Source organism: Pyrus communis, chromosome 17 (genome assembly GCF_963583255.1).
Source record: "Pyrus communis chromosome 17, drPyrComm1.1, whole genome shotgun sequence".
Classification (NCBI taxonomy): Eukaryota; Viridiplantae; Streptophyta; class Magnoliopsida; order Rosales; family Rosaceae; genus Pyrus; species Pyrus communis.
This window is the reverse complement of record NC_084819.1, coordinates 14,644,727-14,696,084: the sequence shown is the minus strand read 5'-3', so window position 1 is coordinate 14,696,084 and position 51,358 is coordinate 14,644,727. Positions and strand designations below refer to the sequence as shown.

General features: G+C 35.4%; 3 protein-coding genes and 1 pseudogene across 3 annotated transcripts in view; all 4 read right to left on the bottom strand.

Annotated features, from left to right (window-relative positions):
• Positions 1–878, bottom strand: part of LOC137723453 (laccase-7-like) — a 2,618-nt gene extending 1,740 nt beyond the window's left edge. The window contains exons 1-3 of the mRNA XM_068462651.1: positions 757–878; positions 348–499; positions 10–254 (exon numbers count right to left, since the gene is read on the bottom strand). The gene's annotated coding sequence lies outside the window, so the exon portion shown is untranslated. The remainder of the gene's footprint in view (positions 1–9; positions 255–347; positions 500–756) is intronic.
• Positions 879–18,449: 17,571 nt separating this feature from the next.
• On the bottom strand, positions 18,450–20,026 carry LOC137722062 (laccase-7-like; annotated as a pseudogene).
• Positions 20,027–23,134: 3,108 nt separating this feature from the next.
• On the bottom strand, positions 23,135–25,673 carry LOC137723115 (laccase-7-like). Its single transcript, XM_068462280.1, has 6 exons — positions 25,510–25,673; positions 25,099–25,250; positions 24,761–25,005; positions 24,489–24,617; positions 23,439–24,392; positions 23,135–23,340 (listed from the first exon to the last, which is right to left on the bottom strand). Exons 1-6 carry the CDS (start codon positions 25,597–25,599, stop codon positions 23,210–23,212), a joined length of 1,701 nt encoding a protein of 566 aa, XP_068318381.1. The 5' UTR covers positions 25,600–25,673; the 3' UTR covers positions 23,135–23,209.
• Positions 25,674–44,955: 19,282 nt separating this feature from the next.
• On the bottom strand, positions 44,956–47,548 carry LOC137722848 (laccase-7-like). Its single transcript, XM_068461949.1, has 6 exons — positions 47,383–47,548; positions 46,956–47,107; positions 46,617–46,861; positions 46,376–46,504; positions 45,319–46,275; positions 44,956–45,219 (listed from the first exon to the last, which is right to left on the bottom strand). The coding sequence occupies exons 1-6, from the start codon at positions 47,470–47,472 to the stop codon at positions 45,089–45,091; spliced, it is 1,704 nt and encodes a 567-aa protein (XP_068318050.1). The 5' UTR covers positions 47,473–47,548; the 3' UTR covers positions 44,956–45,088.
• Positions 47,549–51,358: the final 3,810 nt, after the last annotated feature.

Sequence of the window (51,358 nt, the reverse complement as noted above, 5' to 3'; positions counted from 1 at the left end):
GTTAATTACCTAACAAGATGGGAACTTCTTTGGCGGGCTTGGGGAAGGGGAAGGATCGACCGGCTTTCGGGTGGATTATGAGCGCTCCGTGGACAGTTGCACGGAGCCACGAAATGTGGGCATGCCACCAAAGGGTGCCTTCTTGTCCAGTGATATTAAATTTGTAAGTATAACTTTGTCCGGGGCGTATAGGGCATTGAGTTACATATGTAGGCCCATCCGCCCATGGACTCAGAAGTTGAAAGATTCCATGCCTGCATTAAGAAAGAAACTATACAACGTGAAGAAAACATTACTCAACATTCCACTTGGGGGTTGTTAAATGATTTTGGATAATTGGTCTTTACCAGTGAATACTAATGTTATAGGGAGACTGGTTTAAAACGTGGACAATAAGTGTGTCTCCATCTCGTGCATATATGGTTGGTCCTGGATAACTCTCATTTACTACAGTAATCGATTGATTCCGGCACAGTCGGCTAACAGTTAGGTTGTTCACCTGAAAACAATTGTAATTAAAAAAAATATATCATAACTACTATTATTCAAAGGAAACATTCAAATAATTGGTGAGGAAATATGCATGATAAAATAAGGCTGCCAAAGGGCTTGTGCAAAATTGTTTTAAAAAACCACTTCTATGATCCAAAATTACATTTTTTTTTTGTCAATTGACTCAGAAGTGTTTTTGAACATTATAATGTGTTTCAGCCTAGAAACATTAATGAGCATACCCAAAATTGAGGCAAGACTTACATTAAAAGAATGCTCAACAATTGCACCAGAGGCTACTGAGGAAGCCAATAGGGCTAGAGCACAAGCTAGCACAAAGGCTAAGCGTGCCATATGGGGAACAAATTAAAAGAGCTAGCTCAAGGAAATGAGAAGTTTGAGAATCGTCTATTGTTATGGAATATTGTATTTTTCTTGTGATATATCAGAGGTCGATATATGCTATGTTTATATAGGCATTTGGAAAGTAGTTGCTAACCCATTATTTCCACAATTACGTGGAAAATTAGCCAATAAATTTGCATTATTTTGACAAGGACTTTGAAATGTCTAAGATAAAGGCATACAAAATGAGTTTGGTATCATATATGCAGTTAACAGTTTGATTAAATTGGGGAACCGTTAGAGAATGCTTGCATAAAGATATGAACACAAGTCAGAAACTTTCTTCTTCAAAAACCAACCATGTTGAATAACATCGATCAATTTGACCGTGTCCAAAACTACACTTTACAGTCTGACGAATTTTAAGAAAAGGGAACTCCCGCGGTGTACTAGAAGAACACGTTTAGAGTTGAATGTGTAAATGTAATTTTCTTTTTTGTATTTAATTTAGGAGGAATTCTCGGTTCTTCAGAAATGAAAAGGTTTATGCTTAGATAAGTCCCGAGTACTCTATACAAAATTTATTTCTTGATCGTACACTCTATTCTGTCGCTCTTTACATTCCGTGCTCATCCCATTCTGTCAACATGATCAGATAATATACGTTACCTGCTGATGTGTCAGGGATTAAATTTGTTAATTTGTTCAGCTTTTTTTTTTACAATTAGGACGTCTTAAACCCCAAAGATTGTCATTACCCATAATAGAATATATATATATATATATATATAACTATTTTGTTTTTTTAAAGGAAAACTAACGAAAAGTACAAAAAAAACTTAAGTATTAATGAAAAATAACAAATAAATGTGTAATGAATAGTATTAAGAAAAGGTAAAAATATTATTTATTTGTTAAAAGTGAACAGTATCGGGAATGTCTCATTAAAATTCACTTTTTTTTTATGTATAATTAGCATATGATCACACACAAAGTGTGAGAAGAACTTTGTTTTAAAAATGGAAGGAGAGAGGAAGTGAGAGAGAAGTGGGGTGGAGAGGGAGGGGAGAGAGCTTTATTTTTTTATTTATTTTTTATTTAGAGGTATGTTAGAATCACATGTAGGCGAGGCTTTGAAAAAAAAAACAAAATTTTGGTTGTGTGAAATTATATTATTGCCTATATTTCTTATTGATGTTCAATTTTAATTAGAGGGTTAGAATGATAATTTTATGGAATTTTAGTTAACAATTAGAGTTCTATTAATACGTAGTTTAGATGTAGGGGTGGGATACTATATTGTTTACTTAATTACATGTACATGATGAGTTTTGTTTTTTTATCAACCAATATGATATGGGAAATGTATATTGTATATTTGGAGTATGAAATAATAAACAACAGATAGAAAACAGAGAAAGTAATACATATGCATGTGGAAATAATTAATTAAAGAGATCTGATATCCACACATCTTTTTTAACTTCTCATATATTTTTTTAATTTTCAGCCGTTGAATTGAATTAATTGAAAAAGATTAAATAACAAAAATTAACAAGTAGTGTGTGTAAAGTAAAAAATTATGTGTGGATAACACATCCCTTAATTAAATTCATTTTACGGAGGTGCAGATAACAATTATAAAATTTGTTTCAGTATATTGAGTAACAATGATTTGATATTTGTTTCTTGGAGAGGGAGATAAATCTCGAAGACTTTTCAATAAGTTGACAAGATCTCATTGACTTGGAAATAATTTGACAAGATCTCATGATCAATTCGCCGTTGCTTCGAATCCCACCCATCGCAGCTGACCGTTCGATGAAACCCTAAACCACTACTCGTGCATTCCAACTTTGACCGATTAAAATCCCAGAAATTGAACCAAATTTCTGGAAGGGGTTGTATTATGTGGTGGTAGACATAAATGGTCACATTACAGTTATACTCAAATTACAGGTATAGTAAACCTTATTTTGATCCTCAGGTCATACTCAAATTCGTTATTAGTTTGTTAATTAAAACGATATTCATTTGATTAACCCATAACACCAAACTGCCACAGTCACCACCTTTGATAATGCAGGGACATTCGAAAATTACTGTTTTAATTTGGTCAACTAAAGTTAGGTTTAAGAAATTTTTCAATGGAATCAACAATTTCGAGGGGTGTATTCAATTAAGAATTTAAAAGACTTTAATGGATTTATAAATCCTTGGATTTTTATAGAGTTTAATTGATTTGTAGAGATTCCATATAAAATTTTGATTCAATTCCCTCGAAATCTCATAAGAAGAGGTGAGATTTGTGTATGCTTAAAATACATTACAAAATCTCTTCAATTCCCTCTAATTCCTCAACTCTCTAAAATTCTTTAAAATCAATTTCTAATTGAATACACCTGGAATGTTATAAACTTTTTTAAAATCCTAATTGAATACACTCAAATTTCTATGAATTTTAATAAACTATCTTAAAATTCTAATTAAATACATCTTGAATTTCAGATAATCACTTAAAATCCTAATTGAATACCCTTAGATTCATTAAAAAAATTAAAATCTCTCAAAACCCCAATTGAATACATCCTCTTCGTTTGTCTTTGTTCAACGAAACTACTGGTATTAAAACAAAGGTAATTACTCTCTCAATCCCCGTTGTCGCCTCCTCATTTATGTATATCGACTTTACGTGGTTGATTTGGTTAGAAATTGTTATATATATGCAGACAAAGAAAAGTACTGTAAGACCACTAAAAATTCGCACACGTAAAAGGCCTTTGATTGAGTCTTGTATAGCTGGTGGGGAAAGGTCGCTGGTCTTCTAAACTTCCAACAATTTTATATTTAAGAGATTAAATAATAATAAAATGTGCCTAATATATATGATGATACATACAAAATAAAATACCTATAAAATATATGGTATTTGCTCATCATAAATTTACATATAGGTAGATTAATTAGTATAATATATTTGATCAAAACGTATTGTAGTACTATATATATATATATATATATATATGTAAACTATATATATTGAGCTTATGGTAGTACTATATACATTTGAACGTATACATGTATATATATGTGTGTGTTAGGGGTAATAATATGCAATAAATTATTTGTTCATTGTAATTAAGGTGAGTAATAATATTTATTGATTTATTTTGAATATTGTGGTACAAGTTGTAAATATTTTGTATTAATAGGTCAATTACTTTCCTACATGGCAATCACTTTTAAATTTGGGTTTTATTTGGATGTTTATAATTAGGTGGGTTTTTATATAAGAAATAAAAGTTGTAAGGGTTTATATTTAAATAACCCTTTTAACATTAGTTTCAACAAATTATTTGAAATTGTACATTGCCCCTGAATTAAATAATAAGGAAAACTAATGAAAATGACTTGAAAACTTTGAGTCTTAACGATAAGGACAAAAATAAAGGGTAAAGTGAATAGTACCATGATTGACTTTTTAATGTAAAAATGTGATTTTTCGTTATAGTGAATAGCACTAGAAGCTTTTTGTTAAAGTTGACACACCCCGTCCCGAAGGAGGGCATGCTGGCCGTCACGTGAGAGTGACGTAACCATTTGCACAGTACGGAAGCTTTAAAGATACAATTTCTAAGATGAAACACCCAAAGGTGAGTCCTAATTTTTGTCCATTCTGTCAGAACACCGTTGGATTCCTCGTAGCCACCAAGCTCTGATATCTTGAACCTGGAGGGGCGCAAAACAAAGTTGAGTGGGTCAGCAAAACAAACTTATTCAAAACCTTCTTTTCTCTTTTGAATATACTAACCCCTCGCCGTAAAACAAATATACTTTCCAGAAAATAAACATATATACGTATGTATAAATATGCCAAACATGCTCAAGGGTATATCAATCATGCTCAAGAATGTACCATGTCAAAGCCTCATAATAAATGTAAGTGCTCAAGCATAACTCACATCAATAACATATAATCTGGCAGCCGGGAGTCACCTAACGTGACCTGTACGGCTGCATATAGAGCTCAAATCTCAAACTCAATAACTGAACAACTGAACCTGACCACGAGTCGGAACCACCTAAAGTGGTCTGTACGACAGGACTGGGTGTACGTATATATACGCTTTAGTGCTACGATCACGTGAAGGCTGGGCGAATAATCGCGGGTCACCTACGAGTCGGAACCACCTAATGTGGTCTGTACGACAGGCCTGTGCACCTAGCTTGGATCCAAGCTGAGCATGAGGTGCGGGGAGGTGAACATCACGTGAAGGACTGGGCCCTGCTCAGGGCGGGAGCACTAACACCGGGGGTGCAGGTTATGAGTTCTCTAAGCATCTCTATCATATCATTCTTCATATCTCGATCATATCTCATGATAGTTATCAGCATAATATCTCAATCGTATCTCAATCATATCACAATCCTATTTCATTTGTATTTCCATAGTATTTCAATCGTATTCCAAACGTATTTCGTACGTATATCAAATGTATTTCATACGTATATCAAATGTATTTCAAAGGTAGCTTACCTGGGCCTCCTTAGCACCATGCAACAGTATGCATAATTATGGTAATGCACATATTAAAATATGATGCATATATGACAGGATATTTAATTCGTATTTCTTTTAAAATATGTTTTCTGGGAAATACGTCAAGCATACGTATATATATACTGAAAAATAACTGCCCACTCACAGATAAGTAGCCGGTTCGTAACCCTCACGCCTAGTTTGGTTACATTCGTCGTTCGTACAAGTTTCACCTATAACAGAATAATTATAAAATCATCATTTAAACGCACATACATTAAACATTCGTCAATAACTTTTTCATAAGTTGCTCAAATTGGGTGTGTGAATATACCACGGTGATCTACACGACGTCACGAACACGTGACAATTTTCAGAACTCAATTTGGAGCTCTCACGCGCCCCCACGCGCCATGTTCACGCGCTGCCCACGCGCGCGTCTTCTTCCTCGCGTCGCCGGAGGTGGTGTTTTGCCGGAATTTCTAGGTAAACTTCAAAGTGTCATAACTTCTTCATTTCTTAATCATTTTCGACGTAATATATATCAAAATGAAGGTATTGACGAGACGAACACATCCATACCTGCCTCGACCCCTAACTCGCCGTGGATTTGCCGGAAAAAGCCTCGAAAGTTCCGGCCAACTTTGAACCAAGCTTTCCCGACGTCCAAATTTGTCCACGAAGCACTCCGAGGCTCCTTGGGACCTCACTAAGACATCTACAAGCTTCAAAATCCCAAAAACATGCTAGATTAAGTTTGCATGAATAGTACCTAAATCGGACTATCTCGAATCGACATGAAAACGAAGGATTTCTCACCTGAAAATGGTATGGTTGCACTCGTACGAGCTTCACGAGTTCGATGGTGTCCTTAGTTTCCTCGAAGAGTGATGGTTTGGGTGAGTTTGGTGTTGTCCGTACGTTTTCTGAAGGAAGAAGAAGAATGATGGAGCTCGGGAGAGAGAGAAAGAAGTGACAGAAAAGAGACAGAGGGAGAGGAAAACACGGGAGAGTGAGAGACAGTGTGTGTGAGTGTGTGTGTGTGGTCCAACACATGCCACACCACACAAAACAACACTAAACGTAAATGTAACGAACTAGGGGTAAAATGGTCAATTCACACGTACGTTTTTATAATCTCGGGACGAGATGTCACAAAAGTTCCCTAAATAATATAACCATGCATTATTTATGACAAATCAGATAATAATATGAAGTCAAATTACAATCCAAAACAAAGAAGAAAGACTTTTATCTTTTGAGTTTTAGAAACAAAGCTTATTTCAATTTAGAATAATGGTTTTAACTTTAGTTTTGATAAATTAGTGGAGTTAATAATACAATCTTGCATGATTTAGAACGAACTAAACAATAATATTAAGTCAAATCGAAATTAAAAAAAAAAACAAAAAAAAAAACTTTAATTTTTGGGTTTTAGAAACAGTGCTTACTTTAATTTAGAAATAGTAATTTTAACTTTATTTTGCGAAAACTTATAGTAATTTACATTTCAATGATAATTTCTTTTTGTTTCTATTTTTTTTTTTTGGGTTTTATAAACAATTCTTATTTTAATTTACAAACAAAAATTTTAACTTTAGTTAAATCTTTTGGGTTTATGTCCTATCTTTTGAGTTAAATAATAAAAAAAAAAAAGGAATGAAATGGTTTCAAAATCCTAATCTTAACAAAAAAATTCAACTAACTTTATTTAACAGTTAGGACAAAATTCAATATCAAACTAGTCCTGTAACAACCCGTCACTAATTTTACGATTTTATTAATTTTAAAATAGTGAATTGACAAAAATGCCCTAGTGGAGAGATTGTTGATTTTTGTTGATCGTCATTTCGTGACGCGTATGAGCTATTATTTTTCCGTATTCTCAAAGTACTCGACGGTACGAACGCGTAGGCATAAGTTAAGATGTTAGGTAAGACACCATTTGAGATGTTGTATAGAGAATTCTACAAACAACACGTGGTGTACATAAGAGTATTGCGAACAGGTATTTGAAGGTTTGAGATTACGATGTAGGAAATTATGTGCTATACACGATGTCCCCTAAGAAGGTAGTGTGTGAGCGCGATCAAGGCGTAAATCTGACGACTTATGCACACTTTCCCAATGAGGGGCAAGATTGTAATATTGCACTCTCAAAAATTTATTACTTGCTTATCAAGACAACAGTAAGTTGTCGGTATTGCGGACTGCAGACCATAATATTGATAGCTTATTCGTTGGGTTCGCTAAGCGAGTGAACAAGTAATCCGGTCTACGTTAGTATATTTATTTATTTATTGTTTGGGCTTGACCCAAAGGTACTACACTTATTCTCAGAGTACGTGATGCTATGAGTGTGTAGGTGAAATTTTTGTATGTTCAATTTTGATTTATGTATAACTATTTTAATTTTACGTTATTATATACGTATTTTGGCGTTATGTTATTATATATCTATTTTTGACTTTATGTTTTTATAAAGGTATTATATCATAGTATTGTACTAAAGGATAAGAAAAGTTTGAGTTTGGAGGCATGAAAGAGGAATCATTGCAACCCGATCGAGACAGAATGACATTCTTTTATATGCAACCGCTCTAACTTGATATCTTCTTTTTATATATATTTTCTTCCTATCTTTTGGAGTATTTTATGTATAGCAACTTATTTCAAATTTTGAGGACGAAATTTTTTATTTTTTATTTTTTATGTTGGGTAGATTGTAACAACTCGTCCCTAATTTTACGATTTTATTAATTTTAAAAGAGCGAATTGACGAAAATGCCTTAGTGGAGAGATTGTTGACTTTCATGACGTGTATGAGCTATTATTTTACCGTATTCTTGAAGTACTCGACGGTACGAAAAAGTAGGCGCAAGCAGAATCGAAATTCAAGTTACGGTTAAAATTTTATGAAACTATGAAACTTAAGGGTGTTTAATTTAGTAAATTTGAATTTTTGGGTATTTTATTATTTTAATAATGTTTGGTTGGATATTTTAATTTTTTTAATAATTTTTCTGGCCCCGTGAGGCCCATACCTGCACCAACTCTTCTCTCCTCTCGTGCCACGTGTCACTCATTCCCCCTCTCTCTTGGGCACTATTTCTTCTCTTTATCTTCTCTCACATCTCTCTCTCACTCTAACTCTATCTTCCCTCTGCAACCACCGGCGCTGAGGCCAGCGTCCACCAGCTTACCATCTTCTTCAGTGAGCTCCACCAAACCAACACATGGATCCTCTCTCTTTCTCTCTCCTTCTTGTTAGTCTTTCTCTCTCACACTCTCTGCGCTCATCGCTAGGAAGCCGAGCTCTATTCGAAATCCAAGAGGATTCGGGCGATAGTCTAACGAATCTGACAAAAGTAAGGTCTAGACCACATGTTTTTCTTTTCCTGTTTCATTTTAACGACAATTGACTCCTTATACACGTGTTTTGCTGAAAATTTGGTATAAAAATTAACTCGGGAAGTCTCCCTAGTTTTCCGACCATGACGCCGCTAGTTACAGGCCTTTACGACTTATCTTGACCACGACTCGACGTGATTTTGGTATAAAATTATTCCTTTCTTTTGAATCTTCAAATCCATGTATAATTTGTTGTATTTTAGTTGTATTTCGAGCTTGATCGGAGCTCTGGGATTGTTGCCCATATTCCAATCGACCCACGACCTAAAAACAGGTTGACCTAACCAATAAATCAAAACGGGACCCGCTAACCAGCCCAAACCAGGATCCACGTACTAGATTCGACAAAGACCGATTTCTAATTAGATTTGGAATATTCTCGAAATATTCCTAGAATATTCCTCATGTTGACTTTTACAAAATATTGTCGGAAACCCTTATAGGCTAATTTTGACACCTCGAGTCCGTTTTTGGCATCCATTTAGTGAAATTCCAAAGTTTTAACGTAGTTGACTTTTTAAGGTTGATTGTTGACTTTTTTCAAAAACTGCCCTTAGCATATTTCGATACCCTGATTCCAAATATGCAATCCATTTTCCCAAATTTAATCATTTTAGTTGAGTTTTACTAACGGGTCTCTACTATACTTAGGTATGATTAGCATCGGCGATCCGTATTTACTCGTTCAAACGGCTACGACTTCACAAGTATCTGTGAGTGGCTATTTTCTTTTTATATATATATATATATAGTGTGTGTGTGTGTGTGTGTGTTTGTGTATTTGTTTAGTTTCCAAACATACATCTAATAACGAATTTTCTATGTGATGTCGTAATTAAATCAACGTTTATAAGAAATGTCGTATAATTAGAATTATGAAATCATTATAAATCCTACGGGATGCCTTAATTAGATTTACGGTTATGAATAATATTATGTTGACTAGAATTATTGAATCACTGTGACATGACTATATTTACGTTATCTACTCATAATGTGCTACACTGGTTATACTCGCCAGAGCTAGTGCCAGGCTTCACGTGTAAGGTCACATCGCACGTATGCTCACTTTGGATTCATTGTAGTTGCCAGTCCTATCCTAGATTGTTATAGGCAATTAGAACTCATATCTGATGCGCATAACACCAGTCTTCACGTGATTGTAGTACTAGAGCGTAGTTCATTATTACACCTAGTTCTGTTCATGTGAGAATATCTTTGCATGAACTCTTGTGTTAGCATATGTCGATGAACACTCAATATGATATGTTTATTTCTACGAGATATTGTGATTACTGGAAGTTATATGCCCATTTAAGAATTATTGTGAAGTATTGCATTTTTGAGGAATTGCTGGCTATGATATGTATTTTCATACTATACGTAGTATGTTATATTTAGAAATTGTACTTGTTTTACGGCGAGGGGTTATACATTTTCGAAAAGATTTTTTACAAAACTTTATTTTTAGGCCCACTCACCCTTATTTTTTTTTCTCTTATCCAGGTTTTAGTGGCAGAGCTTTCATGTCGACAAGGACTTTCTGGCAAAATGTTGTTATGGGAATACTTTTGACAATATAATTCTTCCTCTACCGTTGTTGTACTTTACTTATACTCTGACATCACATGTAAATTGGGTTCAATCCCACTCACATGCGCACTTTTACATCTAGTCACTTTTATTTTAAATTTATTCACATTTCCACCTCACTACACCTTATGGCTTCGTCACCTTCCTGGTGTTAACCAACATAGCTCGATTCGGAGTCCAGGTGGACATTTCGGGTCAGGATGTGTAAGTTTGGTATTAGAGCAAAAGTTTAGGCAGTATTGCATTCATCACACACGTGATGCAGGCATCCTCGGTTCTTGAATTTAATTAGCGAATCTTGCCACCTCGTCGAGCATGAAAAACATGTTAGCTTTTCCTAAGTTTTGGGCGGTTTAGGTGACTTATCGACATTTTAGATGATCATTTTGGCGAATGCCTTTAGACTTTAAGCTCTCTACCAGGGAAATATATAGAATTGAGATAAGTTTATGGCCATAAAGCAGGGCTGTTGTATCAATAGTTGTGTATCACTAGAGATTTACCAATCAATCCCATCACAATTCTCCCGCCTTCATTACCAAACCTTTCAAGATAGGAACCACAAATAGTTTTGATTCCTTGGTAATGCCCCTTAGAATACCACTTATCAAAATTCTTATGAAGTTTTACTTTTTGTGGAAATCTCTGGAAATGTCTCGAACAACATTGTGGTGCTAAAGTGGTAGCACTCAACGGAACAACATCTGGGGGACAACCACCTTTGGTCCCCGATTGTACTAATCTGTCACCGTAGTTATAATTTCAAATCTTCAGGAAGAAGATTATATTCCATTAAACCCCATCATGAGTAAATCATTAGCAAATTTCTTTTCCCAACCTTAGAACACTTCAATCAACACTGATTCCCAGGATTACCTTGATAATGTACTCGTCATTACAATGAGTATAGGCATGGTAGTATGAGTTGTTATACCTTTGGTTAGCAAAAATCCCATGAACAACATGTAAATTTCCCTTAGAATCAACAAAACTGAGTCATTAGGACCAATTTCTTACCAATCATCTGAAACCATCCACCCGAGCGGGCTCTAACCTGTAACCATCATACGAAGACGCTACTTATTAACGATATTGTTTGATATCTAGAAGCAGTTAACCAGTATTCAAGCGGTATGATTTTTGATATCGGACACATGCTAGTATCTGGGAGAGATACCTTTGTGCCATAAAGGTGGTTCATAGTTTTAGGGTAATGAAGAATGTCAAAATATCATAAATGCGTTAATTAGCGGCATAACTGATAGACTGATTAATAGTGACTACTTGAGCCGAAGAAATTAAAATCGTGGAAACATAGGAGCAAGCTTTGTAGGAGGACAGTAAACTTATAGTTGTTTTAACCACGCCACCCATCTAGCTAACCAGAACAGTCTTGACCAGTCATCCTTGTAATCACTTCCACAACCAAATATTAGTTTGAAGAACTAGTTAAAATTCATGTTGTAAGAATGAAACAAATAATGAGGAAGTTGTGAAGACCTTTTAGTACGCGGCGTAGAGAAATGAAGTAGTATGGTACGTTTTGCAGACATATATCCTTGACGTCATTTCTCAAAATTTTACCTGGGATACCACCAAAGCGGGAAGTAGAATACACCATCGATCCACTTTCTCAAAAAATGCTTCATTTCAAGAAAAATGATATAAATATTCAAAAAGACCCACCGAACATACCTCTCTAGCTTCGGTTAGAGCTTACCGAATCCAATTTTGGGTATGTCTCTCTCACAATCCAATTTCGAGTTTGTTTTTACAACATATTGTAAAATCAGGGCTAGCAAGGTGTGGCATCATGCTCGAAGTGTGATCCTTGGCACCTAAGACCTAAAACTTTAAGAATAAGGGATAATATTTCCAAACCTTAACCCTGCATAATCTATTTCTGTCTTGATGGAATAGATCATTGGTTATACTTATGTTTGTACCCCTACTAATGTTGTTAAGGAGTACCATTCTAGTAGTCAATATGTGAGACTAATTTTGCTTCACCGAACACTATTGGAAGAGCAGAATTTTGACATGGATGGCCCTGTTGGCCGAATCCCCTTAGTAAACCATTTACTTTGTGAACATTTTTCCATGTTCTTAGATTCAAGTTTGGTGTATGTTTTAGTTATGGATAATCTTATTTCTATTGTCCTCAAATATGAGCTAATTGAATTATGTTTCTTGGATACATGTGACCGAAGTCAATTAAACACATGATTAGGTATGAATATGGGAAAGTTAGTTGTTTGGATGAATGCAATACTGCGCACATTAACTTTACACCTAAATCACATCTCTAGCAACAACTTCAGGTATATCCAACCTAATTAAGAGCATTAGCATGCTCCTCGTTCTATGAATAGTACTAAATTACCATGTCAGAGACCTTATATTTTCCCCATTTTAGAAGAAAATCGTTGAGTTTAAGAATATTCGAGAGAACAATGATCATGAATGAAACCACTACAGAAAATAAAGTAGAATATATTTGCACCACCTCCAAAAATAAGCCTCAAGCTTTGCTTTGGGGCCAATGGGCTGCTTCCCAACTGGGAACATGTCACATATGGCTGACCTGGGTAATTCGAGCAATTTACTTGTTTTGGCACGACCTTTTGGGACATTTAGGTTAAACAATGATGCCACGACGCAACTCCTTACCCAAAGTAAAGACCTTGTGCTAACAAGCACACTTTGCCAAGCCTGCTCATTGGGAAAATTGATTTCTAAATCATCCCTCGCAAAGATACGAAATCACCCTTTTTCACACTAGATTCGAGGGAATATATGTGGACTAATCCAACCAAAGCGCAGACCATATAAATATTTATGGTTTTGGTTGATGAATCGACAAACTGGTCACATGTTTTTCCACATACATTGCTACTAAACCTCATAGCCGATTTTAAGGGTTCACCACCCTACTTATCCCATAAAGTCTAGAATACTGGATAATGCCTGAGAGTTTATATCGACAATTTTCGATAAGTATTGCATGTCTTTTGGGTTTATAATTGAACATCAAATTCCAATGTTCACCCCAAATAACCTCGCAGAGTGATCATAAAGCACAATTTCAATGATCGCTTGGACCTTGGTGAACGCACCAAGCTTTTAGTTTCTACTTAGGGCTATGCAATCTTGTACGTAGTTATGTTGGTTCGCCTTGAGGCCCATTGCCACCTAACCATTTTCGACATTACAGCTGGTTACTGGGTACGAACCTAACGTTTTGTATTTACACATTTGGGTATGGGTATGCATTCCATTTGCCAAGTTGCGCCACAAAAGAAGGATGTGAATCTTTGTCGATTACGATTCTCCTTCACACTAGATTTCTTAGAGCCCTTGCATGCGATTTCTTTACCGCTCATTTGCGGATTGTCACTTCAATCAGACAGTCTTTCTGCTATTAGGGGGAGATAAGAACGTCAACGTTCCTGTAGAACGACGTAAATTTACGTGGATATTTCCTATTATGCCTCATCTCGATCCCCGTACCGCACAAATGTGATAAGCAAGTGCGATGAATTCTAACTTTCAAAATTTTGCTCTAAATGCATGCCTCTGATCTAGCTAAAGTGACAAGATCATATACCAGCTGCAAACATGCCTATAAAGATAGATGTACTTAAAGGACATCGAATCAACATCCCTGAAAGGTATGCCGCCCCTGTTAGACGATTTGGCCGTTCCTGTTAGACAGTCCAGTATACCGATGGATAGCCAATCAATCTGTCTCGGCCTGAAGCACGAAATATCTCTTGATTCATAGGATTCACTTCTCTATAAGAGGAAAGTCACGACACAAAATGAATATGTACTTGATCGCTGTCTCAAATCATTTCCATCTCATGAGATTAATCTGGATTACTCCCGAGACTTAAAGTTCTTGGTCCAGTATACTAGTTTGGATGACATAATGGAATTGGAATGAGATTATCATCGATGATGTTTTCATTTATATGGTAGCTACCAACTTAAATGAAAGCGATGATATCGAATCATGTTCAGTTAATTAGTGACAACGTAGAACTAATTGGACAACCAAAATTACAATTAAGGTTAAATTCTTTACCAAAGTGTGTTTGGACTTATCTTTCCTACACTGCCTAAGGTAACATTGTTGTGTTACAAATGGGAAATGAAGCGTAATGAGATGAAGAAACATTGCGATATGATGCACGCCTTACGGTTCAAGGTTTCTCCCAAACACCCTATGATTGACTGCAGCATTACAAATGTGGTTAGTATTTCTCCATGGGGATATTGATACAGAGATTTACATGTAAGTTATCGAAGAATTACATGGACTGGTTCAAATAGTTTCAAACCACGGAACTCCTTCTTAACTTATTTGAGGCATTCACTTAAGGATTGAAGCAATCCAACACATATTGTGTACTTGTCTAAGTGATTATTTGATCAGTCAGAGATATTAATGAATGCCCTTGCGTGTTAAAATATGAAGTCTTATTCTGAATGGCTAGACTTACCGTTTATGTCAATGACATGAATTTCACTAAGACTCTAGAAGAGCTTGAGAAAACTTCCACGCACTTGAAGATGGAATTTGAGATGAAGGATCTTAGGAAAACTTGTTTATGCTTTGACTTGAAGATGAAGCATTGTTTTGACGGTACTTTAGTCCACTAGTCAAACTACACCCCGAAGGTGTTACCTTTTGAGTATACCTATGATCTTCCATACGCTATATGTAAATGAGACCCCTTGAAGAGGCTTTGGAATACGAAATTCCATATCTAAGTTCAATTTTGCGCTTTGTTGTACTTAACTTATTGCGTTAGACATGACATCTTCTTCACTATTAATATATTGGTAAATATGCAGCACCACGCCTACACGCAACCACTGAATTGGTATTAAAAACATTTACTATGGATTTAGGCAAATCCCAACGCATCTCAAGCGAATCCAACCCCATTGATCCTTGGAATGATGCTTGCCTTGTTTGTTATGCTGACACTGGTTACTTATCAAACCCGCACAAGGAAAATCCCCGAATGGTTATGTCTTTACCGTTAGGGATATCGCAATATCTTGGAGGTCCATGATATGACCTTAGTTGCGAAACCTTCGAATCGTTCCAAGACTCACCTCACTTCACTACACCACACGTGAGACATGGTTGAGAGCTCTTTTGAGCATATTCGAAGTACTTGTTTTTCATTCATCGTTGAGTGCTAACGACGATCCATAAAGACTATGTCGCATGTATCAACATAACCAAGACATGATACATCAACGAAGTCAACACCAAGACATATTGCGTCTACATTTATATCAATAAAGCATCAAGAGATTGAAGTCATGCAAGCCGATCCCAGCCAACCTTACTGACTTCTACATGACGTCATTGCCGAAGTCAACCTTCCAGAAGCTTATCCGAGGAATTGGTATGCCTAACTATTCATATGCAAATGCTTGTAGTTCTCATTTGGAAGTTCTATCAAACTCAGGGGGAGTATCCAGAAGTATACTCACTTAATCTTAATGTACTATTTTTCCACACGATTAGGAGCATTTTTCCCATTGGGTTTTTGCTACCTAACTAGGTTTTGACGAGGCACCCATCTTGGGCTAATCATATTATTGTGAGCTCTTCTACTTACGTCCAGAAGACGTAAAGTTTTGACTTAATGCAACTTCTCACTTTTCTCCTTGGTCTATGGGTTTTTCTCCCACATTAGGTTTTACCATAACGAAGTTTTATGAGTTTTACCTTTTATGCATTCTTCCATTAATCCAAGACTTGCATTTGCTCATTGTGTAGATGACTTCATCGCTGAAGACCTGATGTGCCATTTAGTTGAGTATTTACACACTCAAGGGGGAGTGTTGTAGTCCTATTAGATTAGGAATGTGATTGTGTAAATCCTAGTGTATTTAGGGATATCTTGGAATATTCTCTAGGGTTAGATATTATCCTATTAGAGTTGTGATCCTATTAGGATAAGGATTTAACCTTCCCTACTACTATAAATAAAGGCATAATAGGGTGGAATAGAACATACATCACAATTACACATCTATCTCTTATCGCTCTATGTCGCTGCACCCTCTCTCTCTGGCCTCCATAATTGTTCAGTAAATTATGCCTACAATATATATGACATTTTGGTTCTAAAAAACACAATAATTTTTTACTAAACACAATAATTAAATATAAATTAAATTAAATTAAATATGAGGACATGGCCTTCAGTCAAAGCGACTTTATTAAAGTTTAAAAAAGAACAAATCTGAACTACCTATTAAAAGAGCTTTCTTTGTCAACGAAAAAGGGGTGAAAAGGCTATTAGTCTTTTATCACAGATAAAAATTATGAGCAATAATGTAATGTCATATATCCAAATATTACTATTTTTTATTGGTACTTATTTTCCTACTTGAAAATTTCCCCTTGACTTATGACCTTTTTCTCAATTTGCCCCTTCACTTTTAATTACATGTTGAGCATTCTTAATCTTTTGAGACACTTGGAGGTGCGTAACCATCAATTTCTTTATATTTTATGTCAGTGTTTCTATTTAAATGGTTGGAATTTACGGATGGATCTCTTTCAACAAGGTCACCGGATCAAGTGATCCGGACCCTTGAAATTTGATCCAACGGCTAAAAACAGGGGCCCCCTTTAAAAGTTACAATAATTTTAGTCGTTGGATCAAATTTCAAGGGTCTGAATCACTTGATCCGGTAGCTTTGGTGGAAGAGATTCAGAGAGGATCTCTTTCCGGAATTTACATGCATATGATCGATGATTTTTCTTAAGTTTAGTGTTTTAGTGGTTATCTAATATAATATCATAGCATTCTAATTTGATGTACAAGTACTAACATTCTTTATCAAATGTTTTTATAATGTAGGAATATTATTGCCTTATCTCGCGAAAAACAACCGTCTAAACCCTCACCGCGCCATGGAAGAATTTTCGAATTATGGCGGTGCCCCTACATATGCCCTTGGTCCAGTTTCACAAGAATCATCAAGAAAGTTTCATCCTGCATTTGCTCCTGGCCCCTTACAGCCATGCATGAATGTTAGTGGCAATGAATTTTGGAGGAGATTTGCCACATTAATTGAAGCATAATCCCTAAAACTAGACGGTAAAACTTCTGTTCCAATTATTGTACATGTATGAGGGTCTTATTGTTTAGGAGTAGATAAGGTCGGAAAAGGCGCACATTTCAACCAATAATGTTATTTGAATCACTCTTACTCATCACCTATACTAGAGAGGTGAGTACATACATCCCACGTATGGAAACCGACCCTGCAATGTGATCAAGGCTATCAAAACGAGATCCCAATTCATTTCGAAGTCAAACTAGACAACAAGGACACAACTTAATCACATGCAAGAGAAACTATTAATGCGTGTAAAATCAAATTGTAGTAGTCAATTAAAACAATAATGAATTGTAAGTAGTCACGCTAAAGTTCGTTAACATGTTATATATAAGATAAGGTAAAGATTCATTAAAAGAAGATTAGAGGGAAAGCAATTTTCATAAGGATTATTATGAACAGCTGTTAATTATAAGATTTTAAACACATGATTATCAACATTTTGTAATAGGAACTAATGTGGAGGTCTGATGTGATGGGTAACGCAAATCTCTAATAGCGCAGAAACCTATCATTTGCTGATTTGGGGCCCAATGCGATTTAGACCATTTACATTCTTCCATAAAGGGGAATACAGTTTAGAGAGAAATCCAAATGATGTTCATACATGAGGTTGTTTTTTTATCAAAAAATGATATTCCAGCAAGGGGACGGGATAATTCACTGAAGAGGTATTATATTCAAAACAAATATTAAATGTTATTATCATTCATTTAAGTCGAATGTAAAACTTCACTTTTTTATACAAAAAAATATTAGGAGACTAGCTATAAAAATGTATTCTCGTTAGAAAATACGAGATAAGAAGTAACATAGTTAAATAAGTAAAAGACTGTCAGATCATTTCATGAATAAATGAGGGCACTGTCAACAGAGAAAGCAAGAAATGAAGGAAGCTGAAAGTCATCGAAGAGATAGAAAGAATTTTGAATAACAATATTTACATTACAACTGGATAATCATTACAAGACTTTGACTTTATTTATAAATACACTCAGTATAATTGTCTCAAGACTTATTACAGGACCAATGATGTAATGACACATGACACTCACTACATTTGACACATAAACCCTTATATCCTAACAGGTACCTCAATTATTAATAATTAATAAGGTATTTTGATTTTAGACAAACATTGATGACCAACTTAAACAATACATTTGTCGCTAGGTTTATTACAAAGTTATTCATTTGTAACCAAACGAATGAAATTGACCTCGGTATTATAATTTCAAGAATACAAAATGAAACAGTATCTTGAGGAGTCTTTCAAACAACTTCTAACATTTGGGCAGATCAGGTGGTGGTGGAGGCAAAGTAGATTCTGGCGTCCCTCCATTTTCAACCTCAAAAGCCATGGCCAGCCCCCAAGGCAGATGAACGTCGAAGTGACAATGCACGTACCAGATACCTGAAACAATAATTTAAAACAAATAATCATAAATTATTTATTTATAACAGATTTCAAATACAAAGAAACTTAATTAATGAGATGATTAAGAAAACTAACCAGGATTATTTGCTCGAAACCTGATCACAGCCCATCCTCCGACCGGCACACCAATTGTGTTACGTACTTGCGGATTAACGAAGTTAAATTTTTTGGGGTCATTAATCGGATCATAATTTCCAAACCCTTGTGCCAATACGTGGAAATTGAAGCCGTGGATATGCATCGGGTGGTTCTCGATGGCCAAAAATGTTGTGTTCTGATACACTAATTGTACTGTCGAATTGAACTTTAGCGTCTTGACCTTGGTTGATTTTGGCGCGAATATTAGGGATAGGTCGAGGCTAAGGTTCGTGTCCGTGTAGTCAAACTTGACCGGAGGCTCGTTGGGAAAAATCTCTGGTGTAGACCCCGCTCACGTTGTTAAAATGTGCTTCCAGCATGGACATATTGGTCGGGGTCACGAATGACTCGTTATTCATGCTTGCAGATAATCGGTTATTAAATATGGCTTGACACGTGGCATTTTCGAGACACATCGCTAAGTGAACGCCAACTGTCACGAACATGTGCTCGTCCACCTCACGTGGGACCGGGACCCAGTGAGGCCCACCAGGGAAGCCGGTGAGATTGGTGAAGAACTTGTTCGCCAACGGCGTGTCGCTAGGGTTGGGCATAGAGGGCATAATAGGGGTTGATGACGTGTAGCCCTTGTACACGATGATGCCTCTAGTTGTCGAGTTATCAAAGCCAACGGCGGTAGCATCAGCGCTAGCGTAAGGAGTGGCGGCCATGTAATAAGATCCGTTAAGTTGATTGAATTTGACGAGAACATCGGTGGTCTGACCGGGTGCAATAACCACCATGTCTGTGACATAAGGAGTCGTGTACGAGGCGTCAATGGCAACAACTGTCATGCTGTGATTGGCTATCTTGAAGAAGAGCTCGGTATTGAGTGCAGCGTTGATTAGGCTTAGCAGGTAAGTCTTTCCTCCCACCACACTGAGCTGATATGTTTCTGATAATTTGATCATACAAGACGGCGGAAATTTGCATCCACATTCACTATTTAGAAAAAAAATCGAGTAAATCCTTGTATGACATAAATGATTTTGTATCAAACGGTACATAGCATTGACAAAAATAAAATAAAATAAAATAAAAAATAAAAAGAGGAAGAAATCCTTGTGAAGAGTGTGGGGTGTGAGGGTATTATATGAAAGAATGTGGGGTGTGAGTTATGGGAAAGAACGTGTGGTGTATTAAGATAAATTTTAATTAAAAAAGTAAACGTGAGGGTGTTAATATAACAAGCCTTTGGAGTACACCAACAATTAATAACTAAAATCCTAACAAATAAGGAAACAAAAATAGAGCATACAACTAAAATCCTAACAATTTGCAAGTGGCCCTCTACCATAATGGTGAAGATGAGTGTTATCCTTGCACCATGACTTTGGTTCGAACTCCGTTAGCTCCCTAATCAAACAAATCTATTGTTTGACTAAAAAAAAAAAAAAAAAAAAAAGGGGACAAATTTTGAAAGACGAATATGAAATTTTGGTTTTAAAAACACAATAATTTTTTTTATTAAACACAATAAATACATTAATAAAATTAGATTAAATATGATGACATGGCCTTTAGTCAAAGCGTCCTGATTAAAGTTTAAAAAGGAACACATGTTTAATAAAAATAATGTAAAGAATGATGGGGATTCTAATTCTGTCTTCTTCCGATTTACAAGTGCAATGCCAATGTATTTGCCACCTTTTTTCGTAGTTAAAAATTTCCCCCTCAACTTGTGATCTTTTCTCGATTTGCCCCTTCACTTTTTTATGTGTTTGAGCATTCTTAATCTTTTGAGACATGTGGACGTGCGTAACCTTCAATTTCATTATATTTTCTGTTATTGTTTCTATCTAAATGGTTGAAATCTTCGTGCATATGATTGACGATATTTCTTAATCTAAGCATTTTATGATTATCCAACATGGTATTAGAGCATTCTAACTAGATGTACAAGTACTAACATTCTTTGTCAAATGTTTTTAATTTGCGTTCACCAAAACAAAACAAAAAAAAAGTTTTTAATTTGCAGGAATATTCTTGCCTTATCTCTGCGAAAAGCAATGCCCCTACATACGGCTCTTGTCCTGTTTCACAAGAAACATCAAGAAAGCTTCATCCTGCATTTGTCCCTCGCACCTTATAGCCATGCATGAATGTTAGAGGCAATGAATTTTGGACGAGATTTGCGACATTAATTGAAGCGTAATCCCTAATACAGAACCGCCAAACGTCCTTTTCAAATAATGTACATGTATGACAATCTTATTTAGAAGTAGCACATTTGAATTAATAATGACTCGTTTGGATGTGCTTTTAAAATGATTGAAAACGCTTTTGATGAAAATGTTTAAAACCAATTTTTAGTAAAGATGTAAGTAAATCTTAAAAAACACTTAAAGTACTTCCTGGAAGAAGCACAGAATTGGTGCTTCTTCCATAAAACACTTTAAGTGTTTTTGGAACTCAAAAATATTTTCTCTAAAAGCCCTTTTAGTTATTTGAAAAACACATCCAAACGAGTAAAATATTATTTGAATCACTCTTACTCATCATATCACCTCTACTAGAGAGGTGGGTACATACGTCCCACAAATGGAAATCAGCCCTCCAATGTGATCAAGGCTATCATAACTAGATGCCAACTCATTTTGAACTCAACTTGGACAATAAGGACACAACTTAACCACATGTAGGAGAAATTATTAATGTGTGTAAAATCAAATTGTAATACTCAGTTAGGACAATATTGAACTATAAGTCACTGAAAAAATTTAAGGTTTTACCATACAACTAATTGGCAATATGAAGAAGATTATAGGGAATGCAATTATCATGAAGGTTATTATCAACAGCTGTTAGTTTATAAGATTTTAAACTCAAAATTACTGACATTTTTGTTATAGGAACTATTATGTGGAAGAGATGTGATGGGCAGCCCAAATCTCTAACAGGGCAGAAACCTAGAATCTACTGATTTGGGGATCCAATGTGATTCAGACCATTTACTGCTTCTCAAAAAGGGAAATCCAAATGATGTTCGTATATGAGGTTTTTTTATTTTATTTTATTTTATTTTTTGAATATTAATGAAACAATTTTGGTATTGTTTATTTTTATCGTTAAGAACATTTTTATTTTGAAAAGTCACTCATGATACTATTTACTTACACCTTTATTTTGTCATTTTCATTAAAACTAAAAGTTTTTAAGAATTTTGTCATTTTCATTATATTTTGTCCCTTCGAAAAATATATTCCAGTGTCCTCTACAGATCATCTTTGTGAGGATTCCGAAGATCCTTGAATCGTATCGTATATCGTGTGATCAGTTTTCATCAACTGTTTGTGTTACAGGAGGCTTTTAAGGAACTAAATGAGGCTCGGGAAACTAAAACACAAGCTGCTGAGCTGAAGTTTTCGCGCAAGATCATGAGATGGGAAAGACCTAAGTATGTGACGTTAAAAGTGAACTGTGATGCAGCCTGGAATCAAAAGTAAAAAGGGAGTGGAATACGATGGGTATTCTGGGATTTTGCTGGCATTATGCACTCTGCTGGCGGTGCTGGGAACCTGGACTTTCAAAATGCAGCAATGGCGAAGGTCACTACAGTTAGGGCAGCGCTGCAGGAATGTGTTGTGAGAGGCATTCAACCCATTGAGACTGAAACAGATGCGAAGGTTTTAGTGCAGATTTTTAAAAAGGATATGGATACTGATGCAATGTTGGAAGGTTTGATTCATGATGTTTGGAGGATTGCCCAATCCTTGCAGTTTGTTGTATTCTAGTACTCCCACAGAGAAAGCAATCAAGCTGCGCATGCTATAGCATCCTTTGTTTCTAAACATGGGGGAGATCATTCATGGAATTGTATTGGTTCAGATTTTATCTTCCATATTTTGATGGAAGATGTAAACATTTCTCTTAGAAATCTAACAAAATTCATCTCTGAGTAAAAAAAACAATATTAGTAATTAAATAATATATTGTGGCTTTAGTAAACAATGATTACCTACTTATACAATGCATTTGTTACTACTTTTACTACAAAATTATTTATTTGTAACCAAACGAATGAAATTGACCACGATATTATAATTTAAAGAATACAATTGAAAGAATATTTTGAGGTCTCTTCCGAACAACTTCTAACATTTGGGCAAATCAAGTGGTGGTGGAGGCAAAGTAGACTCTAGCGTCGGTCCATTTTCAACCTCAAAGGCCATTCCCAGCCCCCATGGCAGATGCACATCCAAATGACAGTGCATGTACCATATACCTGAAACAACAGTTTAAAACAAGCCGTCATAAATTAATTGTTTATAATACATTAAAATACAATGAAACTTAATTAAACAAATGATTAAGAAAACTAACCAGGATTATTTGCTTGAAACCTAATCACAGCCCATCCTCCGACCGGCACACCAATTGTGTTACGTATTTGTGGATTAACGAAGTTAAACTTTTTGGGGTCATTAATTGGATCGTAATTTCCAAACCCTTGTGCCAACACGTGGAAATTGAAGCCGTGGAGATGCATTGGGTGGTTCTCGATGGCCAAAAACGCTGTGTTTTGAAGCACCATCTCCACTGTTGAATTGAATTTCAGCGTCTTGACCTTGGTCGATTTTGGCGCGTATATCAGTGATAGGTCGAGGCTGATGTTTGTGTCCGTGTAGTCAAATTTGACTGGAGGCTTGTCAGGAAAGTCTCTGGTGTAAACCCCGCTCACATTGTGAAACTGTGCTTCCAACATGGATGTATTACTTGGGAGCACAAATGACTCGTTGTTCATGCTTGCGGATAGTCGGTTATTGAATAGACCCTGACATGTGGCATTTTCTGGACACATCTCCAAGTTGACGCCGATTGTCACGAACATGTGCTCGTCCACCTTGAGTGGGACTGGGACCCATTGGGGCCCACCGGCGAGGCTAGTAAGATTGGTGAGGAACTTATGGGCCAATGGCGTGTCGTGAGGGTTGGGCATTGGGGGCATAATGGGGGTTGATGAATTGGAGCCCTTGTAGATAATGATGCCTCTGGTGGTTGAGTTATCAAAGTCGATGGTGTCACTAGCGCTAGCGTATGGAGTGGCGGCCATGTAATAAGATCCAATAGGTTGATTGAATTTGACAAGAACGTCTGTGGTCTGACCGGGTCCAGTAACCACCACGTCGGTGACATAAGGAGTGGTGTAGGTAGCGTCGATGGCGACAACTGTCATCTTGTGATTGGCTATCTTGAAGAAGAGCTGGGTATTGAGTCCAGCGTTAATTAAGCGTAGCAGGTAAGTCTTTCCTCTCACCACACTTAACTGATATGATTCTGATAATTTGATGTCACTTCGTTAATACTCATCATGCAAAAATAACACATAAACTAAATCAATAAATTTACGTGTATGCATGCATAGTTACGTACGATTTTGAGAGCAGTCATAAAGATCACCGGGAAGTCCATTAATGGTGTAAGCGTTTGAAATGTTAGGAGCAATTCCTTTAGATAGGCCTTCTTCCTCAATGTCGACCACATTGCCATTGTACCACTCTCCTGCAATTCCATCAAACAGGTAATATATAATTAGTCATAAAAAAAGTTGGTAAAAAAATTATTATTCATCAAAATTATTGTTTAAGGTACATATTACAATTAACGTTAAGTAAGTTGAATGGTATAGTTTAATCGTTAATTACCTAACAAGATGGGAACTTCTTTGGCGGGCTTGGGGAAGGGGAAGGATCGACCGGCTTTCGGGTGGATTATGAGCGCTCCGTGGACAGTTGCACGGAGCCACGAAATGTGGGCATGCCACCAAAGGGTGCCTTCTTGTCCAGTGATATTAAATTTGTAAGTATAACTTTGTCCGGGGCGTATAGGGCATTGAGTTACATATGTAGGCCCATCCGCCCATGGACTCAGAAGTTGAAAGATTCCATGCCTGCATTAAGAAAGAAACTATACAACGTGAAGAAAACATTACTCAACATTCCACTTGGGGGTTGTTAAATGATTTTGGATAATTGGTCTTTACCAGTGAATACTAATGTTATAGGGAGACTGGTTTAAAACGTGGACAATAAGTGTGTCTCCATCTCGTGCATATATGGTTGGTCCTGGATAACTCTCATTTACTACAGTAATCGATTGATTCCGGCACAGTCGGCTAACAGTTAGGTTGTTCACCTGAAAACAATTGTAATTAAAAAAAATATATCATAACTACTATTATTCAAAGGAAACATTCAAATAATTGGTGAGGAAATATGCATGATAAAATAAGGCTGCCAAAGGGCTTGTGCAAAATTGTTTTAAAAAACCACTTCTATGATCCAAAATTACATTTTTTTTTTTTGTCAATTGACTCAGAAGTGTTTTTGAACATTATAATGTGTTTCAGCCTAGAAACATTAATGAGCATACCCAAAATTGAGGCAAGACTTACATTAAAAGAATGCTCAACAATTGCACCAGAGGCTACTGAGGAAGCCAATAGGGCTAGAGCACAAGCTAGCACAAAGGCTAAGCGTGCCATATGGGGAACAAATTAAAAGAGCTAGCTCAAGGGAAATGAGAAGTTTGAGAATCGTCTATTGTTATGGAATATTGTATTTTTCTTGTGATATATCAGAGGTCGATATATGCTATGTTTATATAGGCATTTGGAAAGTAGTTGCTAACCCATTATTTCCACAATTACGTGGAAAATTAGCCAATAAATTTGCATTATTTTGACAAGGACTTTGAAATGTCTAAGATAAAGGCATACAAAATGAGTTTGGTATCATATATGCAGTTAACAGTTTGATTAAATTGGGGAACCGTTAGAGAATGCTTGCATAAAGATATGAACACAAGTCAGAAACTTTCTTCTTCAAAAACCAACCATGTTGAATAACATCGATCAATTTGACCGTGTCCAAAACTACACTTTACAGTCTGACGAATTTTAAGAAAAGGGAACTCCCGCGGTGTACTAGAAGAACACGTTTAGAGTTGAATATTTCTGAATGTAAACCTAGTTCGGAAGAACGTTGACATTACAAATATTAAGTAAGTGGAAAAGGTCGCGAGCCATTTGTGTAAATGTAATTTTCTTTTTTGTATTTAATTTAGGAGGAATTCTCAGTACTTCAGAAATGAAAAGGTTTATGCTTAGATACGTCCCGAGTACTCTATACAAAATTTATTTCTTGATCGTACACTCTATTCTGTCGCTCTTTACATTCCGTGCTCGTCCCATTCTGTCAACATGATCAGATAATATACGTTACCTGCTGATGTGTCAGGGATTAAATTTGTTAATTTGTTCAGCTTTTTTTTTTTTACAATTAAGACGTCTTAAACCCCAAAGATTGTCATTACCCATAATAGAATATATATATATATATATATATATAACTATTTTGTTTTTTTTTTAAAAGAAAACTAACGAAAAGTACAAAAAAAAACTTTAATATTAATGAAAAATAACAAATAAATGTGTAATGAATAGTATTAAGGAAAGGTAAAAATATTATTTTTTGTTAAAAGTGAATAGTATCGGGAATGTCTAATTAAAATTCGCTTTTTTTTATTTATGTATAATTAGCATATGATCACACACAAAGTGTTAGAAGAACTTTGTTTTAAAAATGGAAGGAGAGAGGAAGTGACAGAGAAGTGGGGTGGAGAGGGAGGGGAGAGAGCTTTATTTTTTTATTTATTTTTTATTTAGAGTTATGTTAGAATCATATGTAGGTGAGGCTTTGAAAAAAAAAACAAAAATTTGGTTGTGTGAAATTATATTATTACCCATATTTCTTATTCATGTTCAATTTTAATTAGAGGGTTAGAATGATAATTTTATGGAATTTTGGTTAACAATTAGAGTTCTATTAATACGTAATTTAGATGTTGGGGTGGGATACTATATTGTTTACTTAATTACATGTACATGATGAGTTTTGTTTTTTTATCAACCAATATGATATGGGAAATGTATATTGTATATTTGGAGTATGAAATAATAAACAACAGATAGAAAACAGAGAAAGTAATATATATGCATGTGGAAATAATTAATTAAAGAGATCTGATATCTACACATCTTTTTTTACTTCTCATATATTTTTTTAATTTTCAGCTGTTGAATTAGATTAATTGAAAAAGATTAAATAACAAAAATTAACAAGTAGTGTGTGTAAAGTAAAAAATTGTGTGTGGATAACATATCTCTTAATTAAATTCATTTTACGGAGGTGCAGATAACAATTATAAAATTTGTTTCAGTATATTGAGTAACAATGATTTGATATTTGTTTCTTGGAGAAGGAGATAAATCTCGAAGACTTTTCAATAAGTTGACAAGATCTCATTGACTTTTAAATAATTGGACAAGATCTCATGATCAATTCGCTGTTGCTTCGAATCCCACCCATCGCAGCTGACCGTTCGATGAAACCCTAAACCACTACTCGTGCATTCCAACTTTGACCGATTAAAATCCCAGAAATTGAACCAAATTTCTGGAAGGGGTTGTATTATGTGGTGGTAGGCATAAATGGTCACATTACAGATATAGTCAACCTTATTTTGATCCTCAGGTCATACTCAAATTCGTTATTAGTTTGTTAATTAAAACGATATTCATTAGATTAACCCATAACACCAAACTGCCACAGTCACCACCTTTGATAATGCAGGGACATTCGAAAATTACTGTTTTAATTTGGTCAACTAAAGCTAGGTTTAAGAAATTTTTCAATGGAATCAACAATTTCGAGAGGTGTATTCAATTAAGGATTTAAAAGACTTTAATGGATTTATAAATCCATGGATTTTTATGGAGTTTAATTGATTTGTAGAGATTCCATATAAAATTTTGATTAAATTCTCTCGAAATCTCGTAGGGAGATGTGAGATTTGTGGATGCTTAAAATACATTATGAAATCTCTCCAATTCTCTCTAATTCCTCAACTTTCTAAAATTCTTTAAAATCAATTTCTAATTGAATACACCTGGAATGTTATAAACTTATTTAAAATCCTAATTGAATACACTCAAATTTCTATGGATTTTAATAAATTATCTTAAAATTCTAATTGAATACATCTTGAATTTCAGATAATCACTTAAAATCCTAATTGAATACTCTTAAATTCATTAAAAAAAGTAAAATCTCTCAAAACCCCAATTGAATACATCCTCTTCGTTTGTCTTTGTTCAACGAAACTACTGGTATTAAAAGAAAGGTAATTACTCTCTCAATCCCCGTTGTCGCCTCCTCATTAAATTTGTGTATATCGACTTTACGTGGTTGATTTGGTTAGAAATTGTTATATATATCCAGACAAAGAAAAGTACTGTAAGGCCACTAAAAATTCGCACACGTAAAAGGCCTTTGATCTAGTCTTCTATAGCTGGTGGGGAAAGGTAGCTGGTCTTCTAAACTTCCAACAATTTTATATTTAAGAGATTAAATAATAATAAAATGTGCCCAATATATATGATGATACATACAAAATAAAATACCTATAAAATATATGGTATTTGCTCATCATAAATTTACATATAGGTAGATTAATTAGTATAATATATTTGATCATAACGTATAGTAGTACTATATATATATATATATATATATATATATATATATATGTAAACTATATATATTGAGCTTATGGTAGTACTATATACATTTGAACGTATATATGTATATATACGTGTGTGTTAGGGGTAATAATATGCAATAAATTATTTGTTCATTGTAATTAAGGTGAGTAATAATATTTATTGATTTATTTTGAATATTGTGGTACAAGTTGTAAATATTTTGTATTAATAGGTCAATTACTTTCCTACATGGCAATCACTTTTAAATTTGGGTTTTATTTGGATGTTTATAATTAGGTGGGTTTTTATATAGGAAATAAAAGTTGCAAGGGTTTATATTTCAACAAATTATTTGAAATTGTACATTGCCCCTGAATTAAATAATAAGGAAAACTAATGAAAAAGACTTGAAGACTTTGAGTCTTAACGATAAGGACAAAAATAAAGGGTAAAGTGAATAGTACCATGATTGACTTTTTAATGTAAAAATGTGATTTTTCGTTAAAGTGAATAGTACCGGAAGTTTTTTGTTAAAGTTCCCTAAATAATATAACCATGCATTATTTATGACAAATCAGATAATAATATGAAGCCAAATTACAATCCAAAACAAAGAAGAAAGACTTTTATCTTTTGAGTTTTAGAAACAAAGCTTATTTCAATTTAGAATAATGGTTTTAACTTTAGTTTTGATAAATTAGTGGAGTTAATAATACAATCTTGCATGATTTAGAACGAACTAAACAATAATATTAAGTCAAATCGAAATTAAAAAAAAAAAAACTTTAATTTTTGGGTTTTAGAAACAGTGCTTACTTTAATTTAGAAATAGTAATTTTAACTTTATTTTGCGAAAACTTATAGTAATTTACATTTCAATGATAATTTCTTTTTGTTTTTTTTTTTTTGGGTTTTATAAACAATTCTTATTTTAATTTACAAACAAAAATTTTAACTTTAGTTAAATCTTTTGGGTTTGTGTCCTATCTTTTGAGTTAAATAATAAAAAAAAGTAATGAAATGGTTTCAAAATCCTAATCTTAACAAAAAAAATTCAACTTTATTTAACAGTTAGGACAAAATTCAATATCAAACTAGTCCTGTAACAACCCGTCACTAATTTTACGATTTTATTAATTTTAAAATAGTGAATAAACAAAAATGCCCTAGTGGAGAGATTGTTGATTTTTGTTGATCGTCATTTCGTGACGTGTATGAGTTATTATTTTACCGTATTCTCAAAGTACTCAACGGTACGAACGCGTAGGCATAATTTAAGATGTTAGGTAAGACACCATTTGAGATGTTGTCTAGAGAATTCTACAAACAACACGTGGTGTACATAAGAGTATTGCGAACATGTATTTGAAGGTTTGAGATTACGATGTAGGAAATTATGTGCTATACACGATGTCCCCCAAGAAGGTAGTGTGTGAGCGCAATCGAGGCGTAAATCTGACGACTTATGCACACTTTCCCAATAAGGGGCAAGATTGTAATATTGCACTCTCGAAAATTTATTACTTGCTTATCAAGACAACAGTGAGTTGTCGGTATTGCGGACTGCAGACCATAATATTGATAGCTTATTCGTTGGGTTCGCTAAACGAGTGAACAAGTAATCCGGTCTACGTTAGTATATTTATTTATTTATTGTTTGGGCTTGACCCAAAGGTACTACACTTACTCTTACAGTACGTGATGCTATGAGTGTGTAGGTGAAATTTTTGTATGTTCAATTTTGATTTACGTATAACTATTTTAATTTTACGTTATATATACGTATTTTGGCGTTATGTTATTATATATCTATTTTTGACTTTGTGTTTTTATAAAGGTATTATATCACAGTATTGTACTAAAGGATAAGAAAAGTTTGAGTTTGGAGGCATGAAAGAGGAATCATTGCAACCCGATCGAGACAGAATGACATTCTTTTTTATGCAACCGCTCTAACTTGATATCTTCTTTTTATATATATTTTCTTCCTATCCTTTGGAGTATTTTATGTATAGCAACTTATTTCAAATTTTGAGGACGAAATTTTTATTTTATTTTTTATTTTTTATTTTTTTTATGTTGGGTAGATTGTAACAACTCGTCTCTAATTTTATGATTTTATTAATTTTAAGAGTGAATTGATGAAAATGCCTTAGTGGAGAGATTGTTGACTTTCATGACGTGTATGACCTATTATTTTACCGTATTCTTGAAGTACTCGACGGTACGAACAAGTAGGTGCAAGCAGAATCGAAATTCAAGTTACGGTTAAAATTTTATGAAACTATGAAACTTAAGGGTGTTTAATTTAGTAAATTTGAATTTTTGGGTATTTTATTATTTTAATAATGTTTGGTTGGATATTTTAATTTTTTTAATAATTTTTCTGGCCCCGTGAAGCCCATACCCACACCAACTCTTCTCTCCTCTCGTGCCACGTGTCACTCATTCCCCCACTCTCTTGGACACTATTTCTTCTCTTTATCTTCTCTCACATCTCTCTCTCACTCTAACTCTATCTTCCCTCTGCAACCGCCAACGCTGAGGCCAGCGTCCACCAGCTTACCATCTTCTTTAGCGAGCTCCACTAAACCAACACATGGATCCTCTCTCTTTCTCTCTCCCTCTTGTTAGTCTTTCTCTCTCACACTCTCTCTGCTCACCGCTAGGAAGCCGAGCTCTGTTCGAAATCCAAGAGGATTCGGGCGATAGTCTAACGAATCTGACAAAAGGTCTAGACCACATGTTTTTCTTTTCCTGTTTCATTTTAACGGCAATTGACTCCTTATACACGTGTTTTGCTGAAAATTTGGTATAAAAATTAACTCGGGAAGTCTCCCTAGTTTTCCGACCATGACGCCACTAGTTGCAGGCCTTTACAACTTATCCTGACCACGACTCGACGTGATTTTGGTATAAAATTATTCCCTTCTTTTTAATCTTCAAATCCATGTATAATTTGTTGTATTTTAGTTGTATTTCAAGCTTGATCGGAGCTCTGGGATTGTTGCCCATATTCCGATCGACCCACGACCTAAAAACAGGTTGACCTGACCAATAAACCAAAACGGGACCCGCGAACCAGCCCAAACCAGGATCCACGTACTAGATTCGACAAAGACCGATTTCTAATTAGATTTGGAATATTCTCGAAATATTCCTAGAAGATTCCTCATGTTGACTTTTACAAAATATTGTCGGAAACCCTTATAGGCTAATTTTGACACCTCGAGTCCATTTTTTGGCATCCATTTAGTGAAATTCCAAAGTTTTAACGTAGTTGACTTTTTAAGGTTGACTGTTGACTTTTTTCGAAAACTGCCCTTAGCATATTTCGATACCCTGATTCCAAATATGCAATCCATTTCCCCAAATTTAATCATTTTAGTTGAGTTTTAGTAACGGATATCTACTATACTTAGGTATGATTAGCATCGGCGATCCGTATTTACTCGTTCAAACGGCTATGACTTCACAAGTATATGTGAGTGGCTATTTTCTTATATATATATATATATATATATAGTGTGTGTGTGTGTGTGTGTGTGTGTGTTTGTGTATTTGTTTAGTTTCCATACATACATCTAATAACGAATTTTCTATGTGATGTCGTAATTAAATCAACGTTTATAAGAAATGTCGTATAATGAGAATTATGAAATCATTATAAATCTTATGGGATGCCTTAATTAGATTTACGGTTATGTATAATATTATGTTGACTAGAATTATTGAATCAATGTGACATGACTATATTTACGTTATTTGCTCATAATGTGCTACACTGTTTATACTTGCCATAGCCAGTGCCAGGCTTCACGTGTAAGTTCGCATCGCACCGTATGCTCACTTTGGATTCATTATAGTTGCCAGTCCTATCCTAGATTGTTATAGGCAATTAGAACTCATATGTGATGCGCATAGCACCAATCTTCACGTGATTGTAGTACTAGAACGTAGTTCATTATTACACCTAGTTCTATTCATGTGAGAATATCTTTGCATGAACTCTTGTGTTAGCATATGTCGATGAACACTCAATATGATATGTTTATTTCTACGATATATTGTGATTACTGGAAATTATATGCTCATTTAAGAATTATTGTGAAGTATTGCATTTTTGAGGAATTGCTGGCTATGGTATGTATTTTCATACAATACGTAGTATGTTATATTTAGCAATTGTACTTGTTTTACGGCGAGGGGTTATACGTTTTCGAAAAGATTTTTACAAAACTTTATTTTTAGGCCCACTCACCCTTATTTTTTTTCTCCTATCCAGGTTTTAGTGGCAGAGCTTTCATGTCGACAAGGACTTTCTGGCAAAATGTTGTTATGGGAATACTCTTGACAGTATAATTCTTCCTCTACCTTTGTTGTACTTTACTTATACTCTGACATCACATGTAAATTGGGTTCAATCCCACTCACATGCGCACTTTTGCATCTAGTCACTTTTATTTTAAATTTATTCACATTTCCACCTCACTACACCTTATGGCTTCATCACCTTCCTGGTGTTAACCAACACAGCTCGATTCAGAGTCCAGGTGGACATTTCGGGTCAGGATGTGTAAGTTTGGTATTAGAGCAAAAGTTTAGGCAGTATTGCATTCATCACACACGTGATGCAGGCATCCTCGGTTCTTGAATTTAATTAGCGAATCTTACCACCTCGTCGAGCATGAAAAACATGTTAGCTTTTCCTAAGTTTTGGGCGGTTTAGGTGACTTATCGACATTTTAGATGATCATTTTGGCGAATGCCTTTAGACTTTAAGCTCTCTGCCAGGGAAATATATAGATTTGAGATAAGTTTCTGGCCCTAAAGCAGGGTTGTTGTATCAATAATTGTGTATCACTAGAGATTTACCAATCAATCCCATCACTATTCTCCCGCCTTCATTACCAAACCTTTCAAGATAGGAACCACAAATAGTTTTGATTCCTTAGCAATGCCCCTTAGAATACCACTTATCAAAATTCTTACGAAGTTTTACTTTTTGTGGAAATCTCTGGAAATGTCTCGAACAACATTGTGGTGCTAAAGTGGTAGCACTCAACGGAACAACATCTGGGGGACAACCACCTGTGGTCCCCGACTGTACTAATCTGTCACCGTAGTTATAATTTCAAATCTTCAAGAGGAAGATTATATTCCATTAACCCATCAAGAGTAAATCATTAGCAAATTCCTTTTCCCAACCTTAGAACACTTCAATCAACACTGATTCCCAGGATTACCTTGATAATGTACTCGTCATTACAATGAGTATAGGCATGGTAGTATGAGTTGTTATACCTTTGGTTAGCAAAAATCCCATGAGCAGCACGTAAAATTCCCTTAGAATCAACGAAACTGAGTCATTAGGACCAATTTCTTACCAATCATATGAAACCATCCACCCGAGCGGGCTCTAACCTGTAACCAACATACGATGACGCTACTTATTAACGATATTGTTTGATATCTAGAAGCAGTCAACCAGTATTCAAGCGGTATGATTTTTGATATCGGACACATGCTAGTATCTAGGAGAGATACCTTTGTGCCATAAAGGTGGTTCATAGTTTTAGGGTAATGAAGAATGTCAAAATATCACAAACGCGTTAATTAGCGACATAACTGATAGACTGATTAATAGTGACTACCTTAACCGAAGAAATTAAAATCGTGGAAACATAGGAGCAAGCTTTGTAGGAGGACAGTAAACTTATAGTTGTTTTAACCACGCCACCCATCTAGGTAACCAGAATAGTCTTGACCAGTCATCCTTGTAATCACTTCCACAACCAAATATTAGTTTGAAGAACTAGTTAAAATTCATGTTGTAAGAATGAAACAAATAATGAGGAAGTTGTGAAGACCTTTTAGTACGCGGCGTAGAGAAATGAAGTAGTATGGTACGTTTTGAGAGAAAGTATTTAACCAAACAAGGAAACAAACGATATAATTTTGATTTAAAAAAAAGAGAGAATTTTGGTGACCAAATTAATCACCAACAATTAATAACTAATATCCTAATAAATAAGAAAAACAAACAATATATTGTTGCAGTCCTATTAGATCATGAATGTGATTATGTAAATCATAGTGCATCTAAGGATATCTTGGAATATTTTCTAGGGTTAGATATTATTCTATTAGAGTTGTAATCCTATTAGGGTAAGGATTTAACTTTCCCTACTACTATAAATAAAGGCATAATGGGATGGAATAGAACACACCTCACAATTACACGTCTCTCTTTTCTCTCTCTATGCCGCCGCATCCTCTCTCTCTGGCCTCTATAATTGTTCCATAAATTATGCCTACAACACGTTATCAACATGCTCTTGACGATGTGCTAAAGAGAGGTTGATCTTCAATCAAGGGAGTATTGCGTTTTAATTATTCTTTTTATGATTGATTTATTATTTTCTTGAATTGATATACATGCTATTGATTCAATTTAATTTTTCTTTGTTGAACATGATACAACTCATTAGAGATGCAATTTCGGCTTTCTAAGAAGGATCTTTTACAAATTCAAAGGCTTTTGTTATTTTCTGCCAATCAGGTACGCTTAAAATAAAGGAAGATATTTGGAATGACCATGAAGCATGAAAACATTCATCATGATGCATGAACCCCCTACATTTACATTTACCTTCCGATATATATATATATATATATATATATATATATATATATATATATATATATATATATATATATTGTATATGTTTCACACCTTTGTCAATATATATACACGTTCATGCATTACGTAATTTTTACTATGTGGAATTTGTGAGTCAAAGAATCAAAATAAAATAGAAGCAATTTTGGGTTTTTTCCAAACTCTAATTTTGGGTTTTTTCCAAACTCTAACCGAGGTAAAAAAAAAAAAAAAGGAACTAAGCAACCCTTATAGGCTTGTTGTGCGTGAGAACCAAGCCCACTAGCTGGGCCTTCATTCTATGCTGGGCATCGAGCCTTGATTCCCTTTGGGTTCTGAAAATCCTAAAACTAAAACTTGAAGGGGGCGTTTGTTTGCCCTCACTAAGTTGGACTGGACTAGCTATTAGTCCAATACTGTGTTTGTTCCATGCTGGGACTAACATTAATGAGACTAAAGGGGACTAGCATGGACAAAACCCTTCACTAAGAGGTCTTAGCGAGACCCCCCAATAACCATGGGACTAGCTAAGACTATCTTCTCTTTCTCGTCCTCGTCATGCTCAACGACCACTCTCGACAGACTCCTCGTCATCTCCGGTCACCTAGATCAATCATTAACTTTCCGACTCTCTTTCAGATCCATTTCACAACCAACTTTCATACAAAATATACCAAATTGAAGCTGGGAGTGACAAGATTACGATTTTACTTGAATCGAGGCCAAAATGTGGTCGAATGTGGCTGGAAAATGGCCTGGAAGTCTCGGCCTGTTTGGGCTTCTTCAAATCCATGACAGATTCGAGCATTCAAAGCTAAGATCTCGGTCCAGGGATGGTGATGAATTTTTTGGCGGTGCTAACTTCATCCAATTTAACGAGGAAATGGTAGGAAAAAATGAAGAAAAAGATAAGATCATAATAAAATATTAATAATTTATATATTAAATAATATAATATTATAATTTGTTATTATCCAGCTTCTTAGTCCAATACTGCACCAAACGCTTCACTAAGTTAGTCCAGTTTAGTCTAGTCTAAGCCAGTCCAGCTTAGTCCTTGAAGCTAATCCAGTCCGAGATAGTCTAGCGCAACAAACGCCCCCGAAAAGAAAAAAAAAATGCGCTGCAGCCACAGTTTGAAGTTATGTTCGCGCTAAGCCAAGCCAAGCCGCTTAGTTTCTGAGCCGAGTCCAAAACCTAGACACAAAACGCATACGACATCATTTTTGGCGTCGTCTTCTTCGTCGCACCTAACAACAGCTCGCCTGCAATTGAGCTCTAGCATCTCCCAGAAAGTTCAGGTGACTTACGATGACTAGAAGTCGTCCCTGACCTCGAAACCTCAAGATTTACTTCAAAATCTCGATGCTCCTTTGGAGACTCTGTGTGAATCTCACTGGTTTTTGGAAACACCACCGACGTCAAGAGGTTTCTCGGTTGATAATCCGTGTGTTTCGGATAAATCCCGGCTTGTTTTCCAGTCTGAAATAACTAAGATTAGGGCTGCGACGTCGAGCTGCTCCAATGAAACCCACACCCAGCATCGCTAGGCCTTTTTCTCAAGACACCCTAGTCTTTTTTTCTTTTTTTTCCTGGGCTTGCTATTCACTCGGCCGAAAAGCCCAACTGGGTTATTTTTCTTTTTCTTTACTCAGTCTTCTTCACAATAGTTGAGCTATTAGCCAGCATGCTAATGGGCTATTTTGCAGCCATGTCCTCGAGGCCCAACAAGCCTGCAGCTTTGCTGCAGGGCTTTGACCCTTGACTTTGCAGCCAGCCAATACGTGCTGGCCTGCGTCATTTTTTTTCTATTTTTGACCTGATGCCATATTTTGGCATCCTATGCTTCTTAACCATACCAAATATTTTTGGGGCGTTTTTTTGTTAACACTAATTAAGCTATAATTCACTTGTCGATTGGCCCGCAACCAATTGAAGTTAATAAGACTAGCATGTCATTATTTTGCTTCCACGATCGACCCCGTATGGTCTTGATCTATTGAATTAATTAAAAGTGACCAGCAATCCATTAATCCGACAAGAAATCCAAAATTATTGACCTGAAAATCACTTTTAGACATTAACAATTCAATATTTTAATTCTTTTCTTTGAACTGTTGACATTCTTTCGTAGTCCCGAAGCGCTCACACTTGAGCTCTCGAAGCAACTCAAATCCACTACACTTAAATCAGCATATTGTATTATGTGTTCTTGCAAGAACCTCTCTTTTATGAACTAACTGTTCATAAACTAAATTGAACTTGTAGTTTCGAATTTAGCGCCTTTGAAACCAGGTTTCCACAAAACAATACACCCATGAAAACCCGACATTTTTCATGTAAACCATGTCTTAGAACCCGAATGTTCTAACTTTGATGTTTATGGAGACCTTATTTCCATAGCACCAATCATAATCTTGTTGCCTCCATTCAATGGATTGCCGAACAATAACTAGTTTGATTTCAATGATTCGAACGTTTCTTGACAGAAACCACTATATGTGAGTACAAGATGTGAATCTTCATTTGAATATCAAGCTAAGAAACCATTGAAGCCAACAATGGCACGGAATAGCTGAATAAGCCTCTGCCATAATCTTCATTTGAAGACTTATATGCATTACCCATGGAAGTACCTCTTGAACGACGATTCAATGGCTCTTTGCTCGCTCCTACGGACCGTCTAATCATGAAAGATATTTCTTGAAGCACACCATGATTACAACCATGAATAAGTACGATTCTGAAGTTTGTAAATCTGATAAAATTTCAACTCGCGAATACTTTTTCTCGTCCTTCCATGTTTATAACTCGCTCCTGAGGCAGCAGTGTAGAGAACAGAAGTTTACCAAATTCTCAAATTTGATTACTACCACAAACGTGAGAGAAAAGGTATAGACCCAACTTCGGCTAGAGTCTACCGAATGGCTCGACCAAGTTTGGTCAAGGCCTACCGAATGATGATTCCCAGTTTCGGCTAGGGCCTACCGAAATGTATTTCTCTACTTCGGCAGAGACCTACCGAACAGACCTCTCTAGCTTCAGCTGAAGCTTACCGAATCCAATTTTGGGTATGTCTCTCTCACAATCCAATTTCGAGTTTGTTTTTACAACATATTGTAAAATCAGGGCTAGCAAGGTGTGGCATCATGCTCGAAGTGTGATCCTTGGCACCTAAGACCTAAAACTTTAAGAATAAGGGATAATATTTCCAAAACTTAACCCTGCATAATCTATTTCTGTCTTGATGGAATAGATCATTGGTTATACTTACGTTCGTACCCCTACTAATGTTGTTAAGGAGTACCATTCTAGTAGTCAATATGTGAGACTAATTTTGCTTCACCGAACACTATTGGAATAGCAGAATTTTGACATGGATGGCCTTGTTGGCCGAATCCCCTTAGTAAACCATTTACTTTGTGAACATTTTTCCATGTTCTTAGATTTAAGTTTGGTGTATGTTTTAGTTATGGATAATCTTATTGATATTGTCCTCAAATATGAGTTAATTGAATTATGTTTCTTGGATACATGTGACCGAAGTCAATTAAACACATGATTAGGTATGAAAATGGGAAAGTTAGTTGTTTGGATGAATGCGATACTGCGCACACTAACTTTACACCTAAATCACATCTCTAGCAACAACTTCAGGTATATCCAACCTAATTAAGAGCATTAGCATGCTCCTCGTTGTATGAATAGTACTAAATTACCATGTCAGAGACCTTATATTCTGCCCATTTTAGAAGAAAATCGTTGAGTTTAAGAATATTCGAGAGAACAATGATCATGAATGAAACCATTACAGAAAATAAAGTGGAATATATTTGCACCACCTCCAAAAATAAGCCTCAAGCTTTGCTTTGGGGCCAATGGGCTGCTTCCCAACTGGGAACATGTCACATATGGCTGACCTGGAGCTGGGTAATTCGAGCAATTTACTTGTTTTGGCACGACCTTTTGGGACACTTAGGTTGAACAATGATGCCACGACGCATCTCCTTACCCAGTAAAGACCTTGTGCTAACAAGCACACTTTGCCAAGCCTGCTCATTGGGAAAATTGATTTCTAAATCATCCCTCGCAAAGATACGAAATCACCCTTTTTCACACTAGATTCAAGGGAATATATGTGGACTAATCCAACCAAAACGCAGACCATATAAATATTTATGGTTTTGGTTGATGAATCGACAAACTGGTCACATGTTTTTCCACACATATTGCTACTAAACCTCCTAGCCGATTTTAAGGGTTCACCACCCTACTTATCCCATAAAGTCTAGAAGACTGGATAATGTCTGAGAGTTTATATCGACAATTTTCGATAAGTATTGCATGTCTTTTGGGTTTATAATTGAACATCAAATTCCAATGTTCACCCCAAATAACCTCGCAGAGTGATCATAAAGCACAATTTCAATGATCGCTCGAACCTTGGTGAACGCACCAAGCTTTCAGTTTCTACTTAGGGCTATGCAATCTTGTACGTAGTTATGTTGGTCCGCCTTGAGGCCCATTGCCACCCAACCATTTTCGACATTACAGCTGGTTACTGGGTACGAACCTAACGTTTCGTATTTACACATTTGGGTATGCATTCCATTTGCCAAGTTGCGCCACAAAAGAAGGATGTGAATCTTTGTCGATTACGATTCTCCTTCACACTAGATCTCTTAGAGCCCTTGCATGCGATTTCTTTACCGCTCATTTGCGGATTGTCACTTCAATGAGACAGTTTTTCCGCTGTTAGGGGGAGATAAAAACGTCAACGTTCCTGTAGAACGACGTGAATTTATGTGGATATTTCCTATTGTGTCACATCTCGATCCCCGTACCGCACAAGTGTGATAAGCAAGTGCGATGAATTCTAACTTTCAAAATTTTGCTCTAAATGCATGCCTCTGATCTAGCTAAAGTGACGAGATCATATACCAGCTGCAAACATGCCTACAAAGATAGATGTACTTAAAGGACATCGAATCAACATCCCTGAAAGGTGTGCCGCCCCTGTTAGACGGTTTGGCCGTTCCTGTTAGACAGTCCAGTATACCGATGGATAGCCAATCAATCTGTCTTGGCCTCAAGCACGACATATCTCTTGATTCATAGGATTCACTTCTCTATAAGAGGAAAGTCACGACACAAAATGAATATGTACTTGATCACTGTCTTAAATCATTTCCATCTCATGAGATTAATCTGGATTACTCCCGAGACTTGAAGTTCTTGGTCCAGTATACTAGTTTGGATGACATAATGGAATTGGAATGAGATTATCATCGATGATGTTTTCATTTATATGGTAGCTACTAACTTAAATGAAAGCGACGATATCGAATCGTGTTCAGTTAATTAGTGACAACGTAGAACTAATTGGACAACTGAAATTACAATTAAGGTTAAATTCCTTACCAAAGCGTGTTTGGACCTATCTTTCCTACACTGCCTAAGGTAACACTGTTGTGTTACAAATGGGAAATAAAGCGTAATGAGATGAAGAAACAGTGCGATATGATGCACGCCTTACGGTTCAAGGTTTCTCTCAAACACCCTATGATTGACTGCAGCATTACAAATGTTGTTAGTATTTCTCCATGGGGATATTGATACAGAGATTTACATGTAAGTTATCGAAGAATTACATAGACTGGTTCAAATAGTTTCAAACCACGGAACTCCTTCTTAACTTATTTGAGGCATTCACTTAAGGATTGAAGCAATCCGGCACATATTGTATACTCGTCTAAGTGATTATTTGATTAGTCAGAGATATGAATGAATGCTCTTGCGTGTTAAAATATGAAGTCTTATTCTGAATGGCTAGACTTACAATTTATGTCAATGACATGAATCTCACTAAGACTCTAGAAGAGCTTGAGAAAACTTCCTCGCACTTGAAGATGGACTTTGAGATGAAGGATCTTAGGAAAACTTGTTTATGCCTTGACTTGAAGATGAAGCATTGTTTTGACGGTATTTTGGTCCACCAGTCAAACTACACCCCGAAGGTGTTACCTTTTGAGTATACCCATGATCTTCCCTACGTTATATGTAAATGAGACCCATTGAAGAGGCTTTGGAATACGAAATTCCATATCTAAGTTCAATTTTGCGCTTTGTTGTACTTAACTTATTGCGTTAGACATGACATCTTCTTCGCTATTGATATATTGGTAAAGATGCAGCACTGCGCCTACACACAACCACTAAATTGGTATTAAAAACATTTACTAGGGACTTAGGCAAATCCCAACGCATCTCAAGCGAATCTAACCCCATTGATCCTTGGAATGATGCTTGCCTTGTTTGTTATGCTGACACTGGTTACTTATCAAACCCTCACAAGGTAAATCCCCGAATGGTTATGTCTTTACCGTTAGGGATATCGCAATATCTTGGAGGTCCATGATATGACCTTAGTTGCTAAACCTTCGAATCGTTCCAAGACTCACCTCACTTCACTACGCCACACGTGAGACATGGTTGAGAGCTCTTGTTGAGCATATTCGAAGTACTTGTTTTTCATTCATCGTTGAGTGCTAACGACGATCCATAAAGACTATGTCGCATGTATCAACATAACCAAGACATGATACATCAACGAAGTCAACACCAAGACATATTGCGTCTACATTTATATCAGCAAAGCATCAAGAGATTGAAGTCATGCAAGCCGATCCCAGCCAACCATACCGACTTCTACACGACGTCATTACCGAAGTCAACCTTCCAGAAGCTTATCCGAGGAATTGGTATGCCTAACTATTCATATGCAAATGCTTGTAGTTCTCATTTGGAAGTTCTATCAAACTCAGGGGGAGTATCCAGAAGTATACTCACTTAATCTTAATGTACTATTTTTCCACACGATTAGGAGTATTTTTCCCATTGGGTTTTTGCTACCTAACTAGGTTTTGACGAGACACCCATCTTGGGCTAATCATACTATTGTGAGTTCTTCTACTTACGTCCAAACTATTGTGAGCTCTTCTACTTACGTCCAGAAGACGTAGAGTTTTGATTTAATGCAACTTCTCGCTTTTCTCCTTAGTCTATGGGTTTTTCTCCCATATTAGGTTTTACCATAGCGAGGTTTTATGAGTTTTACCTTTTATGCATTCTTCCGTTAATCCAAGACTTGCATTATTGTGTAGATGACTTCATCGCTGAAGACCTGATGCGCCATTTAGTTGAGTATTTACACACTCAAGGGGGAGTGTTGCAGTCCTATTAGATTAGGAATGTGATTGTGTAAATCCTAGTGTATTTAGGGATATCTTGGAATATTCTCTAGGGTTAGATATTATCCTATTAGAGTTGTGATCCTATTAGGATAAGGATTTAACCTTCCCTACTACTATAAATAAAGGCACAATAGGGTGGAATAGAACATACATCACAATTACACATCTATCTCTTATCTCTCTATGTCGCCGCACCCTCTCTCTCTGGCCTCCATAATTGTTCAGTAAATTATGCCTACAACATATATGACATTTTGCTTCTAAAAAACACAATAATTTTTTACTAAACACAATAATTAAATATAAATTAAATTAAATTAAATATGAGGACATGGCCTTCGGTCAAAGCGACTTTATTAAAGTTTAAAAAAGAACAAATCTGAACTACCTATTAAAAGAGCTTTCTTTGTCAACTAAAAAGGGGTGAAAAGGCTATTAGTCTTTTATCACAGATAAAAATTATGAGCAATAATGTAATTTCCTAAATCCAAATATTACTATTTTTTATTGGTACTTATTTTCCTACTTGAAAATTTCCCCTCGACTTATGACCTTTTTCTCAATTTGCCCCTTCACTTTTAATTACGCGTTGAACATTCTTAATCTTTTGAGACACTTGGAGGTGCGTAACCATCAATTTCTTTATATTTTCTGTCAGTGTTTCTATTTAAATGGTTGGAATTTACGGATGGATCTCTTTCAACAAGGTCACCGGATCAAGTGATCCGGACCCTTGAAATTTGATCCAACGGCTAAAAACAGGGGCCCCTTTAAAAGTTACAATAATTTTAGTCGTTGGATCAAATTTCAAGGGTCGGAATCACTTGATCCGGTAGCCTTGGTGGAAGAGATTCAGAGAGGATCTCTTTCCAGAATTTACATGCATATGATCGATGATTTTTCTTAAGTTTAGTGTTTTAGTGGTTATCTAATATAATATCATAGCATTCTAATTTGATGTACAAGTACTAACATTCTTTATCAAATGTTTTTATAATGTAGGAATATTATTGCCTTATCTCGCGAAAAACAACTGTCTAAACCCTCACCGCACCATGGAAGAATTTTCGAATTATGTCGGTGCCCCTACATATGCTCTTGGTCCAGTTTCACAAGAATCATCAAGAAAGTTTCATCCTGCATTTGCTCCTGGCCCCTTACAGCCATGCATGAATGTTAGTGGCAATGAATTTTGGAGGAGATTTGCCACATTAATTGAAGCATAATCCCTAAAACTAGACGGTCAAACTTCTGTTCCAATTATTGTACATGTATGAGGGTCTTATTGTTTAGGAGTATCACTCTTACTCATCATTTATACTAGAGAGGTGAGTACGTACGTCCCACGTATGGAAACCGACCCTGCAATGTGATCAAGGCTATCAAAACGAGATCCCAATTCATTTCGAAGTCAAACTAGACAACAAGGACACAACTTAATCACATGCAAGAGAAACTATTAATGCGTGTAAAATCAAATTGTAGTAGTCAATTAAAACAATAATGAATTGTAAGTAGTCACGCTGAAGTTCGTTAACATGTTATATATAAGATAAAATAAAGATTCATTAAAAGAAGATTAGAGGGAATGCAATTTTCATAAGGATTATTGTGAACAGCTGTTAATTATAAGATTTTAAACACAAGATTATCAACATTTTGTAATAGGAACTTATGTGGAGGTCTGATGTGATGGGTAACCCAAATCTCTAATAGTGCAGAAACCTATAATTTGCTGATTTGGGGCCCAATACGATTTAGACCATTTACATTCTTCCATAAAGGGCAATACAGTTTAAAGAGAGAAATCCAAATGATGTTCAAAGATGAGATTGTTTTTTTATCAAAAATGATATTCCAGCAAGGGGACGGGATAATTCACTGAAGAGGTATTATATTCAAAACATATATTAAATGTTATTATCATTCACTTAAGTCAAACGTAAAACTTCACTTTTTTATACAAAAAAATATTAGTAGACTAGCTATAAAAATGTATTCTTGTTAGAAAATACGAGATAAGAAGTAACATAATTAAATAAGTAAAAGACTGTCAGATCATTTCATGAATAAATGAGGGCACTGTCAACAGAGAAAGCCAGAAATGAAGGAAGCTGAAAGTCATCGAAGAGATAGAGAGAATTTTGAATAACAATATTTACATTACAACTGGATAATCATTACAAGACTTTGACTTTATTTATAAATAAACTCAGTATAACTATCTCAAGACTTATTACAGGACCAATGATGTAATGACACATGACACTCACTACATTTGACACATAAACCCTTATATCCTAACAGGTACATCCTAGCAGGTACCTCAATTGTTAATAATTAGTAAGGTATTTTGATTTTAGACAAACATTGATGACCAGCTTAAACAATACATTTGTCGCTAGGTTTATTACAAAGTTATTCATTTGTAACCAAACGAATGAAATTGACCTCGGTATTATAATTTCAAGAATACAAAATGAAACAGTATCTTGAGGAGTCTTCCAAACAACTTCTAACATTTGGGCAGATCAGGTGGTGGTGGAGGCAAAGTAGATTCTGGCGTCCCTCCATTTTCAACCTCAAAAGCCATGGCCAGCCCCCAAGGCAGATGAACGTCCAAGTGACAATGCACGAACCAGATACCTGAAACAATAATTTAAAACAAGTAATCATAAATTATTTATTTATAACAGATTTCAAATACAAAGAAACTTAATTAATGAGATGATTAAGAAAACTAACCAGGATTATTTGCTTGAAACCTGATCACAGCCCATCCTCCGACCGGCACACCAATTGTGTTACGTACTTGCGGATTAACGAAGTTAAATTTTTTGGGGTCATTAATCGGATCGTAATTTCCAAATCCTTGTGCCAATACGTGGAAATTGAAGCCGTGGATATGCATCGGGTGGTTCTCGATGGCCAAAAACGCTGTGTTCTGATACACTAATTGTACTGTCGAATTGAACTTTAGCGTCTTGACCTTGGTTGATTTTGGCGCGAATATCAGGGATAGGTCGAGGCTAAGGTTCGTGTCCGTGTAGTCAAACTTGACCGGAGGCTCGTTGGGAAAATCTCTGGTGTAGACCCCGCTCATGTTGTTAAAATGTGCTTCCAGCATGGACATATTAGTCGGGGTCACGAATGACTCGTTATTCATGCTCGCAGATAATCGGCTATTAAATATGGCTTGACACGTGGCATTTTCGGGACACATCGCTAAGTTAACGCCAACTGTCACAAACATGTGCTCGTCCACCTCACGTGGGACTGGGACCCAGTGGGGCCCACCAGGGAAGCCGGTGAGATTGGTGAAGAACTTGTTGGCCAACGGCGTGTCGCTAGGGTTGGGCATAGGGGGCATAATGGGGGTTGATGACGTGTAGCCCTTGTAGACGATGATGCCTCTAGTTGTCGAGTTATCAAAGCCAACGGCGGTAGCATCAGCGCTAGCGTAAGGAGTGGCGGCCATGTAATAAGATCCGTTAAGTTGATTGAATTTGACGAGAACATCAGTGGTCTGACCGGGTGCAATAACCACCACGTCTGTGACATAAGGAGTCGTGTACGAGGCGTCAATGGCAACAACTGTCATGCTATGATTGGCTATCTTGAAGAAGAGCACGGTATTGAGTGCAGCGTTGATTAGGCGTAGCAGGTAAGTCTTTCCTCCCACCACACTGAGCTGATATGTTTCTGATAATTTGATGTCAATTTGTTAATATTCATCATGCAAAAATAACATATAAACTAAATTAATAAATTTACGAGTATGCATGTATGCATGGTTACATACGATTTTGAGAGCAGTCGTAGAGATCGCCAGGAAGTCCATTGATGGTGTAAGCATTTGAAAGGTTAGGAGCTATTCCTTTGGATAGGCCATCTTGCTCAATGTCGACCACATTGCCATTATACCAATCTCCTGCAATTCCATCAAACAGTTAATATATAATTAGTCATCAAAATTACTATTTGAACTACGTATTAAGATTAACGTTAAACAAGTTGAATGGTATAGTTTAATCGTTAATTACCTAATATGATGGGAACTTCTTTGGCGGGCTTGGGGAAGGGGAAGGATCGACCAGCTTTCGGGTGTATTATAAGCGCTCCGTGGACAGTTGCGCGGAGCCACGAAATGTGGGCATGCCACCAAAGGGTGCCTTCTTGTCCAGTGATGTTAAATTTGTAAGTATAGCTTTGTCCGGGGGGTATAGGACATTGAGTTACGTATGCAGGCCCATCTGCCCATACACTTAGAAGCTGAAAGATTCCATGCCTGCATTAAGAAAGAAACTATACAACATGAACAAAACTTTAACTCAACTTTCCCCTTGGGGGTTGTTAAATGGTTTTGAATAATTGGTATTTACCAGTGAATAGTAATGTTATAGGGCGACTGGTTTAAAACATGGATGATAAGTGTGTCTCCCTCTCGTGCATATATGGTTGGTCCAGGATAACTCTCATTTACTACAGTAATCGATTGATTTTGGCACAGTCGGGTAACAGTCAGGTTGTTCACCTGAAAACAAAGGAAATAAAAAAACAAACATGATCACTACTATTATTCAAAGGAAACATTCAAATATTTGGTGAGGAAATATGCATGATAAAATAAGACTCCAAAAGGGATCGTTCGAAATTGTCTCTAAAAACCGCTTCAATCACCCAAAAATACTTAAATTATTTTCATCAAATTGAATCAAGAGTATTTTTTTTTTTTTTTTAACTCTATAATGTGCTTTTAGCCATTCTAGAAACAAAAATGAGCGTACCCAAAATTGAGCCAAGACTTACATTAAAAGAATGCTCAACAATTGCACCAGAGGCCACTGAGGAAGCCAATAGAGCTAGAGCACAAGCTAGCACAAAGGCTAACCGTGCCATATGGGGAACAAATTAAACGAGCGATCTCAAGGGGAAAGGAGAGGTTTGAGAATCGGCTATTGTTATGGAGATATTGTGTTACTCTTGTGATATCTCAGAGGTCTATGGATGCCATGTTTATATAGGCATTTTGAAAGTAGTTGCAACCCATTTTTTCCCACAATTACGTGACAAATTAGGCAATAAATTTGCATTTTTCTTTGCAAGGACTTTGAAATTTTGAACATACCGACATATAAAATGACATTGGTATCATATATCCAGTAAACAGTGTGATTAAATTGCTGACTCATCAGAGAGTGCTAAAATAAGGATATGAACACAGTCAGAAACTTGGTTATCAAGCAAACCGGCCATGTTTAATAACACCATTTTGACCGTGTCCAAACTGAAGTTTACAGGCTGACGAACTAAAAAGAAAAGGGAACTCCCGCGGTGTACTAGAACACGTTTGGATTTGAATATTACTCAATGTCAACATAGTAAGACATGCATTTTCCAATTAAATAACTGAACTCTGAAGAGACATTAGAAATAGTTATTTTTTTTTTCAATTACAGTGGACAAAGTCGGTGCCATTTGTGTAAATTTGTGTAAATTTATTTTACTTTATTTTATATTCAATTTAGGAGCAATTCCTAGTACTTAAGAAATTAAAAGGTTTATATTACATCCCGACTACTCTCTTCAAAATTTATTTCTTGATCCTCTGTTGTATTTTGCTGCTCTTTACCTTCAATACTCATTTTTTTGCGTTTTACTTTATCCCATTCCATCAACTAAATCGAATGATACGTTAGTTTCGTTGGTGTGGCAGAGATTAATTTTTTTTTTTTTTTTAAATTGTTCAGCTCGTTTTCACAATTGGATAATCTAAAACCCCGAAGATCACCTTGGCATGAAATATATAGCCCATTTTTTCAAGAGTGTCACTTTACTCTTTATTTTGTCCTTATCATTAAAACTCATAATTTTCATACTCATTTCATTAATTTTTCTTTAAATAAATAGTCAAATCTGCCTATCCTATATTTTTATGAAAAGTAATCCTTTACTTTCTCTGCAAATTGAAAAGTATTTAATTAATGGCCAGCAAAGAAAATAAAACGTGATAAAGTGTTTACATATACGTTTACGGCATTGCATTTTTGCTGCAAGGTGACCCATTCATAGTTTGCATATGATTTAATATTCCGATAGATAAGATGCTGGATTCGGACCTATGCGTCCGGGTTCTAAACTCTCCTAAACTCAAAATTATTTTAATAGTTTAAAACTTCCCTCTTCCTTCTAGTAATAGAAAATTTTAAAAAATTAAAATAAAAAAAAAAAAAAAAGGCCATGCATAGTTTATTGTTTGTATTAGGCAGGGCCGGTCCTAAGGGTAGTCCATGTAGGCATCCACCTAAGGTTTTTAAAAATTTTATATATCCTGTAAATAACATTTTAATACAAAAAAAAAAATCATAATTCTGGTACAGTGGAAATGTTCGACTTCCTTCGAAACATGGAGCTGCCTTTTTAGTCATTAGTTTTTTCTTGTTTTTCAAATTTAATCATTGTCCATCTATCCAAATGCATAGAAAGTTATAAAAAATCAAGTCCCCTTGCAATCTTTTTTTCTTTCAACTTCCCAATCTCTCCATTTCTATGGAATGTTTAAATCAACTATCACATAATCTTGAAGATTATTCTTTAAGGTAATTAAAACTTTGAATTTATATTTTGCTTTTCAATAATTTATTATTTAATGGAATATTCGATTTGTTAGTGTGATGATGATTTTAGAAAAAACACAAGTTAAACAATTGGTTTTGAATTTAATATACTCGTCAATCAAGTTTTATTATTTTTTACTCTCTTGATCATCAAGTTTTATTGTTCTTCACTCTCAATCTTAAACTCTTGACTGAAAATATTAAGTACATTTGCGTTTAAAAATGTGAGATGTGTAACATTTAAGTAATGTTTGTATATCTATCTTCTTTTGATATTAATTTTCAATGATATTTGATGTAGAAATAGAATAATTTTATGCATTTAACAAATTATTTTTTTATACATATTTTATGTATTTAACGAATTACTTTAGAGCATCTCCAAAGAAGATGTCAAAATGTCCAAATCAGCAATAACGGTAACAAAATACAACATTAATATTTTCCAACCGAGAAGCCAAATTTAATGTGGCATGACATGGATTGACATCTCTTCCCCTTGCTGCCAAATTTGACAGCACCTTTAGATTTGTTTAATTAATTATTAAATGCTTTTTATTAATTTTTTTATTGGTTTAAACCATTATCCTTTTGTTTCTTTTCATTCCCAATGCAAAGAAAATACATATGAATTATTATTTTATGTTTAAAATTTGACAAATCGATTGGAGATCAAAAGTTTAAAAGATGCCAAAGTGCCACTTAAGCCTTCAAATTTAAATTTTATGATTAAAATTTGACATCTCCTTTGGAGATGATCTTAAAGCCCCACTTCAAATGCTTGCCAAGGACCCCAAATTTTCAAGATCGGCCTTGCCATTAGGCCATCGACAAAATATTTGGATTTCATTATTATTATTATTATTATTTTTCTGAGTGATACTATGTTGTTTAGTTAAGTATGATGACTTTTTTTTTTCTTTTTATATAACGTGAGAAGGCGGATACTATATTGTTTAGTTACTTATATATACGATGATGAGTTTTACTTTTTATAAACGAATATGACATGGGAATATATATATATATATATATATATATATATTGTATAATTGGAGTATGAAATAATATAAAATCAGGTAGCAAACAGAGAAATGCATCATGCATGCCTGTGGAAATAATTAATTAAATTCGTTTTCCAGATATGCAGGTATAACAATGAATATTTGCTTCTGGAGAGCTCCAGGGGGCAGATCAATCTGAAGACTTTTGAATAAGTTGATAAGATATTATGATCATTTCTAGCCGCTAGCTGTTGCTTCGAAATCCCACCATTGTAGCTGACCATTCGATGAAACCCTAAACCACTACACGCACATTTCCATCTTTGACCGATTAAAACCCCAGAAATTAAACAAAATTTCCGCTAGGTAGAAATCGTGAATCTTATTTTAATCCTCAGGTCATATTGAAAATTCGTTAATAGTTACGTAATTAAGCTACTAACCTAAATAGCTGTCTATAAATTATCGACTTTACCAGCCATATTGTTGACAAAATATCTACTTTATTGACAAAATAATTTCTGACTAAAATCGAGCTGCTCTCTTTGCCTTGGCATTCAAGAATCAACACCATTAGTACCGACAATCAAGGCATTACTTCTAACAATCGCCGATGCTACTTTTATTCATCCTCGACGTCAAGTTAACGTTGTTGCCCATAGGTTCACACATTTTAGTTTCTCTTTAAGTCAAGCTTGTGAATGGTATGATTCTCCTCCAAATTTAATCTTAGATTTACTTGTTGTGGATTGGCTCTTTGTAATGAACGTCTGTAATGACTTTTTATTAATAAACCTATACTATCGTTATCGTTTCCTAAAAAAATAACACCGTTATGAGAGAGAACTATTTTAATTTTGGTCAACTAAAGTTAGGTTAAAGAAAATTCTTCTATGGAATCAACTAAAGTTAGGTAGTACTTGATGGTTTGGTGATAAATAAAATGTATCCAGAAATAAAATACTGGAAGACACCTAAAAATTCACACGTAAAAGAACTTTGATCAAGTCAATGGGTTTGTTTAGAAGTGTTTTTAAAATAACTGAAAGCGCTTATAGAAAAAATGTTTATGGATTCCAAAAGCACTTAAAATGCGTTTATATGCTTCTTATATGAAGTACTTCAAATGCTTTTTCATAATTTATTTTCATTTTTACTAAAGAT

Bases quoted from the DNA above. Each gene is read 5' to 3' on its own strand.
- LOC137723115 (XM_068462280.1), bottom strand. From the start codon at position 25,599: ATGGCACGCTTAGCCTTTGTGCTAGCTTGTGCTCTAGCCCTATTGGCT. The intron at 25,251-25,509 runs GTAAGTCTTGCC...AATTGTTTTCAG, and splicing joins TTGTTGAGCATTCTTTTAAT to GTGAACAACCTAACTGTTAG. The intron at 24,393-24,488 runs GTACGTAACTAT...TCAAATTATCAG, and splicing joins TTATGACTGCTCTCAAAATC to AATCATATCAGTTAAGTGTG.
- LOC137722848 (XM_068461949.1), bottom strand. From the start codon at position 47,472: ATGGCACGGTTAGCCTTTGTGCTAGCTTGTGCTCTAGCTCTATTGGCT. The intron at 46,862-46,955 runs GTAAATACCAAT...TTCTTAATGCAG, and splicing joins TATAACATTACTATTCACTG to GCATGGAATCTTTCAGCTTC. The intron at 46,505-46,616 runs GTAATTAACGAT...ATGGAATTGCAG, and splicing joins AGAAGTTCCCATCATATTAG to GAGATTGGTATAATGGCAAT.